This window comes from Rattus rattus, chromosome 1 (assembly GCF_011064425.1).
Source record: "Rattus rattus isolate New Zealand chromosome 1, Rrattus_CSIRO_v1, whole genome shotgun sequence".
Lineage (NCBI taxonomy): Eukaryota > Metazoa > Chordata > Mammalia > Rodentia > Muridae > Rattus > Rattus rattus.
Window position 1 is genome coordinate 16,482,496 of NC_046154.1, and position 63,259 is coordinate 16,545,754.

At 52.4% G+C, this 63,259-nt stretch overlaps 3 protein-coding genes across 4 annotated transcripts; all 3 read left to right on the top strand.

Moving 5' to 3' along the window:
- Positions 1-2,699: 2,699 nt before the first annotated feature.
- Plekhm2 (pleckstrin homology and RUN domain containing M2) lies at positions 2,700-39,500 on the top strand. 2 transcript variants are annotated; one of them, XM_032895122.1, is made up of 20 exons: positions 2,700-2,842; positions 21,733-21,839; positions 22,030-22,139; positions 22,647-22,746; positions 23,228-23,315; positions 25,658-25,844; positions 27,401-27,460; positions 30,498-30,723; positions 33,033-33,890; positions 34,016-34,085; positions 34,220-34,310; positions 34,565-34,629; positions 34,957-35,045; positions 35,616-35,748; positions 35,935-36,125; positions 36,375-36,440; positions 37,139-37,298; positions 37,520-37,699; positions 37,778-37,894; positions 38,509-39,500. In XM_032895122.1, the coding sequence occupies exons 1-20, from the start codon at positions 2,783-2,785 to the stop codon at positions 38,644-38,646; spliced, it is 3,096 nt and encodes a 1,031-aa protein (XP_032751013.1). In that variant the 5' UTR covers positions 2,700-2,782; the 3' UTR covers positions 38,647-39,500. The 2 variants fall into 2 exon arrangements, with proteins under 2 accessions (XP_032751013.1, XP_032751014.1); XM_032895123.1 differs by lacking the exon at positions 27,401-27,460.
- Positions 39,501-41,877: 2,377 nt separating this feature from the next.
- Positions 41,878-46,967, top strand: Slc25a34 (solute carrier family 25 member 34). The gene is made up of 5 exons (XM_032895126.1): positions 41,878-42,728; positions 43,843-43,908; positions 43,994-44,146; positions 45,033-45,167; positions 45,618-46,967. Exons 1-5 carry the CDS (start codon positions 42,309-42,311, stop codon positions 45,798-45,800), a joined length of 957 nt encoding a protein of 318 aa, XP_032751017.1. The 5' UTR covers positions 41,878-42,308; the 3' UTR covers positions 45,801-46,967.
- A 234-nt stretch (positions 46,968-47,201) lies between these two features.
- On the top strand, positions 47,202-51,384 carry Tmem82 (transmembrane protein 82). Its single transcript, XM_032895134.1, has 6 exons — positions 47,202-47,725; positions 47,895-47,967; positions 48,133-48,307; positions 49,028-49,445; positions 50,467-50,654; positions 50,902-51,384. Exons 1-6 carry the CDS (start codon positions 47,638-47,640, stop codon positions 51,025-51,027), a joined length of 1,068 nt encoding a protein of 355 aa, XP_032751025.1. The 5' UTR covers positions 47,202-47,637; the 3' UTR covers positions 51,028-51,384.
- The last annotated feature ends 11,875 nt before the right edge of the window (positions 51,385-63,259 follow it).

Sequence of the window (63,259 nt, forward strand, 5' to 3'; positions counted from 1 at the left end):
CTGGGTTCAGAACACACAAGTGAATCCTGGGGTCATATGCTGAAGTCTATGGAGAATACTTGGTTCAAGATGATCCTGGTGGCGTGTGTTGAGGTACTTGGAGTCTGAGGCAGGAGGATTGCCTCAACTTCAAGGTCAGCAAGGACTAGAGTGAGACCCTGATTTAAAAACTAGTACAGGATCTAGTGGTATGATTATACACAGCCCTTAGTCACAGTACTGGGGAGGCAGAGGCAAGCAGATCTCTGTGAGATCTCTTTGGTCTAACCTGGTCTACATAGTGAGTTCCAGGCCAACCAGGGATACAGAGTTAAGAATTGTCTCAAAACAAAACAAAACAAAAACAGAAACGTACTGAAATTACAGACTTGGCTTAATGTTTTTGCCTGGGTTTTGTTGTTGTTGTTAAGACAGGGTCTCAGTAGCCCAGGCTGGCCTACAACTCACTGTGTAGCTGAGAATGGCTTGTAAGTTCTCCCGCCATCACTCCCCGAGCACTGAGATAGCAGGTGTGCACTGCCTGGCTAACACTTGGCCGCAGTGGGAAGTCTAGGCCCACATGGTAAGGAATGCAGGAACCCCAGATTCTCTTTCCTTTTCCCAGGGTTTATTTTGTCCCTTCTCCAGTCCTAGAGGAACAAAACTTTAAAACTATCACCATCTTCCGGCTTTCCTTGGAGGTCAGGGAAGGGGTGGGTCCTCTGTTCGTAGGCCGTAGATGGAATTAGTGCTTCCATGGAGGACTTTAGGGAGGGGTTCACCAGGGCAGACGTTACTGAAAACTAGGGAGCCAGGAGGGAGAATTTTGGTGTCTAATAATTGAAGAATGGACTTATTGCTCTGTGAGGTTATGTTTATTTGGGGACCACATTAAGAAAGGTGACCCAGGGGGCTGGAGAAATGGCTCGGCGGTTAAGAGCACTGACTGCTCTTCCAGAGGTCCTGAGTTCAATTCCCAGCAACCACATGGTGGTTCGAGACCATCTGTGATGAGATCTGGTGCCCTCTTCTTGTGTCTGAAGACAGGGTACACACATAAATAAAAAATAATTTAAAAAAAAAAAAAAAAAAAAGGTGTCCAGGGTAGGAATTGTATAGCTGGTGTGTTTGGGCAGGGGATGTGTCCTGTGAATTGTTATGCTGGACTTCGGGCTGAGGGAGTGAAGCCCTCAGTAGGATAGGGTGGAGGAAGGTGTGTCTTAGTTACCTTCCTATTGCTGTGTTGAAACACCATGACCAAAGCTACTTGGGGCTGGGGGAAGGGTTTAATGGCTTACATATCCTGAATTACAGTCCGACGAGGGGTGGCAAGGCAGGAACTCAAACCAGATGAGAACCTGGAGGAAGGAACTGATGCTCAGACCACGGAAGGGTGCTGCTGACTGCCTTGTTCCCCCTGGCTTGCTCAGCCTGCTTCCTTATAGAACCCAGGACCGCCAGCTCAGGGGTGGTAGCACAATGAGCTGCCCCTCTCCCCCACATCGATCACTAATTAAGAAAATGCTCTATTGGGTTGGGGATTTTGGCTCAGTGGTAGAGCGCTTGCCTAGCAAGCGCAAGGCCCTGGGTTCGGTCCCCAGCTCCGAAAAAAAGAATAGGAAAAAAAAAAATGCTCTACAATCTTATCTCATGGAGCTATTTTCTCAATTGAATTTGTCTCCTCTCTGGTGACTCTAGCTAGCTTGTGTCCCTGGGTCGAGTTGACACAAAACTAGCCAGGACAGAAAGGTGTGAGGGTGAATAGGGCTCGTTTTGGGGGGTGGAAGAGCCACCAGGGGTTTGCAATGGCCTGAAGTGAAGGACTGGACTTTGAGAATGGTGAAGTGGAGTGTTGGGGAGGATGTAGGGCGGATCTGTGGGGTTAGGGCAACTTTGGGTGCTGGAGTCTCTAGGCTGTTCAAACCTCTGAACCCTGGGGGTTGGAAAGGAATAGGTAGGTGTCTTTGCCACGCCAGGCCTTGTCTCCAGAGTCTCTCGAGTATTCAGGTATATCTGGGGTCCCCTGTGGGCGATGATGGGGAGTATCAGATTTGGGATGAGGGAGGGGTCCTGTCTGTCCTGGTCCTGTGTGGGAGTGGGGTCTTCAAGGAGTTGGGCAGGTCCTGGAAGGAGGGTCTTTGACTGTTACAGGGAAGTGGGGTGTGGGCAAGGAGAGAGAGGGCAATGTCTAAAGAGTTGGGGTGGTTTTCAGGCCCTGCTGCAAGGGGTTAAGATAACAACAACACGGGGTCTCAGAGGAGTTGGGAGGGGGCCCCGGGTCTGTGAAGTTCCCGGGGTCTTTGAGCAGGGTGGCTTTGGAGATCTATGATGTCCCAGGGTCTCACGAGAAGTTGTGCAGGGCTGGGGAGTGGGGGCCGAAGCCTCAGGATGTTCCAGGATGTTTGAGATCCCGAGGCTCTGAGGTGCGCGATCTATGCGATCTGCAGGTCCCCGGGGCCCCGAGACCCGGATCTCTGAGCTCCTCGTCTCCACCGCCCCGGGTCTCGGAGGAGGCGGGCCCGCCCGGTCCCCGCCGTCCCTCCCGGCCGGTGCTGGCACCGCCCCGCCTGACATCAGTTCCTGCGGCCGCGCACAGCCCGCGTCTCCTTCCCGGCTCGGCGCTCCGGAGGCGGCGGCGGCGGTGGCGACGGAGCGAGGCCCGGGCGAGGCGAGGCGAGAGGGCGGCGGGCGCCGGGGCCTGCGGCCGGCACGACGGAGTCCCCTGCACGGCCGGCGGCAGCGGTTGGCGGCGGCCCCGGGCGCCCGGCGTGGGAAGCGGCGACGGGGCGGCGGCGGCGGCGCCATGGAGCCTCGGGAGGTGAAGGACCGAATCCTGGAGAACATCTCGCTGTCGGTGAAGAAGGTGAGCGGCCTCCTTTGACCCGGGTCCCCGTCGCTCGCCCCCTGGGTCGCCTCTGTGGCCCGGACCCCGAGCCACTGTCCTCCGGGCGACCCCCGGGCCCAGCTGGGGAAGCGGGCGTCTCCCGGGAGCGCCGCGGCCTCCGAGCTATTTTTAAAGAACAAAGTTGAGGTCAGCGTCCTCGGAGCTCCCCGGTGCCCGACCCGGCCTTGCCTTCCCGAGACTGGCCGGTGACACCTCGGGAAGGCTCCGGGTAGGACGGGGCACGGAGAGCATCCCTGAGGAATCCATTGCATCCATCCTCTTCGGGGCAAAGGCCGAGGACCAGCACCTGCTTGCTGGTCACCCCAGCTGTACCCTGCGACATTGCCTGGGCACACGCTGAGTCCCCGAGCCCTCCTACTCCAGGGTGGCAGCTTAGAAAAAGCTAATTACAGAGTTCTGATGGAGGACCCGAGGTGTGTTGGGTTGTATGTTTGGATGGTGAGCCTTGGGACAGTGACACTATGACACTCTCCGTTGGGGCTTGTTAGTATTGGTCAGTGCCCCAATTCCTGGTAGACATGACTACCTGTCAAGGGCATGCACATGGGTGAGGAGAGAGGCCAGCCTCCGAAGGCTGGGTGTGGTGATGCACCTCTGTCATCCCGGCACACAGGAGGCCAAGGCAGAGGCTAGCCTGGACTGCATCGTGAGACTGTCTCAAAAGCAAATAATAGAGGAATGGGAAAGATTGACTAACCTTCCATATATACATACATGTATACATATACATATATATACATGTATGTAAATATGTGTGTGTGTTCATATATGAATGAGAGAATGGAGGTCAGAGGACAACTTTTGAGAATTGGTTCTCTCCTACCATGTGAATTCCAGGAATCAAACTCAAGTTTGTAAGTCTTGGTAGCAATGCCTTTACCCTCTGAGCCATTTCTCTGGCCCTCTTCTTTCTTGCTTTCCTTTTTCTTTTTCAAACAGTCCTATGTAGACAAGGCTAGCCTCAAACTCTCCCTCCGGAGTGCTTCCATTAAAAGCAAGTACCATTTATGCCTGCCTCCTTTAAGGTTCTTTGTGCTTCTAACTGGGCAGAGAGCGCCTTTGATTCCAGCATTTGGGAGGCAGAGTCAGGTGGATTTATATGAGTGTGAGGCCAGCCTGGTCTACATAGTGAGTTCCAGGGCAGCCAGAGCTACACAGTGAGACGCTGTCTTTAAAAAACAAACAAAATTAAAAAAAAAAATTTCTGTGTTTAATACGACTTACTCTGAGACAGGAAGTTAGTTGTGGCTACTTGGTTTGAAGGAAGCTACGCAGTACAAATTCTCAATCAGAACCAGGAGCCGGACGGCGGCACACGCCTTTAATCCCACTCAGGGGCTAGAGGCAGGTGGATCTCTGCGAGTTCAAGGCCAGCCAGGTCTACAGAGGAGAGTTCTAACACAGTCAGAGAGGGCTAAATAAAGAAACCCTGCCTCAAAAAGATAAAAACAAAGCAAAACAAACCACAAAACAACACAACTGCTAGAACGTTCAGCTCCAGGGGTAGACACCGAGGCTGAAAGTCATGGCAGGCCTAGTCAGATGACCGGAGCAGGTAAACTGGTTTGCAAGCCAAAGTTGGCGTGCAAACTAGATGGGTTCATTCCCCGGAACTCATGATGGAAAAAAAGAGAATTAAAAAAAAAAAAAAACAAAAAAAAAAAAAAAACGTTGCCGGAGAGAGAACTAGCTCAGAGGCTAAGATCATTCATTGGTTGCTTTTCCAGAGGACCTAAGTTGGGGTCCTAGCACCGACACTGGGGTGGCTAACTATCGCCTGTTGATCAGGACTATTTGCGTATCTCCCCACAACACGCATTGATTATAAACAATAGAAGAAACCTTTTGAACACTGGTCCTCCAAAACACTCCTTTGGTAGAGACAGGAAGTTCTAACTAAGCCTTGACAGACAGATTGATAGTATTCCCAGAGAGAGAAGGCAGCATTCAGGCTAGAAGGAGCATCCTCCAAAGAAGTGTCCTGCCCCCAGGTAGTTTTCTAAGGGTGAGCATCAAGGATTCTGCTACATGTGGCTAGAATGCACACACTGGGAAAGCCTGTGTGCGCACAGAGGCCAGCAAGGCACAGACCCCCAGGCCTGGCTTTAGGTTCTGAATCTGTCACTGGTCGTAATGATCCTAGCAGCCAGCGGAACCTCAGTTGACTTGGTCAGACTCTGCTCCTAGTGTTGTACGGAAATTCAGTTCCGTGAGAGGATATACCTACACGGCTCCGCACAATCCCTGTCACACAAAGGCCGAGTCCCTGTCACAGCTGCCACTGTCAGCTGCAGTGCTCTTGTGTTTTTTTTTTTCCCCTGAGGTGGGGCTGGAACCCAGGGCCGTGTGCATGCTCTGTGAGCACTCCACCATAAGCCACAACCACGGGCCTTTTTTATTTCATTATTTTATTTTACCTTATTCTTTTAGATAGCTCAGGCTGACAAAATGACCTCCTGGTGATTTTCAATCTTCCCTTCCAACCTACAAGCGCTGGAATTACTGGCATGCACCACCACAACTGGCTTCTGTTTGTTGCTGGGGATTGAACCCAAGCGCCCCCACCCCAGCCCCCACCCCGGCATGTTGGACAGAGGCTCCACCCACTGAGCTACGTCCTGAGTGTCCCGTTTTTTCTTTTTCTTCTATTTTTTGATTTTGCAAGGCAGGATTTCTTCATGTAGATAGTCCTGGCTGTCCTGGAACTCTCTCTGTAGACCAGGCTAGCCTCACACTCACAGAGATCCATCTGCCTCTTACCTCAGGAGCGCCAGGATCGAGGACGTTTGACACTATACCCAGCCATCTTTTATTTTCCTGAGACAGTGTCAAACTCCGTTGCCCAGGCTGCTCTCGAACTTTTGTCCTCTTGCCTTAGCACAGTCATAGACCTGAGGCACCATGTCCTCCTTCCTGGAAACTTTTTCTTAAAGGGTCAGGTGGAGAATATTTTTAAGCCTCGGCGGAAATTGCCCACGTCTTTCCTTTTTACTCCACAACAACCACCCATTTATGGGTAAGGCTGTATTTCTAGTAAACCTCTATAAAAATAGACTAAACTTTGGCCCACAGGTAGGAGTTTATATATGGACATCTGGGTATACCACAAAGAGTTCCTGTCAAGGAGGGCTGGGGAGCACTTGCAGAGAAATGAGGGTGACCAGGCCTGAAGAGAGCCCAGCCAGCATGGCAGGTGCATCATTGTTATAGCAGACTTGCGGGGAGAATGTGGGCACCGGGAATCCCAACCACGGAAGGATTCAGTTTCCTGAGCATCCCTCCCTCATCCCCCTCCCCAGGTTCTCCTCTTTTCAGGTCCTAGGAAGGTAACAGGGACAGAGATAGGGTCTCCATCCTCCATGAAGCAGAAGACGAGGAATGATGTAGTCAGATCTTACTCCACCCATTTCACACTCTAGCTGGCTCTGCACAGGCTTTAGGCAGAGCATGATGTAGACACGGCGGGGTTAGCTTCAGCAAGGACCGCTCCTCAGGAGGAGGAATTTATTCTAAGGAAGAGTTATTTATTCTAAGGAAACAAGCCTTGGGTGAGGAAAAGAGACAGATGTCACTCTGGTCTGAGCTGGCCTCGAACTCACTGGAGCCTAGGAGGCCAGTGCCTCCCTGGAATTACAAACCTGTGACATTATGCTAAGCATCAAGTTCTGAAAACACACATCACACACACATGACCCAAATGTGTACCACACATACATGCACCACATACACACATACATGTACCACACATACCATACACCCACTACACACACATATGTACTATACACACACATGTATCACATACACACATACACACCACACATGCACCATACACCATGCAGCACACATATACCGGTAAACACAAATATGGACAGGGTATGGCTCAGTGGTAGACTGCTTGCCTTAGCATGCACGAAGTCCTGGGCTGGGTCCCCAGCACTATATTGGGGGTCTACCTGAATTCCCAGTGCTAGAAGGTAGAAGCCGGAGGATCCAAAATTCAAGCTCATCCTTGGCTACATTAGAGATTCTAGGCCAGCCTGGGCTACACGAGACTGTCTGAAAAAACAGTACAATGGCCGGAAAGAGATGGCTCAAGGGTTAAGAACACTGACTGCTCCTCCAGAGGTCCTGAGTTCAATTCCCAGCTACCACATGGTGGCTCACAACCATCTGTAATGGGACCTGATGGGTCCTAAGACAGCTACAGTGTACTCACATACAATAGATAGATAAATAAATGAGACAAAAATATGAAAAACTGAACAATAAAAAACACTCAAACACTTGGTAGCCGGAAGGTAGAAGGATTACCATAAGGTTAGGGCTAGCCTAGGCTTCATAGCCAACACTCTGCCTTCAAAACACTTACCATTATCATAATAATTATTACTGTTAAAAATAACACAGCCACGGGTATCTCAAATGCTTGCAGGATGAAAACGAACCATCCCGAGTCTCCCCTACCATAAAAGGGACAAATTACCTCCTAAGACGTTGACAGCAGGCACAGTGGCTGCTTGTGTGACCTGCTTCTTCACCTGTTCGGTTGAGGTTGACACTGCCTCCTGCTGAAACGAGCCTCCCTTCAGAGAGGGCCTGTTTCCAGCACGTGGGCCCTATCAGCCAGAGCCCGCCCCCTCTGAGCCAGAGCCCGCCCCTTTCTGAGCCGGAGCCCGCCCCCTTCTCGGCCAGAGCCCGCCCCCTTTTGGGTGGGATCCAGAGGCTCCAATGACATTTGTTGCCCAGCCCAGCTAGCTACACATGGCTGCTTCCAAGGTTGTCCTGAGGAGTAGACTTTTTCCCTTTTTTTTTTTTTTTTTTTTTTTTTTTTTTTTTTTTTTGTTTTTTGAGACATCCCTCTGATAGCCCTGGCTGTTCTTGGTATTTGCCAGGTAAGTCGGGCTGGCCTCGAACTTAACAGAGATCCACCTGCCTCTGCCACCCGAGTGCACACTAGGGTTAAAGGTGTGTGCTCTGCCTGGCCTCGCCTTTCAATTCCTTCAGATTGCTTAGCTCTGGCAGTGCGGTGAAAATTAGTGAAAGTCCAGACCTTTTGATTTTACAATCTTTTACAAGTCTGTCTGCTTTCTGGGGAAATGTTCTGAAAACCCCGAAGGACATGAGTCACTGGGGGTGGGGAGATCTAAGTAAAATAGCCACACACATATTTCATGAAGCGAGGTGCTTCCCTTTTCCTCCTGCTGGGCCGTGGTATTGGCCGCGGCTCTTTCTCTTTGGTTGCAGAAGAGGCGGTGAAGGACCCAAGGACTCGCAGGTGGGCTCGGTGCGGGCGCTGCAGGCTCTGACCCTATAGGTCACCCCGCTGACACCTCAGGGACAGTGTGAGACAAGTGTTGCCTGCTCTTCCTGAGCTCTGCCCGTCTGGCTTACCAAATGCTTGTCTGACATCAGGTCTCGGTTAGAAGCCTTCTGACACTATGGCCTGGTCTATGCTGGCCTTGGCTCTACCTTAGAGCCATTCAAATCAAAAGGCTCCGGGTGATGGTTTGAGGCCAGGCAGGAATTCGTGGCAATTGTGGCCTGCCAGGTCTGACTCCCTGTGGCCACAGCTCACCCTCAAGGTTGGGTGACTCAGTGGTGACCCTATGACCTTTCTCAAAACTCCACTCTTCCCAGTCCAATGTGAAAAGGTGGTCATGAAAAAAACAAAACAAAACTGATGTAACTCTGCCGTCGGCTGTCACAGTGTTCGGTTTAGAAGCGTGCTGAACGGGGGCGGAGGGTGCCATGGTCAGGATGCTGAGAGGAGCTGGGTGTGAATGTTGTAGGGAGGAGAAGACTGGCTTTCCTAGATAGCTCGCCGCTGCCAGCGCCCCCTGTTTGTCCTGCCAGGGTGCTTGTCTTGGTCTCAGGACTCGTCACTTTGCCTCTGCATGTTGCTGTCAGAGCTGACAGTACCCTGAATTCACGGGAAACACTGGGACTCTCCTGTGGCAAAGTTCCCCCCTGGTGGCCTCTTGGGTGGCAAAGGGGCTTCCCAACATGCTCTGCAGTGTGGATGGAGCGATCCTTGCCCTCTCCTGGCTTCCTGGAGTGTCCAGGATAGAGATAAGTCCTAGCAGTTGGTATGAGTAACATCCTGCCCATCCTCCTGGGTGCCTATATGAGTGCACTGTCCCTGTCTTTAGACACACCAGAAGAGGACACTAAATCCCATTATAGATCTAAGTAATCCCATTACAGATGGTTCTGAGCCACCATGTGGTTGCTGGGATTTGAACTCAGGACCTCTGGAAGAGCAGCCAGTGCTCTGACCACTGGGCCATCTCTCCAGCCGGGTGTCTTGAACTTGAGGCAGGAGAGTGATAAGGTTTTAAGCTGGGGCTGGAGGCTCACCGCTCTGTCCGATTTCATAAGCACCTGGGGTCATCCTGAGCGCATCCTCTGTCCAGGATGGTCCTGCTTTAGACTTCTCCGTGTTGCGTATCTGGGGTTTATCTTTTCCCTTGCTTGTGTTAAACATTACAGAAGCACACAGGGCAGAACATCTCCGTTTCTCATGGTCCATTCTCTTCCCCAGACAGCACAACCAGACTCTTAAGTAGCCCAGTGGCTTGGGAGAACAAGGAAGGGACCGCCCCCATTTGAAATCCACAAGCTCCCCCACCCCACCCGAGTTTTTGGAAGTCATACATCACTGATCAATGTCAGCACAAGTCGTCTGATTTTTTTTTTTTTCTTTTTTTTCTGAGATGGCCTCAAACTCACCTCGTAGCCCAGGATGACTTTGAACTTCTGACCATCCTGCCTCCACGTGGAGCACCTCCCCCAGTTTTACGTGTTGCCTGGGATGGAACCGGATGCTAGCCCAGCTCCCTACCCACCGGGCCACCCCACCCCCAGCCTCACTGGAGCCGTTCATTTCTGGTGTTCGTTCCACTGGCTGCTGAGGCTTGAAGCACTGAGAGGAAGAGGCAGTTTTACAACTAACTGGGCTCCTTACATTTAGTCAACTGGAGCCGGCTCCTGTTTCCACAACCTTCCCAGTCAGTAACACATCACACTGCAGGAGGGCCCATGTGCTGCCCAAGGCAGGGAGGGTAGGCTCGGGGAGACAGCTTGTCCAAAAGCATTAACCTCAGAAGGAGCAAGGCTGACCTTGGAACCGTCTTCCTGGTTCCCTCTCTTTCCATTCTCCATGATGTCTGCTGTAAGATAATTGAGTGTCTCTGTAGGCCGGTCTTTTTAATGTAGACAACACTGGGCTTCATCAGGACACGTGAATCTTTGCACTCTCCTTGCTTGTCCCCTTCTTGCCCTCCCCTCCCCGACTGCTGTGTGCTGAGCGCACTGTCCTCGCTAGGAGTCAGCAGCGAGCAAATCCTAGGATGGGGCTCCACTAGAGACAAACGTGAGGCGGGTGGCAGTGGGGATCTGTGGAGGTGGGGGGATCAGTCAGTGTAAGTGCACAGGGACCTGCGTGTTTGATCACTGGAATCCACTTTAGAAAGCTGCCCCAGGGCTGGAGAGATGGCTCAGCGGTTAAGAGCACTGACTGATCTTCCAGAGGTCCTGAGTTCAAATCCCAGCAACCACATGGTGGCTCACAACCATCTGTAATGAGCTATGACGCCCTCTTCTCTGGTGTGTCTGAGGATAGCTACAGTGTACTCACAAAAATAAAATAAATAAGAAAGAAAGCTGCCCCATAGCAAACTGTTCTTGGTGACCATTGAGGCGGTGACAGCAGGATTCCTGGGGCATGGTGGCCAGCCAGCCTAGCCCATTCAGTGAATTGTAGGTCAAGTGTGAGACCATCTCAAAAAACCCAAGGTGGACAGTGTTCCTGAGGAACAGACATTAGAGGTTGTCCTCCTGACTTTAGCATGTAACACACACACACACACACACACACACACACACACACACACACAAAGAATTACAGTGGGTAGATGTGTACCTCAGGCCCTCCTTCCTGGCCTTAAGTAACCATAATTTGGAATCCAGAATGTTCCAGGCAGACTTCTTCACCCTTTGCATTTTCGGTCTGTAATGTATCTGACTGGACCATGGCATTGCACGGGCCACGTCCTCCAGAGTAGTGCTCTATTAGGCAGTGACCTTGGTGGCCATTTTCCTTTATCAGCACACTGCTTGGTTGGGGGATGGACTCCTGAGGTCATGCAGGCACCATGGATTGGGGAAAGGGGAACTAAAAGAGAGCACAGGCAACGAAGGTGCAGCTTGGACGCCTGGGTTAAAGCAGGCTCTAAGCAGCCTCTCCCCCACACAAGCACAGCACACAGCCCCGGTGACTGAGAAACGACTGAGAAACGGGGCAGGGTTTTGCCAGCTCCAGCCTAGAAGGATGGAGGAGAATCTACGCAGTGTGTTCTTTCAAGCCAGTGCCCGCCTTCTGGGCCTCTGGTGTTTGTCCAGTAGCTCTTGGCAGTTTTTCTCCACACTCTGAAAGGCATCCTCCAAAAGGGGTCAAGGCTTGCTCCCAAGACTGAGGAGTACTTTGAGGCTTGGGCAATCTCCTTCCTGGAAGGAGAAGGATTTAACTGCTTTTTAAAATGTTTTTAGGGCTGGAGAGATACTCTCTCTCTCTCTCTCTCTCTCTCTCTCTCTCTCTCTCTCTCTCTCTCTCTCTCTCTCTCTCGCTAGGCTGTTAGGAGCACTGGCTGCTCTTGCAGAGGACTCTCAGGGTGGGTTCCCAGCGGGATGTGGTGGCTCACTACCTTCTGTAACTCCAGTTCTAGGGGATCCAGTGCCCTCTTAGGGTTCCTACAGGCTTTGGGCACGATTATGGCTAAATCTCAAACAGTTCATGTATAAAATATACCATTCCCCACCCCCCAAAAAAAGGAGTAAAAATTTTAAAACATAATTATTTGTGGGGAGAGAAGCATGCTCTTGTGTGTATGTGGAGGTCCGAGGACTACTTGTGAGAGTCAGTTCTCTCCTTTCACCATAGGGGACCGAGGGATTGAACTCAGGTCATCAGGTTTAGCGGCAAGCACCTTTACTTGCTAAGCCACCTTGCTGGCCCTTAACAACTTTAATTTTTTTTAATTAAAATTTTAGATTTATAAAAAAAATTTAGATTTATGCCTCTGATGCCAGCACTTGGGAGGCAGAGGCAGGCAGATCACTGAGTTTGAGGCCAGCCTGGTCTACAGACTGAGTTCCAGGATAGCCAGGGCTACACAGAGAAACTCTTTCTCAAAACCATGTGGATACTGGGGACCTAACCTGGGTCCTCTGGAACGGCAGTCACCTTTAACCTCTGACCTTTCTCCAGCCTTTCCACCCTTAATTTTTCTTTCTTTTTTTTTTCCCACTTTCTTTTTCTCCCCCTTTCTTTTCTTTTCTTTTTTTAGATAGGGTCTCATGTAGCCCTGATCTCCTCAAACCCCCTGCCTGCTGGGAATGACTGAGCTTCTGACTGCTGACCACTGTGTCCTCTTCATCCACCATTAAAGCCTAAACACAGCCCATAAAAAACCTCCAGAACCTGTTTTTCCCCCACATGGAAGCTTCTTAGTAGATCTGTCAGCCCATGTGATGTCTGCCCCTGTCCTGGGGCTATCAGCCCTGATTTTGGGAGGTGGGGGACGCCGTGGGATCCACGGGAATGTTGTAGAGGCTTTAATGTTACTAGTGTTGAATCACGGATAGTGCAGGTCTTGGCCAATAGACCGGGACACCTCAGGGACTGAAGGATGGGAATGTCATGTCCTTGAGGAAACAGGACCGGTCTCTGAGCTTCTCCAAACCTCAGGTGGGATGGAAGCAGGGAGCTACCTCTGGGAACTGAGCAGATATGGTTAAGTGGTAGGGAAGTGCCTTTGCCTCCCTCGGCCACAAAATGAGGGCTGGTCTTTCTGAGTTTCTCAGTGCTTGTGGTTTGCTAGGTGCCACACGATGCCCTCCCCCACCCTGATCCCCCCCCACTCTCCAGGTCTCTCTCCTTCATATGCCATTCATTCTGGGCTGGCATTCTTACCCAGACAGTGGAAAACTGCTTGGTTAACTACATGGTTGTCTTAGAAACCCTGGGATGCCGGAGTTCTTCAGCCCTGGCCGCCATCCGGTCCTGACTGAGCCCTTGCTGGGGATTCCCTCCAGAAATGCTCTTGGCACTGCTGTTCTACTCCTTGGATCCCATGACAGGGGCATTGTTGTTCTTAAGCTTCCTGGGACTGGAGATGCAGCCTGGTTGGTAGACTGCTTGCTTAGCATGCATGAGACTGGGGTTGTGATTTCTAGCGCACTTGGGGGTGCTGAGGCAGGAGGACCAGGAGTTCAAGGTCACCCTTGGCTATGTTGACAGCCTGGACACTTGCGACACGCCCCAACCACCTCACCCCACCCCGCACACAAAAGAAGCTTTGCTAAAATGTATATTTACTATGTACCTGTGTTTGTTTGTTTTTGAGGGTCTAGCCGATGCCCTCTTCTGGGGTGTCTGAGGACAGCGACAGTGTACTCATATATAATAAGTAAATCTTTTAAAAAAAAAAAAAAAAAGAATCTGCTGAGTTTCAAGTTCGAGTTATTGCAGTCATTTAAAAATGCTTTTTTTTTAATTATTTACTTTATTTATAGATGGTTGTGAGCCTATGAGCCACCATGTGGTTGCTGGGAATCGAACTCAGGACCTTTGGAAGAGCAGTCAGTGCTCTTAACCACTGAGCCATCTCTCCAGCCCCCTAAAAATGCTTTGTTTACATTAAACGTGTTCCACAGAACTTCCCTGCCCTGTACCCCAGGGGCTTCCATCAAGGTTCCTATCGAATCCTTGGTCACTGTGACCCCATGGTGCCCTCTCTGGAAACTCTTCCACATGGCTTCTGCGGCATTCACTGTCCTACATGACTCTCAGTCGCCTTCCTGACCTTGTCATGTATCACCAACCCCCTCAGCCTCTGGGCTTCAGCCACAGCGGACTGCTTAGTGGTGGTCCTGCCCCAGCATGGTGGCTGGCTGTGTGTGAGGTTTCCGGGCAATGCTGAAAGTAAGATGGCGTCTGGCCCACACGTGGACTCTGCTGTTCGTCTGAAGGGGCCTGGGCTTGGTTATAGTTCTCAAGTTCCTGCTGGTCAAGCAGCGCTCAGACACCCTCTTCCTGACCTCAGGGTCCAGCATGGCTGCCGTGCCTCTCAGCCCACTTCCCCACCACCTCCTGGACAGCTCCCCTTTAATGCCTCCTGGTCGAGCACCACCTGATCTATGACTGGGACCGTTCAGTGGCTGGGACCTGAAACCTAGAATGACCACTACTTCCACTTTCTTACACATAGCCGCTCACCCACTGAAGAACCCCTGGACACTGTTTTCAGATCCTCAGTCTGACCCCCTCACTCCCTCCAGCACCACGGCTGTCCTGGTGCCACGCCTGCATGATGACCGGGATTCTCCCAGCCACGCTTTCTACCTCCACTTGGCATCCACAGTCCGGTGTGTCACACAAGAGCCTGTGATGTGCATCTGATCACCCTATCTCCTGGTGGTTAAACCGTTAGGGGTCCCGTTAAACAGGAAGTGAAATATGGATGGAGTCCTAACCCAGCCTGTACGTGGTTTGGCTCTCGACTCCCATCGTAGCCTCCTCTTGCTCACATCCTGAGCCCAGCCATGTCAGCCCCTCACTGCTGGTCCCGCCTCCGGACCTTTGCACCTGCTCTGGGACACGAACACCCCTCCCTGAGGAGTCTCAGTGATCATCCTCAGACAAATCGTCCCTGGCCCAGAACTAATAACAGGCCCATGCCCTTCTTTGCTTTAAAATAAGACTTATCACTCTGCGCTGTATCAGATGTATGGTCACATATGGTTTGTCGCTGGCACGCAGTGTGTTACAAACTCCAGACCTTTGTAGATTTCTGTGAAGATTGGCATCTGAGGCTACGGGCATAGCCAGTGTAAGTCTGGTTGTTTGGCATACACAAGGCCCTGGGTTTGAGCCCCAAGACTGCCAGATTGGGATACAGAGAGATTTCATACCCATGCATACTAGGTACTTAGTAATATTTTTTTTTTCGGAGCTGGGGATCGAACCTAGGGCCTTGCGCTTGCTAGGCAAGCGCTCTCCCACTGAGCTAAATCCCCAACCCCTGGTACTTAGTAATATTAATTGAACTGTATAACTCCCAAAGACGTGAGCTTCTGGCCTCTGCTGAACCGACCTTAGGAGACACTGCTCCCAGCTCAGCGATCACAATGTGCTGCTTGCCACCTCTCTCGGGACCTTAGGCCATGGGCCAGCATCCTTTCTCCACACAGAGCCAGATAGGATCTACTTAACTCTGTCACGGTGGCACCAAGGCAGCGCAGATAACACAAGCAGACTGGTGTGTCCTGCCAAGTCTGAAATCTGCCTTTTCCCAGAGGACGTCCTCTGAACAGTAGTGTGAATTCTTCCCAGAAGTGGGGTGCTCCTCTGTGAGTCTCAAAGGAGAGGCACAAGGAGGGAGGGCCGTGGGACCATGGTCTCCAACATTCTCTGACCATCATCCAAGAAACAGGTTCAAATCTATAGGTTTTTAAGTTTTTACTTTTTTTTTTTTTAAGATTTTTGTGTATACAGTGTTCTGCCTGCATGCATGCCAGCATACCAGAAGAGAGCGTCAGATTCCATTACAGATGGTTGTGAGCCACCATGTGATTGCTGGGATTTGAACTCAGGACCTCTGGAAGAGCAGCCAGTGCTTTTAACTGCTGAGCCATCTCTCCAGCCTGAGTTTTTCACTCTTGGTCTCTCCCAAAACAGATTAGAAAAGCATTTAAACAGTCTAACTTGCTTTGCTTGTGTTGGTTTTTGAGGTAAGGGCTGGCTGCCTCTTCTCAGCTACTAGAGCTCTGGGGTTACAGACATGTGCCATCATGTCTGGTAACCCCGACATTCATCCAGGGATTGTGAACTCTGGCTGTGTGCTTGAGTTATGGTGTGGCTGTGGCAATTGAATAGACTCGGAGTAACATTGCCGACACCAGATCGCAGCTGCTCAGACTTGTAAAGTGTTTGGGAAGCCCTTTGACTCTTGTTTGTTTGGTTATTCAAGACTGGGGTCTCCCTAGATAGCTCTGGCTGTGTTGGAACTCACTATGTAGACCACCCTGGCTTTGAACACACAAGACCATCCTGCCTCTGCCTCCCAGAGTGATGGGATAAGGGCATGTGTCACCATACCTGGTGGCCCTCTGGTAAATAAGGTATTAACCTCACCCAAAGCCTCCTGGAAGCCTTGTAGAAATGAAGTTTGGAGGAGCAGTTAGCTGGGTGCCCTGCCCCTGGTCTCCTGGTGACTGGCAATGTCAGTATCGGCCGTGTCTGATCTCAGGACCCTGCACTTAGGCACTCTGCAGGCTTCCCAATGCACATAAGCAGCGCTCGCTCGGTATGTGATGGATCTGATCGTAGGTGTCTGCTATCGGCAGATATCGAATGCAACCACAGAGTCATTTGGCATAAAAGATGCTAACCGCACTTCTGGGCTGTGTCCATTGCATCCTGACTGCCAGCTCCATCTCTCTGGACTCCTCATCCACTGTTTGCTCTCCCAGTCCTGCAGCCCTGGGAGGTGGCGGTCAGCTGCCTCTCCGAGGCTCACCCCTGTCGTTTACCTCGATGCCTGCTTTGCTGACCAGCTCCCAACATATGAGCTCAAGCTATTGATGCAACTCCTTGAGCAGAGAGAGTCAGGCAGATCTCTGGAGCCCACCGGTCAGCGACCTTAGCCAATTGGTGAGCTCTTGGTTCAGAGGCTCTGTCTTTAAAAAATAAGGCAGTTAGCCTTTAATCCTAGCATTTGGGAATCAGAGGTAAATGGATCTCCTTGAGTGTGAGGCCAGCCTGGTCTACATAGCAAGTTCCAGGCCATTCAGGGCTACATAACAAGGCCCTGTTTCAGAACAGGAAGGAATATGCACATTCATACGCCATGCACACATACACACAAATATGCACACACATACCATGCACACTCATACAGCATGCACACACATTCTGCGGTGTTCCCTTTTAACTGTCAGGGTATCACAGTCCGGAATGACCTGGAAATACTTTTAACAAGGGATTTTTCTAGATCAAAGTTGGCCCGTGGGCACATCTGGAGGATTGTTTCGGTTATGCTAATTGATGTGGGATGTCCCAGCCCACCCTGGGCAGTACCATTCCCTAGGCAGGGGGTCCTGGGCTCTATAAGTGTAAAAGGTGGGCTAAGGACACATTAAGACACACACTCACTTGGGCCTGCTTGTGACTCTGGATGTGCTGTCTCAAGTTCCCGCTGTTTTGGTTTCTCCCAACTTGATGGGCCGTGACCTGGAATTGTGAGCTAGAAAAAACCCTTCCTTCCAAAGTTGATTTTCGTCGGCATATTTTATCACAATAACAGAAATGAAACTAGGTCACATACACACAAATTAAATTTTTTTGTTAAAAAAGAAAAAGGGAAGAGAAGAGTAGGAACCACTGCTGATAAAATAATAGATACAGAGAGCGGAGGTTACCATCTTCACACTGAAGGGCATATTTAGCCGGAGGCTACGCCATTGGTATACCTGAGAACACAAGTTTGTTGTGGTTCATTACCTCAGCTAACGTTTATCTGCTTGATGCTTACCAGCTATGCTGAGCCTCTCGGATGCTTTTTATTACCCGATCCCCTAAACGAGCAGCATCCAGCAGGACAGCCTGCCGTTGGGTCTGCACTGCCCAGGATAGAGCTGCTGGGCTCAGGAGGCCCGTGCCGCTAGAGTGGATATTTTGTTTCCTTTAAGTTAGCTTAAATTTCCTTTTGTTTTTAAGATGTGCATTGTGTATGGTGCTAGAGATTGAGTTCTGGCCATGTGTGCTGGGTGCTGGGTAAGTGTTCCCCTACTTCAGCCATCTCTCCAGCCCTTAAGGTAACTTTAAATAGTCACTTAAGGCCAGCAGGCACTGGACTGGACTACTTGTCTCTAAAAAAATCCCTCGAACTATTTTTTTTTCAAGGGGTTGGAGGGTTTGTTTCAAGGCATAATTTCTCCAGCTGCTCTGGAACTCACTCTACAGACCAGGATGACTTCGAACTCACAGATTCACCTGCTTCTGTCTCCTGAGTTCTGGGATTAAAGGTGAGGGCCACCAGCACCCGACTTCCCCTTTAACTCACTTTAAAGGGGAGAAAAAATGAGCAGGGAGTCAAGTAACTCTCTGAGGTGTGCCACTGCGTGCCAGGGCCAGGCTTAGCTCCCACTTCCTGCCTCAGACCCCTGTGTCATTGCCATATGCCTTCTTACAGTTTCTAATTGCATATTTATTTGGTATGTGTGGGGTGGGGTACACACATGCTGTGGTACATGTCTAGGGCTCAAAGAACAACTTAGGAGAGTCAGTTCTCTCCATCTACCCTGTGGCTATGGAGGATTGAACTCAGGTCCTCACGCTTGGCAGCAAGCCCTTCGATGCTGAGCCTTGGTGTGGTTTTTTTTTTTTTCTCCCTAAAAAAATGGTTTTATGTTGTAGGTTGCTCTCTGAGTCATGAAATCACGTGTAGATTTGCAACTGTGTAATTCTGCAATATGTGCATATTTACAATGTATAGATATGTATGACATATCTAAAGACACCTGTCGGATTTCCCAAGGGGTCCCAAGGAAGGCCTGAGAAAATGGGGACCAGGCCTGTGTTCATGGGTAGAAAGACTAGACACTGTGAGACACCATCTCTCCACATGAATAGTCTTTGGGTTCAGCATAATTCTATTATAAATCCAATATGAGGCTGGAGAGATGGCTCTGCACTTAAGAGCACTGGCTGCTCTTCCAGAGGTCTTGAGTTCCATTCCCAGCGCCCTGGCGGCTCACGACTGTCCGTATAACTGACGCACACGCAGGCAAAGCACCCATGCACATAAAATAGTTTTTTAAAAAGCCCTAAATAGGATGGTGATGAACTTTGATTGTGAGAGAATGGCTTGGGGTTAACAAAGTGGCTGGGCACATAACGGCGCTTGCCACCCAACCTGATGGCCCGAGTTCAATTCCCCGATCGGATCCATAGAGTCAAAGGAGAGAACCCGCTCCAGTAAGTTGTCCTCTTACTTCCATATGAGCACACGTGCCCCCTATAAATAAATGGTGGCTGGAATAACAATTTTGTAAAAGAATATCTGGATGGGGCTAAGCAGATTTCTGCCCGTGTCCAAGGGCTGAGGAAAATGGAGATAATTAAAGAGGACGGGCATGGAAAGAGCAGACTGACAACGCAGAGTGATCTAGATGAATGGAAAGAGGCTGGGCCATTCATAAATGTGGAAAATGGGTCACCATCTAGAACTAGTACAGGTGACCCTTGACTTCATGCCCAAAGACCTAAACGCAGAAGACAAAGGTCTGGAGGGGTGGGGCAGTCAGCGACAGAGCCTCTCGAGTGGCTGTGTCTCGCCTAGCGAGGACTCAGTTGTCAGCATCACTCAATAAGAAACGAGAGGGGCTGGAAGGGTGGCTGAGCTGAGCAGCCATGACCCCAGCTCAGACTCAGCACCCACTTAACGAGCTGGGCATAGCCGCACGCCACTGTGACCGCTGCTGTAAGGACTGTAGGCAGGAGGATGGCTGCCAGCCCAGCCTGAAAACATGAGCGAGGAGGGTTGAGGGAGAGAACGGAAAAAGCAGGGGCGGTAGAGGGGAACACACAACCTGTCTCCCTGGCCTCTGTACAGGAGCACAGGCACACATGTGTGAGAGTACATTTGCCACACGTGTACACGACACGTCCATAAACAAAGTCAAACCGGGACACAGAACGTTTAAAAACTATTGACAAATGTGACCATATGAATGTGAAGGTTTCCTCAATATGGAGGGGAAAAAAAGACACTGGAGACAGCAGCACATAACATCAAAGAAATGCAAAGAGTCAATCAAAGAGCTGGCGTGGGGTGCACTGTGAGGGGCAGAGGCAGGCGAGGCCTCTGTGACTTCGAAACTACCATGGTCTGCCTTGTTCCCAGCCAGTCAGAGCCTCGAGACCCTGTCAGTCAGTAATGGTAGCAGTAATAAGTAACAAAAACAAGCTGGCCAGCTGCATGTTCTTCAGCACTTGGGAGGCTGAAGCAGGAGAATCCCACGTTTGAGGCTGCCCTAGCGACAGAGTGATACCACGTCCGGGGGTGGAGAGGGAGAGGAGACCAAGAAACCAGAACTTGGCACTGGTGTGACAATATGTGACACTAATGTGTGCAAGAATGCCTTCAGAGGACTGGAGAGATGGCTCAGAGTTTAAGAGTGCTGACTGCACTGACTGCTCATCCAGAGGTCCTGAGTTCAATTCCCAGCAACCACATGGTGGCTCACAACCATCTGTATTGGGATCCGATGCCCTCTTCTGGTGTGTCTGAAGACAGAGACAGTGTACTCATATATAAATCTTAAAAAAAAAAGGGGGGGGTTTGGGGATTTAGCTCACTGGTAGAGCGCTTGCCTAGCAAGCACAAGGCCCTGGGTTCGATCCCCAGCTCCGGGAAAAAAAATGCCCTTGTGAGGGGCTGACAAGATGGCTCATGGGCTAGGAGCACTGACTGCTCTTCCAGAGGACCTGAGTTCAAATCCCAGTACCAACATGGTAGCTTACAGTCATCTGTAACTTCCGTTCCAGGGGATCCAATGCCCTCTTCTGGCCACTTTATAGATAAAAGCAGTCATATACATTAAATAAATAAATAAATAAATAAATAATAAAAAATGTAAAGTAGCCAATCGGGACTCATTTAAAACGCAAGGAGACAGAATCCACCTTCGGCCGCTGTCCACGTACTGCATTGTAAATTAGTCCATCCTCTCTCTGCCCTTCTGCCTGCATGAGAAACGGGCAGACCCTTTGGGACTGAATTCTGTCCCTGGTCAGCGGGGCTGCTGGGCTTGTTCCGGGTCACAGAGAAGAGGCTACTTTTGTTGTGGGAGTTCAATGGTTGGCCTCCCTCCAAGGGCATGTGCTGCCTGTTGTGGCCGATCCATCCCGGCGGCTGCTTCCAGAAAACTCTTGGGAATGGAGTGGTCCCAGGAGTTTAACCCACCCAGTGTGCAGGGATCTCTGCTCTTTTCTTGCATTTTCCATCTGGGCCACTGGGAAGGTGACAGGACTGGAGGGCTCTGCTCTGGCTGCATAGCATGCTGTCCTGCCCATTAGGCTAAACTCCCCTCCTGCATCAGCCTGGTGGGCTGGGGGTGCTTCAAAGCACCTCCTCTGTGGTCTCAATCTTCTCCCCTTCCCTTCCTTTCTCTCTTCCCCCCTCCCTCCCTCTTCCTGTCTGCCTCTCCCTGTCCCTCTCTTGAGCCCTGGGAACAGAGTCCTTCTTGGCACAGGGCTTGACACAAATCTGGCAACACACCTAGATGTGGCCATGTTCCTCGGGTACATCTAATGTCAGCCTCTGGCAGGAAAACCATCAAAGCAGATGACCCAGCCTTTCAGACCTTGGTGTGTATAGAGGGCAGTTCTGAGCAGGGCCTACACATTAAATAAATGATTTCAAAAAATAAAAGAGCAATTAGGAATCTTTTAAAACACTTTCAGGCATTACCAATGTGCGTGCGTGAGTGCGTATCTATGTGTATCTGTGCCTATGGCTATTTGGCTTATATAAATACCATGGTGTATGGTACCCAGGCTGCAACTGCAGCCTATGCCCTCCTCCCCCAAAGTTTAGCACCCAGCACCATGAGCTGGCCATCCCTCACAAGGCTACCTATGCAAAGCCCTCCTGACAGTCTTTGTCCTCAGGAACCTCACGGGTGAGATCAGGGCCCAGCAGGGCAGTTGCAGGCTGACTGCTGGCCGTGGCAGGATGTCATATGCCTGGAGCGCTCCTCCTCAGCGCTGTTTTCTGTCTTTTCAGCTGCAGAGCTACTTCGCAGCGTGCGAGGACGAGACCCCTGCCATCCGGAACCACGACAAGGTCCTGCAGCGCCTGTGTGAGCACCTGGACCACGCCCTGTTGTACGGGTGAGTGCTGAGGGGGCCAGCACAGGGACCACGATGTCCTCCAGAGAGGAACTCCTGTTCTTGTCTGCCCGTCTTCTTTGTCTTCTCACGGGAGGAGACTTGCTTGTCTCACTCAGGCAGGCTGCCGTGAAGCACCCGGTTGCCTGAGGCAGCCCGGCTCAGGCCCAGCACTGCTGTTCCGTCCTCACAGATTGCAAGACCTGTCCTCTGGCTACTGGGTGCTCGTGGTCCATTTCACCCGCAGAGAGGCCATCAGGCAAATTGAAGTGCTACAGCATGTGGCCACCAACCTGGGGCGAAGTGAGTAGAACCACAGGCCAGCCGTGCTCTCCCTCGGGGGAGCTTGGGGCTCAGGTCCTGCCCGGGTCAGCCTGAGGCAGCTGTCTGCCTTTAGTGTCCAGTGGCAGTGGGGGCTAAAATGCCAACGCCTTCCGCAAAGCCTCATTTTTTCCCCCTGCATGTGACAGTTTGTGGACGGGTCACTGATGAAGCGAAGGGGAACGCGATACACAAGGAAACCTTTGGAGGCCCGGGCCAAGTGTACATATCAGAAACAATATGTACATATCAGAGTGTACATGTTAGCCTGTAGGGTTGGGGCAGCATTCTTGACCATCTCAGAAAGTCACTGACCACCGCCGCCGCCGCCGCCACCACCAGCACACCCTTCCTTCTGCGCTCTTACTCTCCTGACCAATCACATGCTAAGGCCTGAAGGCTGTTGGGTTACCTAGTTCCTCTCTGCCCTTCATCTTGCAAATAAAAAGCAGTTGCCGAGCTGCTGAGTCACTCCTGGCTCCTCTGCAGGCCGCGCCTGGCTCTACCTGGCTCTCAACGAGAATTCCTTAGAGAGCTACCTTCGCCTGTTCCAGGAGAACCTGGGTCTGCTACAGAAGTACTATGTCAGGTAAGTAAGTGTCTGGACTGCGGGTCCCCAGCTCCCTAAGCCTCCTGTCACACAGAGACAGAGGCCTAGCTCAGTGTCACCCACTGATGGCTGTCACAGTGGAATACACATGGGTCTTACTGGCAGTCTGAGGCCTCCTCCAGTTTCCCAGCCAGGTCCTCAAGAGTCTTGTGTCTGCCCTGGCCTCAGACTGACTAAACGCCCAACACTTGCCTACCCGTTTGCTAAGGACACTTCAGGGACAGTGTCTGTAGCAGCCACCGAGAGTCTGGTAAGCCTTATGCTCCAGGCCCATCTCTGGAGACATTGGCAAGCTTCACAGCCAGTCAGAGAACAGGAGAGACAGAGGAGTGGGCGTGGCTGAATGTGCTGGGGGTGGGCTGTCCTGTGTCCAACTTCAACACCATGGGCTTCCTGGCGAGGGGGAGCCAGGCTGGTGACCAGACTCAGAAGTCTCCGGTTGGTTTTTTCTGTCTGTCAGGAATGCCCTGGTCTGCAGCCACGATCACCTGACTCTCTTCCTGACCTTGGTGTCTGGGTTGGAGTTTATTCGGTTCGACCTGGATCTGGTGAGACGCCTTGGCTCTTGGTACTGGAGGGAGGCAAGGGAGGGAGCACAGAGAACTTCATTTTCTCGTCCATCTGGAGCTTGCTGGGTGTGGCCGAGCTTGGCTAGGCCTGTTTGTTCAGATAAAGGACGCCTTTAGGGTCAGCAGGATTGGATGGAAAGGGGACTCTCTCGGCTTACTCACGGCCAGAATTCTTGCTTCAGTGTTTCTCGGCCTTTCTACCCATCTGGGGAAGTGGCACATTGTCTGAAGTGTCTTAGCTCAGAAGGACTTTACCTCTGTGTCTAAGAGGTGAGGACAGGTGTCCTTGGCTCTGTGCTTCTCTACAGAGCAGCTATGATTCCTCTTGAAATTCTCAAGCTTCCTTCATGGCCATGTGTTTTACAGACCCTTGTCTTAGTTAGGGTTTTACTGCTGGGAGCAGATACCATGACCAAGGCAAGTCTTATAAAGGACAACATTTAATTGGGGCTGGCTTACAGGTTCAGAGGTTCAGTCCATTATCATCAAGGTGGGAACATGGCAGCATCCAGGCAGGCATGGTGCAGGGGGAGCTGAGAGTTCTACATCTTCATCCGAAGGCTGCTAGCAGAAAACTGGCTTCCAGGCAGCTAGGTTGAGGGTCTTAGAGCCCACACCCACAGTGACACACCTACCTCAACAAGGCCACACCTTCTAATAGTGCCACTCCCTGGTCTGAGCATATACAAACCATCATAGACTCTCTTGGGTCCACAGGGCCTGAGACAGACAGACAGACAGATAGACAGGTGTATGGATGATAGATAGATAGATAGATAGATAGATAGATAGATAGATAGATAGATAGATAGATAGATAGGCAGATGGATTGATGGATCGATCGACCGATGGATATCCCTATACTAAAGTTTAATTTGTAAATTATGCACAGGAGTGAGAGAGATGGCCCAGTGATTAAGGACATGGACTGCTTTTGCAGAGGAACCAAGTTTAGTTCCCAGAACCTGTGTATGAGACAGGCTCACAACTGCCTGTAACCCCAGCTCCAGGGGATCTGACACTCTCTTCTGGCCTCAAAAACATTGGACTCACAAATGCACATACCCCAACACTAGCATGTGTAAATACACACTTAAAATACAGTCTTAAAAAGAAAGCTACCTGGGCTGAAGAGATGGCTCAGTGGTTTAGAGCACTGGCTGCTCTTCCAGAGTTCAATTCCCAGCAACCACATGGTGGCCACAGCCATCTGTGAGGGGATCTGGTGCCACATTCTGGATGTATATACAGCAGAGCACTCACTCATACATTAAGTGAATAAAATTAAAAAAATATTCGGGCTGGAGAGATGGCTCAGTGGTTAAGAGCACCCGTCTGCTCTTCCAGAGGTCATGAGTTCAATTCCCAGCAACCACATGGTGGCTCACAACCATCTGTAAAAGAGATCCGATGCCCTCTTCTGGTGTGTGTGAAGACAGCGACAGTGTACTTATATATAATAAATGAATAAGTCTTTAAAAAAAAATATTCGCCCCAGCCACCACCACACACACATCATGCACAGAAAATAAAAACAAGTAAATAATTCTTTATTCAGATAGGATCTCACTAAGTAGCCCAGGCTAGCCTAGAACTCACATAGATTCCTGCCTCTACCTCCCATGAGCTGGGGTTAAAGGCATATACCACTATGCCTAGCTTCTAATTTTTTGAAAACGTATCAATCGTTTATTTCTGGAAGTTTCCATTTAGTATTTCCAGACTACAGTAACAATCAAAGCAAGCCAAACTGCAAGAAGATGAGAGTCCGAGGACAAAGCCAACCCCAGAGAGGCCAGAGCATCTCATAGACCTGGGTTCCACAAGATTAGCACAGCTGCCCCCTTCCAGCTGCACCCCTCCCCACTCCCCATCATGGGATTCGGGATTGGGCCGTGGTAGAAGCCAGAGAAAGCCAACAGAGTCTAAAGCCAAGAGCTAGCGAGAGAAATGTTGCTGGTCTAGATGGCTCTCTCCTTTCTTTTTTTGTGGTGTGATGATGGAGGCCCCGCCTTGTGTGCCTTCAGGGAGGCAATGCTCTGCTGACAAATGGGACACGTCTGTGGGACACACCCGTGGTCTTAGGGCTGTTTCCTTATTCCTTGGGGGAAGTTATTTACTAACTCGTGAAGCACGTGGATTTCCCTAAGAGCATGGGATGCCTGTGTGGTGTGTGGTATGTAGAGGTGTGTGTGTGTGTGTGTGTGTGTGTGGTCCCCATTTTCCCCTCCTGGTTCTGGTGACTGCTTACCAAGCCTTGTTTGCTGCCTGTCCCCCAGGTTCCTAGTCAACACCCCTCCGTTCCTCTGCTCTTTCCCCAGGATGCCCCGTACTTAGACCTGGCCCCATACATGCCTGACTACTATAAACCTCAGTACCTGCTGGACTTTGAAGACCGCCTTCCCAGCTCGGTCCACGGCTCAGACAGCCTGTCCCTGAACTCCTTCAACTCTGTCACCTCCACCAACCTGGAATGGGATGACAGCGCAATTGCCCCATCTAGTGAGGGTAAGCGGCTCCGGGGCAGAAGGAACCAGGCCTGTGCCCTGAAGCATCCTCCAAGGAGCCTGACAGAGCATGATGTCTCCCTCCTGGTGTTTGGGATTTGCAGTTGAACAGAGCTGGTCATTTCCACGATCTACATTTCTTCAGTTTCTGTGGTAAAAAAAAAAAAAAAAAAAAAAAAAAAAAAAAAAAAAAAAAAAAAAAGCAGAAATTAGGCTTTCTGAACCTTACTAACTTTTCCAGAAGTTTCTAACCTCATGCGCAGGGGCAAGGAGAGATTCACAGCAATGTTCCCTGGAAACTCTTGCCCGAGTCGGGCTGAGCACTAGCTGTCTGGGGAGGGTTGTCCTGCAGCAGGTTCTACAGAGAGGCTGAGCAAACTCAGGAGAGACAGACAGGTGGCCTGAGGGGCCAGTACCAGCACAGTGTCTTGGGCACCCCTCCATGGGTCAGAGATGGCTGCACCTGTCGTGAGCCTGAGGAGCCATAGACGGGTTCCTTCATCTCAGATCAGTTGTTAGAAACCCAAGACTTTCCTCAGACCTTAGGCCTTGGCCCTCACAAAACTAGCCTTTGCCCTAATCAGTGAGATCAAGGACGCTCTCGTTCACTCAGCCTCACCTCTGGGGGTTGGGGGGGTCAGATACTCAGTTCCTCGGACTTGTTCCCCGGAGAACTGACCTTCCTCATTCTTTGTTCTGCTTGTGCCATGGGTCATATGCCTGACTTTTAGATTTGCCCTTAGTAAGGTCTGCATTGCAGGAGCTAGCAGTGTAGCTCAGTGGGTAGAATGCTGGCCTACTGTGTGTGAAGCTCTGGGTTCAATCCCCAGGACTGCATAAACCAAGCCTGGGGCCAGTGAGATGGCCCAGTGGCTAAAAAGCACAACAGGCAAATCTGACCACCTGACTTTGATCCTGGGGACCCACCATGTCGGGAGAGAACTGAATTTTGAAACTCGTCCTCTGATTTACACACACACACAGGGGGGTACCTGTCATCCCAGCACTTGGGAGGTAGAATCAGGAGGATCAGAAGTTCTAGGACTTTCTCTATATGTAGCAAGTTCAAGACCAGTCTATACTGAAATCATGTTTCCAAAAATTAGTAATAAAAATACTCGCACTGCTCGTTAGTCTATGGTACAAGTGCAGAGGCCATTCAGACTTTGTCTGGGCCTCATAGACATCCTAGAGGAGGACAGAGGGACAGACCTTGAAGAAGCAACCAGGCCATCCATGAATGGAGGTGCCCCCCCGTGCCCCCCCTAAGCTCAGCAAGTTATACTCTAACTCAAGGCAGAAGGACAGGACCTCGTTACGCCAAGAGCCACAGAGGGAAGGAAGGCAAGGAGTGGAAACTCAGTTTCTTTTCTGCTAGAACGGGCTCTGAGTTGGGAAGGAGTGGCCCTGAGGGCAGCCAAGGTCACGGTTGCATGTTAGAGAACGTGCACTGAGTCCTCCGTCTCTCTCCTCCCATGTCTCCCACCCTCTGCCCCGACGTCCGACGCCCCTCCACTGCCTGTTTCTAACCCTGAGTTTTATCCCTCGTTTTTATAGATTATGATTTTGGAGATGTGTTTCCAGCAGTGCCGTCTGTACCCAGCACAGACTGGGAAGGTGGGACAGAGTCCTCTGTGACCCTCTTTTCCTGTTTGCAACGTTCCCGCGCCAAGCTTGCCGCATGTTTCAGAATCCGCTCCTTATTACTTATAACAATGTCCGTGGTCATAGCGACACCACCGCTGGTGTTGGAGTAGGTGGAATTCTGCTGCAGTAGGGAACTTGGCCCTTAGCCCGGGAGCTCTTCTCTCAGGGAGCCTTTCTGCCTTCCCATGGGGGCCTCAGGAGTCACTAGTGACGGTGGTACACACCCCAGGCCACCCGCCCGGTTCCAGTCCCAGTCATTATGAAACAGTGTAGGTCAGTGGCCTGGCTCTGCGGAGTGGAAACTGGAAAAGTGATGCTTTGAGATACAGGGGTTGTGAGCTCTTGTCTACCCTGTGAGCATTCGGGAAGAAGAGGAGGCTTGGTCCTTTCAGGCTATCCCTAATGGACTGAGGAAACTGCCCGGGCATAGCTAAAACTCCTACAGGAAGAACCAGCAAGATGGCTTGACAAACAGAGGCCCTCGGCATCAAACATGACCACACGAATTCTGTCCGTGGGAGCTACATGGTGGGAGGAGAGGACTGATTTCTCCAAGTCAGCCTCTGACCCCTGCACACACCCATGGCATCCTCTGACCCCTGCATACACCCACGGCATCATCTGACCTCTTCATATGTTCATAGCATGCCCTGACCCACTTTTTTTTTTTTAAAGATTTATTTATTTATTAGATATAAGTACACGTAACTGTCTTCAGACACACCAGAAGAGGGCATCAGATCCCATTATAGATGGTTGTGAGCCACCATGTGGTTGCTGGGATTTGAACTCAGGACCTCTAGAAGAGCAGTCAGCGCTCTTAACCACTGAGCCGTCTCTCCAGCCTGCCCTGCCCCATGAATAAGTCAGTGTGGAGGTTCTCCTTGGAATTTTACAGCAGATTAGCTTCCTTCACTGCCCTCTGAACATCAGCATTGCGGGGACATTTTTCTACCTCCGACCCATGGCTGGACTCGGACAAATTCACACTCCGAGGTTGTACCACTTACTCAGAGCATGGTCTGTGTTTGATACGGTGAATGTTTGCTCCTTAAATCTGAGGCTGTTCCAGATCCCCTTCCTAAAGAGCCCCTGCCCTGTGGACCCCTTCTTGCCTAAGGTGGGGGTCCCTCTGAGCAGTGGGAGAGAGCTATTTCCCATGTGATTGCTGTAGGGTGTGAACCAGCTTAACTTTGAGAGACATGGGGTCCAACACTGAGGTAAATCGTGTCGCTCAGCCGAGCTTTGAGGGGTGCGTGCTTGAGCCCAGGTGGCATGAGACCCGGAATTCCACCTTAACATCTTTTCTCCTCTTAGCCTCTTCTGAAGCCCAATGTCAGCGTTGGCTTTTCCCTCTGATTCTAACCACTAACCCTCTGACACTTTTTGCAGTCACCTGACAGGCAAGCCCCGACCTTCTGACCTTCCTTTGCAGCTCCTAGATCCTCCCTAGATCTTGCCCAGAAACTAGTATTCCAGCTTGCTCAGGCTGGGCAGAGCCAGTTAGACTCACTGCAACAGTGACTTCCCAACTTCCGGAGAGTTCCCTGGCCCCCTGAGGCGCTCACCCAGCCGAGGCCCCACTGTCTCCTTCAGCAGAACTTGGGGGTGTAGTTCCAAACTTGGGGTCCCGAGCAGGACTGGACAGGGTGTTCTATGGTGTTAAGGGTCCAGCCTTAACACCTACTGTGTTCTGGGGTCTGTTTTCTGGCCTCTCATGACCCCTCCACGAGCAGCTGCAAGTGTTCAGGGGAGGGAGGGGGAGATGAACTCTGTCCCTGTGCTGTCTGAAGGCCTGGCTTCCCAGATCAGTCAGGGCTACATAGTGAGAAGTGACATCCCACACCTTAAAAAGGAGAAGAAAGGCAGCCACTCAAGAGGAATGAAGTAAGGGGTTGGGGATTTAGCTCAGTGGTAGAGCGCTTGCCTAGCAAGCGCAAGGCCCTGGGTTCGGTCCCCAGCTCTGAAAAAAAGAAGCAAAAAAAAAAGAGAATGAAGTACAGTGTCAGCCAACAGGCCCCCCCTTCCAGTGGCTTGGGGACGTGTGTTCCTCCCGCTCCTGCACAGGTGATGGTATTTACGCTGTGCCCACAACTAGAGCGTGAGTGGCCGTTAGCCCTCACCCAGGCTGTCCCTCTGGCTGGTCTCAGCTCTCCGCCTGGGCGGTTCCCATCTGCCACCAGGGAAATGGCCCCTGTACTCGCCACCCACGATGGTGCTCCCTGCCTACCCGTTCCAGTGAGGTAGGCTAGAAGGGTTTGGAGGGGGCCAGTTAGAACAGTTCCTCACTGGAAGGCAGCATCCTCCAGCTCGCCCAGAGAGGGATACCTCGCTCTGTCGCCCGAGAGTGCTGTTGGGTCTGGGGGAGAACCAAAATGTCTGAAGAGCCTGCAGTGTCCTGGGGGCAGCCCCTCATACCCCTTACTGTGTTCTCATCTGTCACCTCATCTGTCACTTCCGGTCCTGTGTCTCCTCCCCAGCGTCCCTCCTCTGTGCTCCTCAGGTCCACGCTTTCCTGTTCTCTGTCTCTTCTGCTCCTCCTGTGGCCTTTGTCCCCTACTGTCTGTGGCGGAGCGGGGCTTGCAGAGGACTTTGGGAATCATTTCCCCCAGGGAGTGGTGTTGAGGGGCTGCTGGGGATCCCTAATCCTTGTGAGAGAGAGGGTTCTGAGGTGATCCTAGGAGGGGGCCCCGCCACCCTGGGAAGCATCGAAATCACCCTGCCCCGGGCGCAGGCCTAGAAGCTGTTTGGCAATGGACCCTTAACTGAACTTGGCTGAGTGTGAGTACTAAGGGTTCCAGTGACAGACAAGAGGGTGTCCCCAGGAGTCGGCTCCAAACGAATCGATTCCATGTCCTAAGGGTTGGGGCCTCTGCTCTTGAACTAGGGCCACCGTGGTCAGGGTTCCCCGGGAGGAACTTGCCCACCTCCCCTGAGATAAGGCCTTCTCTGGGGTCCAGCTGGTGGCTGACAGGGCTGTCTGTGTCCTGTCTCCTTGTCCTTGCAGATGGAGACCTCACAGATACCATCAGTGGTCCCCGCTCCACTGCTTCAGACCTGACCAGTAGCAAGGCATCCACCAAGAGCCCCACCCAGCGCCACAACCCCTTCAACGAGGAGCAGGCGGAGAGCGCGTCATCTGAGACCACCCCCGTGCACACTACCTCTCAGGAGAAGGAAGAGGCCCAGGCCCCAGACCAGCCAGACGCTTGTACAGAGCTGGAAGTTATCAGGTTAGCAGGGAGCGGGCCTGGGAGAAGGTGGGCAAGTACCTGTGCCCAGAGGTGTGCCCAGAGGTGTGCCCAGTGTCCACCTCTGGGCTTACTGTGTAGTCCAGGGCAGACAGAGGCTTCCCCAAGGGCAGGGGGCGTCTCTGAGACTGTATGTGATATTTATAAACTCTTATTAGTTCTTAATCAGCTTAGCACAACTACTGGGCAGTTATCCCTAATCGATTTTTCTCTATTGGCTTGCTAGACTGGCTAGTGGTTCCCAGCTTCCAAAGTGACTGCTGTTCTAGTGTTTCCGGGGCTCTTTCTGCCCCATCAGCCTGGCCTCAGGATGCAGTTTCATTGGCCTCGAGCTCGTAGTCTCTCCTGCCTAGTGGAGACCTCCTGTTCCTCCCTCTTCTTTTTTTTTTTTTTTTTTTTTCTTTTTTTTTGGGGCTGGGGACCGAACCCAGGGCCTTGCACTTGCTAGGCAAGCGCTCTACCACTGAGCCAAATCCCCAACCCCCTCCCTCTTCTTTTTTCCTTCTCTCCTTCTCTCTCGTCTGGTGGTCTCTACCTGAGACCCCCAGCCCTATAACCTACACCCAGCCTATCTTTACTCTCCCCAGTAATTGGCTGTACCTACTTTTATTTAACCACTCAGAGAACATTGGCGAGCAAAGCTTATACAACATCATTTCGTGTACGTGAGAATGTGCTCTGGGACTGCAACCAGTATTTAGCATTTGTATATACAGCATGGGCCACAGGGATCAGAAGTCTGTCCCATACAGGGTGCTATAACCAAGTACAGAGTCAGGTGGCAGAAACAGAACGATGGACTTCCCTACCCCCCTAACCCCCAAAACAGTAGTCCTGGCTGATCTGGAACTCCCCCTGTAGACCAGGCTGGCTTCTACTCATAGAGATCCTCCAGCCTCTGTCTCCCAAGTGCTGGGCTTAAAGGCATACACCATGTCACCGGGCCATATCAAACCTTTATTCTGGTGGCTGAGGCGAGGGTGTCATACCCACAGTTCCTGTAAGGACCTTTCCAAGTTCTCACACATCCATCTTCTGTGTGTTCCCATGTCAGGGTGGGGAGACCTCCCTTGGGATGCTTTTGTAAGGGCCGTGGTCCCAGTCAGAGGGCTTCACTCTCATGACCTCAGCCCCTCCTCCCAACAGCCCCCTCCTGATAGCATCACCCATGGGGTTAGGGTCCCCATGCATGAATTGAGAGGGACACAGCATCCAGCCTGGAACAAGGTGCAAGCCCTGGAGAGGGCTGGTTGAAGCAGCAGCCATAGCTGACTTCAGGGCATTGTGTCTAGCCATCCAGGGCCAAACCCACCTCAGGTCAGACTTCTTCCCGGGAGGACTTGTTTTGTTCTCTGTTTTTTTTTTTTTTTTTTTTTTTTTTTTCTTTTTTTTTCCGGAGCTGGGGATCAGGGCCTTGCGCTTTGTAAGGAAAGCGGTCTACCACTGAGCTAAATCCCCACCCTTTGTTCTCTGTTTTGTAAGAAAGGGTCTTACTATGCATGTGTGAAGCCCGGGCTGCCCTTGAACTCGCTATCCTCCTGCCTCAGCCTCCCAGTGCTGGAGAGTCAGTTGACATTCTGAGATCTCTTTGGTTTGGTTCTAGTTGAGCCTGCTTCATGGTTCTGGTCTACATGGACAGGAATATGGGGGATGGGACTCTTGGTCAGAGCAGTCTCAGCTCTCTGACCTCCCCTGGGCCTGCTCTGAGAACTTTCCAAACCAATTGAAGACAACCCTTATCCTGTCATACCTACTTGTCTGAGGCAGGAGCATTACTACTCTCTAGGGTCTGGGTCTGGTACACACACACACATACACACACACACACACACACACACACACACACACACACACACGTTCTTTCACACATCCACACTTACTCACACACACTCTCTCATGCTGGTTAAAGTACATAGCAACTGTAGTGACTGAAACCTGAGGTGGCTCAGCCAGGCCCTTCCCAGCCATCTCTCTTTTTGTTTTTGCAATGGGGTCTGGCTCAGGAGCCTAGGCAGACCTTATATTCACAGTCCTCCTGATAGTCCCAGCACTATCGAGTTCACACCAGCAGGCCTGGCTGCTCTCTCTGTTCTGTCACCTAGAATTTGTAGGCCTGCTTGGGAGTCCTTCATGATTGTCCCTCCCCGCTCTCTGCCGCCAGCAGGACACCTTAGGCCTCCCGCCTTGCACTGCCCGGGGACCACACACCCCCAGGATTGCCTCTTTGACCCAGCCCATTTCCCTCAGTGGGTACTCAAGTGTTACCTCCCTCCCTGTCCCTGCTCTTGCAGGGTCACCAAGAAGAAGAAGATTGGCAAGAAGAAAAAGACCAAGCTGGATGAGGAAGCAAGCCCACTGCACCCCAACTGTAGCCAGCAGAAGTGCGGTCGGCAGGGGGACGGTGACAGACTTATGGGCACCCCAGACCTGGCGCGGAACTGTTCGGACACCATACTTGCCTCCCCACAGGAGCAAGGGGAAGGGCCCGGCAGTACCGCTGGGAGCTGTGAGCACTCAGAGCTCAGCCAGATGGGTTTGCTGATCCCCGAGATGAAGGACACCTCCATGGAGTGCCTAGGACAGCCCCTGAGCAAGGTCATCGACCAGCTCCATGGCCAGCTGGACCCTAGCACCTGGTGCTCCCGTGTCGAGCCCCCGGATCAGTCCTTTCGGACCGGCTCTCCCGGGGAGGCCCCGGAGAAACCACCATTTTGCGACTTTAGTGAGGGGCTTCCAGCCCCCATGGACTTCTACCGGTTTACAGTCGAGAGTCCAAGTACTGTTGCACCAGGTGGCGGCCACCATGACCCTCCAGGGTCTAGCCAACCGCTGCATGTTCCTGGTAGCCCTGCGCCTGCTCTCCAAGAAGAAGAGGGAGGAAGAGGAGAGGGACAGACATCTCAGCCCCTAGAGGACCAGCAAGGGGAGGAGATTCAGGAGCCAGAGCCTCAGGACCCAGACAGCCAGTTGCCACTGGTCAGCCAGGAGCCTGGGCCTGAACCTGTGTCCCAGCCTGAACCTGGAACCCAGGAAACTCTTTGCAAGCTCAAGGGAGACCAGCCCAGTCCTTGTCTGAGCAGTGCTGAGGACTCCGGGGTAGACGAGGGCCAGGGTAGCCCCTCAGAGATGACGCACCCCTCAGAGTTCAGGTGAGGGCTGTGTGCAGGATCTGCCAGTCCATCAGGGACGGCAGGTCTAGCCTGCTGTGGGAGGTGGAAAGGAAGGTGACCTCCTGCCTGACCCCTGCTCCTCCCTACCCTTGTTCCTGACACAGAGTAGACAACAACCACTTGCTCCTACTCATGATCCACGTCTTTCGAGAAAATGAAGAACAGTTGTTCAAAGTAAGTCCCCGAACCAAACCGGGGAACCATCAAGCGGCACGGAAAGGCGGGTTGAGTCGCCCACACTGTTCAGTGCGCATGCGGGTCCCACGGGGCGGGAACTCAAGCTGACCACGGTTTGCCTCGGCCCCTAGATGATCCGGATGAGCACAGGGCACATGGAGGGTAACCTACAGCTGCTCTACGTGCTACTCACAGACTGCTATGTCTACCTGCTTCGGAAAGGTGCCTGCCACCCGATGCCAGGGTGGGTGGGGCCGGGCTCCTTCCCAACCCCCACCGTAGGCTTGAATTAATAACGAAGCGTCCGGAGGGAGGTATTGCTAGCTGGGCTGAGCACCCTGTCTGTCATTCTGCTACACCATCACTTCCTTTTGCAGGGCAAGGAGGGCTGGGTCTCTGAAAATGGGGCTGGGGGGTGGGGTGGGGAGGGGCAAGAGGCCAGCGAGGATAATAGGCATTCCGGTCTCCTCTCTCAGGGGCCACAGAAAAGCCATACCTGGTGGAAGAGGCTGTTTCTTACAATGAACTTGACTATGTGTCGGTGAGTGCAGGCTCTGCAGTTGGTGTGCCCACCTAAGTACAGGGCTTCTCAGGCTACCCCTGCCTAGAGCTGTGGCACGCAGGCGACAGGTGCCAACGTCTACAGAGGCTTCTGTACTTGTGCTGGAGACAGGAGTTAAGGGTGAAGACACCTCTTCCCGCACTAGATCTCTGACCATCTTCCCTAACTCATCCAGACCCTAGTCTTGGTCAGAGGCTTTAGTAGTGACCCCAAACATGCGGTTTCTCCCTTCCCAGTCCCAGCCAACCCTTAGTACACACGCTCCTCCTGCCAGGCGGTGGCCAAGTCCTGTGTGTTTTCTGGCAGGTTGGCCTGGACCAACAGACTGTCAAGCTGGTGTGCACCAACCGCAGGAAGCAGTTTTTGCTGGACACGGCCGACGTGGCCCTGGCTGAGTGAGTGTCAGCCCCCGCCCCCCAACAGGACAGGAGAATCAGCATCTGCCATGGGCATGGCCCTGGCTGGGGGTAGAAGGAGACACCAATCTGTTCCCCCAAGAGCCTGCGGTCTGCTCAGAGAGGCAGGGAAGTGGACAGTCACTGACCGACTGACTCACGTCAGCTCAGGTGACCTCAGCCCCTCAGGACCCACGGAGAGGACGGGGGCTGGTGTGAGGTCCAACGGGAGGGGAGGCACAAGAGCTGGGCTGCTGTCCCGGGTGTGTCCTGGACTACGGACATGGGGATCCCAAGTGAGAAGGTCATTTCTATTCCTATATTGGAGTGGTTGGATCCTACTGTCCAGCTGTCCGGGTAGCCTACTGTCAGAATCCAAGGCCACTTGGACATTAGGGAAGGTCAGGCCTTTTCTGTCATGCATGGCTCTGACCCCGTCATTGCCTACTGCTACCCAGCACCCTCAGCCCCTACTTCCTGTGAACTCTAATGGCCAGGCATTCTCAGGACAAAGCCAAGGACCTGTCCCCAGGACCTGTCCTCTGACAGCAAACTGTGCTCCCCGAACAGGCTGTTCTTGGCGTCTCTGAAGTCAGCCATGATCAAAGGTTGCCGGGAACCACCCTACCCCAGCGTCTTGACTGATGCCACCATGGAGAGGCTGGCGCTGGCAAAATTTGTCGCCCAGGAATCCAAATGTGAGGTTAGTAGCTGGTGAGGAGACCCAGTGACGCTCCACTGGCCTGCCCTGGTTTTAAGACTAACTTAGTTACGCCCGAGGCGTTTCCCAGTCACCTCGTGGGAAGTGGAACTGGGTTATGGGTAAGCTGAGGCTTGACCTCCGCTCTGCCAAGGTCTCACCTACTTGGTCTGTTGCCTCCACCCCCAGGCATCCACTGTGACCGTGCACTTCTACGGACTTGTGCACTGGGAGGACCCCATGGAAGAAGCCCTGGGCCCTGTTCCTTGCCAATGCTCACCCGCCGAGGGCACGATCACCAAAGAAGGCATGCTCCACTACAAGGCCAGCACCTCCTACCTGGGCAAAGAGCACTGGAAGGCCTGCTTCGTGGTGCTCAGGTGGGAGCCCCAGGAGCTGTGGGCCCAGGCAGGTGTCAAGTCCCTAGCGAGAAAGGCCCAAGGGCGGGTGCCCCCTTTTCCACCGCGCTGTGGGGTCACCCAGGGATATAGAGCTTCTCTATACAGCCACGCTCAGATGCCTTCCTCACCCCTCCATAGAAAGCGGGTCCCTGGTCCCCAGCCAGTATACAGGGAATTCCTGGGATCTCCTTAGCCAGGCCTCACTTCACTGTAACTGTGACCCCGTAGCAATGGGATCCTCTACCAGTATCCTGATCGCACTGACGTCATCCCCCTGCTCTCCGTGAACATGGGGTAAGTGTCCCAGGAAAAGGGAACTGTGCAGGTGTCATGGCTGGGTGCCCTGCGTGGAGGTCAGCTATGGCTGAGTCTGAAGCTTGCCGTTCGGTTCACCTCCTCACCTTATCCTGTAACCCTGACTAGTGCCTTGTGCTTTGCAAACTGTGAGGCGCTGGGGAGGCCTGATGAACAAGGAAGTGCCCTTTAGCCTAGGGAAAGGGAACCCTTCCCAGGAGTTCCAGCCAATGAGGGACGGGCATGGAGGAAGTGGGCGGGCGGGCGGGCAGTGGTTCTGAGCAGGTGCAGTGAGTGGCTTTGTACTCTTTCCTCGCCATTTTTGGGAACCCCAAGGGCTCTTGGTAATTCTGAAATACTGGTTGTCAGATAGAGTGGCTCACTTCCAATCCAGTGTGGGATAGAAGCAGGAGGATCAGAAGTTCCAGGTCGTCCTCTACTATAGGGCTACGTCACACCCTGTCTTAAAAGAAATAAAAGGGGGGGGGAGGCTGTTTTACACACACACACACACACACACACACACACACACACACACACACACACACACACACACACACACCTGTGGGCTAGCCAAGCATATGCAAATGTCCCTAGAGCCCAAGGCCGAGTGACTGCACACCTGCACACCCCTGCCCACCTTAGGGTCTCCCACTCCTGCCTCCGCCCTCCCATTTCACGCTCTTCCTCTGGCCCAGTGGGGAGCAGTGCGGTGGCTGCCGGAGATCCAACACCACGGATCGGCCCCACGCCTTCCAGGTCATTCTGGCTGACCGGCCTTGCCTGGAGCTAAGCGCCGACAGTGAGGCCGAGATGGCAGACTGGATGCAACATCTTTGCCAGGCCGTATCCAAAGGAGTAAGCCCATCTGCGCCCACCACCATCTGCCCAGCCTGGTCCGCCCCACCCCACCGCCACCACCACCCGGGCCGCCCCCACCCCCACCACCGCCCCCGACCCCCCCCCACCCCCCCCCATGGCACCCCCATTCCACTACTGACGTAGACTCTACAGGGGATTCCTGGTGCAGGCCACCCTGGAGAAGCAACCTGCCTCTCTCACCTTCTCCCAATGTCCAGGTCATACCCCAGGGCATAGCTCCCAGCCCCTGTATCCCTTGCTGTCTGGTGATCACGGAGGACCGCCTCTTCACATGCCACGAAGATTGCCAAACCAGCTTCTTCCGCTCCCTGGGCACAGCCAGGCTGGCGGACATCACTGCTATCTCCACCGAGTTAGGCAAGGAGTACTGTGTCCTGGTGAGTGGGCAGGGACGGGGCGCACAGGCTCTGCCGGAGGAAATCCACGCATATTCACCTAGAATCTGCTGCCCCTAGGAGTTCTCCCAGGATAGCCCCCAGCTGCCGAAGCCCTGGGTCATCTATATGAGCTGCACTTCCGAGTTGGACCGGTTCCTGACCGCCCTGAGCTCTGGGTGGAAAGCCATCTACCAGGTACCAAGGGTTCTGGGGACAGCAATTTGTCACCAACTCTAGACAGACAGAAACTTAGAGCTAAAAAAGCAAGCTCCACTGTCAACAGGTCTGTGAAAACTAAAAATACCACCAGGAGCTGCCATTCCTGACCTGAGTCCCGGTCACTGTGGGACTCTTGGCGGACCTGGTGAGATGTAAGACAGGCCCTTCCCCCTCCCAGAGCTGCAGGAGCAGCCCTGGAGAAGTAGCGACTTCTGTTTGGTTTGGTTTTAAGACAAGGTCTTACTATGCAGCTCTGGCTAGCCTGGAACTCACAGGGAAAAATCTAGTCTGGCTCCTGGGATCAAAGGCATGAGCCACCACACCCAGGGAGAGGTACTGCTTTATGCACGGTGCTCCCTGCACCCTGTCATTCTGGAGCAGCTCGAAACTGAGCTAGAAACTGAAAACAGTCATGGACAGATCCCCTCACCCAGTGAATCCCAAGTAGAAACTCCCAAGTAGACCTGAGAGCTGGGCCTTGGGGTCTGTGTGCCGAGCAGAGGGGAAACTCACAACACGGAAGATGTCCCAAAGGGCTATGTGGGGAAAGCAGCCTGCAGCCCTTGTGCTTTCTGCTTGTCCATACGCAGGTAGACCTTCCTCACAAGGCAATCCATGAAGCTTCCATCAAGCAGAAATTTGAAGATGCCCTGAGCCTCATCCACAGCGCCTGGCAGCGGAGCGACAGCCTCTGCCGCGGCAGGGCCTCCCGCGACCCCTGGTGCTGAGGCTGGGCAACCCTGAGGGCAGGCGGGAAGGAGGCGTGCTGACCAGCCTCCGCACTGTGGTGTGCCGCCATGGCGTTTCAGAGCCAGGGGTCAACAACCCACTCCTGCCTTGGGGTGGCAGAACCACTTAGTGTGGCTGGCGTGAGAGAGGAATTCAGAGTCAGCGCCTGGCACCACAGGCATCCTGCCCGATGGTAGTGACTAGAGGTCACTGGGGCAGACGGTCTGAGCCCTGTGGGCTCCGTAGACACTTGGTGTCCCCGGCCACCACTTTAGTCCTCACCATCTGCTCAGGGTGGCGGAGAGAAGGATAGTATCCGTTGAAGGGGGAGCAAAGAGACCAGGAGGATGGGCGTGCCATCTTCCTCTCTTGGGTCAGGGGCCTGGGCGGATGGTCAGGGCCCCCTGGGGGTCCTGAGTGCCCAGCCACCCTTGTTCGTTTTTGAACACTGTCCCCACTGCACAGGGAAACGTGAGCACTAGGTATCTGTGCATGCCCCCTCTCACGAATCCACCCCATGCACAGCAGCCTGTCTCGCACAGCCTGGGCCCAGCCGGCAGCTCTCCATGGCTAAAAGGGGCCCTGCATGTCCATAGCCCTGCCTTTCCTCTTCCTCAAGTACAGCAGAGCTCGTAGGACCACAGATCAGTTGTTCCTCTTGTCAGGAGCAAAAGACAAGGGCTGAGAGAGGAGCAGAGTCCATGAGCACAGTGTCTTCTTTGACACCTGACAACCTACCCCTGCTTGGCCAGAGCTAGCCCTTCCTGAGGTCTCTATTAGGTCCCTTGAGGGACAGACAGGTCAGGTGGATTGGGTTTTGTTTTTTAAAATAAAATTGATGTTATATTGCTGAGACTTGTCCCTGACCCTCTTTCAGTGAGAGGTAGGTGGGGCTCTCAGTCTGGGTCACACACGCAGGCACGCATGCGCGTACAGAAGAAGACTCAGCTCCAGGTTGGCCTAGGCTGCTCCATGGCACTGCTGCCTGGAGGAGAAAGTCCCTCGAAGTCCCTGTGCCTTCCGGTTTCCTGCATGGCCACCACAAGAGGGAGACTGGTGGCTTGGTTCTTAAGGAAAACGGAGAGAAACACCAGGATTACTCCTCTCCTCATGAGGGCCCGGTCACTCCATTCCATCCCACACAGGACTCTGAAGTTTTGAGTGAAAACGGTTGGGGCATTAGAAGCTGGGGACACAGGAGGGGTGTGGACCACCTTTCATTGGATGAAGCAGACTTTTTTTTAAAATTTACTTATTATATATAAGTGCACCATAGCTGTCTTCAGACACAGCAGAAGAGGGCATCGGATCACATTACAGATGGCTGTGAGCCACCACGTGGTTGCTGGGATTTGAACTCAGAACCTCTGGAAGAACAGTCAGTGCTCTTCACCGCTGAGCCATCTCTCCAGCCCTGAAGCAGGCTTTCCACTCGTCAGTCACCCAGAGGCCGTTCTGGAGTGACCCTCCTGTCATGGGCAGCAAGTACCACCTCCACAGTCTGGTTCCCTGCCGTCGTGAGCGGTGAAACCAGGAAATGGAAAATTCTAGAAATAAGCCCTTGTACGGTTTTTAAATATGTGCACGGGTTTGCATACTGTGTGCAGCCTGCACAGATGTGGCTCATCCAGCTGTCCAGCCTGTCTGCTGTGTACACCATCAGGCACCTGGTTTTCACATCGACTGGGGGTGGAGCAGGATTCTTTTATCCCATAATGGCCCCCAAAGTTGCCCTCTGTGTCATGCGTGTTCCCCCCTCACACACACATGCACACATACAGGATAACCTAAGCCATATAGTGAGACCCGGCCTTTAAAAAAGTCGTTGACATCAGTGGTGTTTTCTGGGTACTGCACACCTTTTGTTTTGTTTTTTTTTTGGTTCTTTTTTTTTTTTTTTTTTTCGGAGCTGGGGATTGAACCCAGGGCCTTTCGCTTCCTTGGCAAGCGCTCTACCACTGAGCTAAATCTCCATCCCCCGGTACTGCACACCTTTAACCCGGCATTTGGGAGGCAGAGGCAGGCAATCTCCATGAGTTCCAGGCCAGTCTGGTCTCCATAGTTCCAGGACAGTCAGAGCTACACAGAGAAACCCTGTCTTTAAAAAAAAAAAAAATTTAAAAAGAAAAAAGAAAAAAATAGGGGCTGGAGAGATGGCTCAGTGGTTAAGAGCACTGACTGCTCTTCCAGAGGTCCTGAGTTCAAATCCCAGCAACCACATGGTGGCTCACAACCATCTGTAAAGAGATCCGATGCCCTCTTCTGGTGTGTCTGAAGACAGCTACAGTGTACTTATATAATAAATGAATAAATCTTTAAAAAAAAAAAAAGGAAAAAATGTAACAGGATTGGAGAAATTGTTCACGTTTGGGGCACCGAACTAGCTGCTCTTCCAGAGGGCCTGGGTTCAATCCCCAGCACCCACCCACATGATAGTTCACACTCACGTGTAACTCCAGTTCCAGAGTGTGCAGCACCCTCTCTGGCTTCCATGGGCACCAGGCACAGGTGCACGCGTCCGTGTGCACACACACACCTCACACACAGGCAAAGCACTCATATACATAAAAAGTAAGAGACGCAGTAGGCATGGATCTGCGCGTTTGTGCTGTCAGTACTGGGGGACAGAGGCAGATGGAGCCTGCTGTGGTTTTGGAGGTGACCTGGGCAGCACAGTGAGCCCCTGAGAAAGAGACACCATCACACACAAAACTGAACAATGTCACCAATGGTTCTGCAGGGCTCCGGGGTCCCTTACATCACTCTTGTTGACATGGGACTGTAGAGCTGGGCGTGGCAGCGCACACCTTTACTGTGAGCACTTGGGAGGCAGAGGCAGGTGGAGCTCTGTGTGTTCCAGGCCAGCCTGGTCTTCATTGCTAGCGTCGGGCCAGCCTGGGTTACACAGAACGACCTTGTTTCAAAAACCAAACAAAAAAGATGTTAGGTGAATAAACTTTTAAAAAAGAAAGAAAGAATGGCTGGAGAGATGGCTCAGCGGTTAAGAGCACTGGCTGCTCTTCCAGAGGTTCTGAGTTCAAATCCCAGCAACCATTGCATGGTGGCTCACAACTCTCTGATGCCCTCTTCTGGTGTGTCTGAAGACAGCTACAGTGTATCCATATACATAAAATAAATGAAAGAAAGAGAGAAAGAGAGAGAGAGAAGAGAGAAAGAAAGAAAGAAAGAGGATGAAAGAAAGAGAGGAAAAGGAAGGAAGAAAGAAAAGAGCTATAATCTGGCAGATGTAGAAATGGGACAGTTGCTGGTCGGCCATGCTTAGGGCCAAGTCACCACAAGCCCAGGACCCGGGCTTGGACAGGAAGTCTAGAGGACAAGGAGGTGTACCCTCCTGTACTCTAGCTTGGCTCTCTCTTCCTACCCACTGTCCTTCCAGTTACAAGTGACCTTTCCTCCAGATCCCAGGGCCCAGGCCCGCCCTGGCCAGCAGCAGCCAGGATTGGTCTGAGCCAGGGGAGGTGTGTCCAGATTCCCATAGCCCTGCTGATGAGCAGCAGGTGGAGTTCCAAGACAGCCAGGGGCCTCCAGTCAGTGACAGGAGCTCTGTCCTCCAGGCATGGAGCTGGCCCCCTTTGGTCCCCAGCCCTGGGGCCACGCAAGGGTGCAGACTGCCTAGACACAACCTTCTACAGCCTGTGCCATGACGCTGACCCAGGCACAGATGGCCCCTGCCACAGATTCGAGGGAGATGGTGTCCCCGGCTGTGGACCTGGTGCTGGGTGCCTCAGCCTGTTGCCTGGCCTGTGTATTCACCAATCCCCTGGAAGTGGTAAAGACCCGTCTACAACTGCAGGGGGAACTGCAGGCCCCAGGCACCTACCCACGGCCCTACCGGGGCTTTGTGTCTTCTGTTACGGCTGTTGCCCGGGCAGATGGGCTGTGGGGCCTGCAGAAGGGGCTGGCCGCTGGCCTTCTCTACCAGGGCCTCATGAATGGTGTCCGTTTCTACTGCTACAGCCTGGCATGCCAGGCTGGCCTCACCCAGCAACCGGGCGGCACTGTGGTCGCAGGTGCTGTGGCCGGGGCATTGGGAGCCTTTGTGGGGAGTCCTGCTTACCTGGTAAGTGTCTTCTCCTTCCTTTACAACTCCATGACCAATGTGACCAGTGGACTTTGTGGCTTTGGGTTGGGCAGGACGGTTTGGGAGGGGACTGTCCGCTGGGAATATCTGGCTCAGACCTGGAATCTGCCCTCGCTCTGACCCTTGCTTCTTCAGGGGCCGTGCCCACTGGTGTTAGCCAGGAGAGAGGGCAGGTGATAAAGAAGGCAGATTCGAGTCCTCGCTTGCCTGTGGTCACACCTAAGGAGCCCGGCATACGGGAAGAATAAAAGCTGATACAAAGTATAAGTCTGTGGTGTCCTGGTCTAGGCAGCAAACAATTACTCTGTCCTTGAGAGTGGCTGCAGAGTCCCCAAAGATCTTCTTAAGAAACCTGAGTCACTGAGATGCATGCCCAGGCCTCAGGATGTGGCTCCATTGGTATTGTGCTTGCCTACTGTGTACTAAGCCCCAGGTTTGTTCCCAAGCACAGCATAAGCCAGGCGTGGCACTGCCTGCCTACCCATAATCCCAGCATCTGAGAGGTGGAGGCAGGAAAAATCAGAATTAAGGTCACCGTGACAAGACTCATTTGGGGCCAGCCTGGGGTACAGGAGGCAATGTCTCAAATTTTTTTTTTTTTTTTTTTTTTTTTTTCGAGCTGGGGACCGAACCCCAATGTCTCAAATTTTAAGACCCATTTTATTAGGGTTGGGGATTTAGCTCAGTGGTAGAGCGCTTGCCTAGCAAGCACAAGGCCCTGGGTTCGATCCCCAGCTCCGGGAAAAAAAAAAAAAAGGAAGACTCATTTTATTTATTTTATGTATGTGAGTACCCTGTCACTGTCTTCATGCACACCAGAAGGGGGCATCAGATCCCATTACAGATGGTTGTGAGCCACCATGTGATTGCCAAGAATTGAACTCAGGACCTCAGGAAGAGCAGGCAGTGCTCTTAACCGCTGAGCCATCTCTCCAGCCCCCAAGTTTTAAAATAATAAAAGGGAACTCTGGCCAACCAAGACTGTCTCTCTGAGCTTCCGATGTGGGGTCAGGAATACCATGCAGGAGAGGGGCTCAAACATGTTTGGCTCCAAGGCTGTATCCCAGAGCTCCCTTCTGCTCTGTATTCGCAGGTCAAGACACAGCTGCAGGCCCAGACAGGGGCTGCTGTGGCCGTGGGACATCAGCACCAACATCAGGTAAGACACCTTCCCCAGAACCTGGGGCTCCTGGCTGTGCAGGCGCTGAGGCTGTCTAGCGAATCATACCATCATCTTCCCACAGGGTGTCCTGAGTGCCCTGGAGACCATCTGGCGCCAACAGGGCATGCTGGGACTATGGCGGGGTGTGGGTGCGGCTGTGCCCCGAGTCACAGTGGGTTCAGCTGCCCAGCTGGCCACCTTTACCTCTGCCAAGGCATGGGTACAGGATCGACAGGTAAGGGGCTGGGAATCCCGACACAGTCAGAGGGAGTGGGAAGTTCCCTGCCTCCTTCACACAGGGTTGGTGACAGATGGGGCCCCAAACAAAACCTGGTCTTGCGGAACATGGCGAGACATACTTACATTCCTAACACTTAGTATGCTGAGGCAGGGGGTCAGGAAGCTTAAGTGGTCCTCGGTTACATAGAGTCTAAAGCAGGCCCAGGCTACCTACGGGAAAAAGAGAAAAAGAAAGACGGGGGGGGGGGCCGGGGGGGGATGGGAAAGGACAAAAGGAGGGAGAGGTAGAGAGGAGGGAGAAGAGAAGGAATGAGAAATGGAAGGAGAGGAGGGAGAAGGGGAGAAGGAGAGAGGGGGTTTCAGCTAGGGACAGCGATCCTCACCTATGATCTCCGAACTTAGCCGGTGGAGGCAGGAGGATTGCAAATTGGGGAACAGCCCGCTGCATAGCAAAACCTGCCTCTCGACAGAGAGAATGTGCGTGCTTGAGGACGAGAGAGAAAATAAAGTTGTTGGCTTTGTGGGGTTGGGGATTTAGCTCAGTGGTAGAGCACTTGCCTAGCAAGCGCAAGGCCCTGGGTTCGGTCACCAGCCCCGAAAAAAAAAAAAAGAACCAAAAAAAAAAAAAAAAGTTGTTGGCTTTGCCATTATAATTGTGGTCTAGCCTTTGTGTCCAACAGGAGTTTGTGGGGGTCATCAGTGAACCCTAACATCATGGAGGAATGCAGGGTTGGCACTGAGGGTTGGAAATGGCTGGAGAGGTCTGATTTGCTCGCACGCCCCAGTCCTTCCAGCCCTTGTGGGCTAGGGGCAGGGAGGAGAGCACAGCAGGGGTGAGTAAAGGCAGTGGACAGGGTCAACAGCTTGCGCCATCCCCACAGTGGTTTCTGGAGGACAGCTGGCTGGCGACCCTGGCTGGAGGCATGATCAGCAGTATAGCCGTGGTCGCAGTCATGGCTCCCTTCGATGTTGTCAGCACCCGGCTCTACAATCAGCCAGTGGACAGAGCCGGCAGGGTGAGCAGGGGACAAGGGGAACGGGAGATGTGGGGACATGGGACACACACACACACAGAGAGAGCCACCAGGGGGACACGCACCATAATTCACAACACATTAACAGGCAAGTCCCAAGCCCTTTGACTGGGTTTTATTCTGTTTCCCGATGAGGAAATCAACTCAGATCCAGTGACCTGGCTGAGGTCCCCCAGACGATCAGTAGAAAGGACGGGATTGGAGTCGAGGCCTTCCTGTCCTAACGCCAACAGGAAGTGTGAGGACAAAGGTGTACACTGATATCCAAGTCATACCCTTGAAGGAGGCTCTCCGCCTACAGGCAATGGTTCTTTTGATCAGCATCACAGTCTATATAATTCTCTAGACAGGAACACATGCTGCTTCTGACACCACTAGACAACCTTGGCTGTGTCATCTGGGACCCTCAACTCTCCCCACGTTTATCCCCAGGGCCAGCTGTATGGGGGCCTCGCCGATTGCCTGGTGAAGACCTGCCAACAGGAGGGACCCCTGGCACTCTACAAGGGCGTAGGCCCTGCCTATCTGCGCTTGGGCCCCCACACCATCCTCAGCATGTTCTTCTGGGATGAGCTGCGGAAACTGGCCGCGAGGGCCCAGCACCCGGGCACCTAGACTCGTCCCTCACCCCCGCGGCAAGCCTGACATCTGGTGGAAGTGATGACCAGTAGGACTGGCTGGCCAGAGCCAGCTTGAGTCAGGCCCTGGAGAGCACAGAGGCCACTGCATGTGAGGAGACCCATGGTTGTGCTACAAGGGAGTCCTTGGTGTCCCCAGAGTCTGGTGGCCCAAGGCCAGTTTTCAAACCAAGTTCTGATGCCCTGATGGCTTATCAAAAAGAAAACCTGTTTTCCTACCTTCTGAAGCCGGAAGCCCAAGGAGGTGTTGGCAGTGTTAGTGTCTCTCTTTCCTTTTCTTTCAGTTATTTGTGGTGTGGTGGTGGAGCCAGGGCCTAGGCATGTCAGTCACGTGATCTGCCAGTGGTCTACACCCCCAGCCCAAGGCTGACTTCTCCTGAGGCCTCCTCTCTCCTTGACTTTAAAATAAGCAGTTTCCTCCGGTCTTCTCTGACTCAGAGTCAAATCAGCCTTCCTCAGGCTGGGGGCATAGATCAGTCTGCAGACTGCCCACCTGCTGCCCACCCGCTGCTCTCGAGGTTCTGCGTTCCATCCCCAGCACCGAAGGAACTGGGCATGATGGCACATGCCTGTCATCTCGGCCCTGGGGAAGTAGAGGCAGGAGGATTGAGTTCAAAGTCATCCTCAGCTCCATGGTGAGTTTGAGGTCAGCCTGGATTCCACGAGAGCCAGAGAGGGAAGAGAGGGAGTTAGGGAGGGAGAGAGGAGACAGGGAGACAGAAGGACCCTGTTATGTTGGCTAAGACCCACAACAGCAACTGCATATTACAGAGGAAGCTACCAGGGTCTCCTCTCTGTAGTCACCTCCTGAGGGACTGGATTAGGGCTTCAGTCTTGGAGTTTAGGCTTCCTGCTTGTGTACATCCAGAGCAGCTCAGGCCTAGAGAAGAGGGTGCCTGTCCACGTGGGTCCCAGGGCAGAGCCATTGCAGGGCCAACGACAGCCTCTGGACCTTCTCTCCAGTCCGCAGCCGCACTCCACCACAGGTACAGGTGTGTACGGCACCCGGTAGTCTTTCCACTGTGGAAGCGGACACACCCACTCTTTCTTGGTCAGGCAGCTTCAACCACCTTCCCCAACCACATCCTAAGTGGGAAAAACTACTCCGGATGGACACTCCAATAAAGTTTTATAGTTTGTATACTTTCGCGACTCCCCTCTGCTTCCCTGTCCCTGCTCCCCTCACCCCAAACCCTCCACTCTCAAGCTCTTTATAGAAAGGACCCAGAAAGCAGTGCCCACCTGCCCAGGCGAGGCCTGCCACCTAGTGGACACAAGGGGAACAGCACGACCCCGAGACAGCGCTCAACCTGAGTCTTTTCAGTCTTAAGGGGATTCCAAACCCTTCTTTCCCTGTGCCCTACAGAAGCTGAACTACTGATTTTCAAAAGCCTGGAGAGACAGAGCCCAAAGAGTCTTAGCATTGTGGGGAGCACTCCTGCTTTGGGAACTTGAGAGAGCCAACTCCCACTTCAGGTTGAGTGGGAGCCACACCTGAGAGGGGAAGGCCAGGTGAGCTGGCAGAGGAGGGACTTCCAGAAAGCAAGGAGGCCTTGAAGTCTAGCGGGGACAGACCAGAACCAGAACCAGGCAGACCTAAATGGAAAGCCACCAGCAGCTGCGGGTTGACAGCGAGGCTGAATCCTGCAGCCTGGAAGATCTGAGGCGGCTGGCTCTCCTGCCCCGCCCCCAGGCCTTTGACCCTTTCCTAGTCCCTCCCCTGTCCTCTTGAGACACCTTTGACCGGTGATATCATTGGGTCTGTCCCAGCGCAGACCCGGCCCGAGGCTGAGGCTGGATTCCTGGAGGCTGCCATGTTTTCCCTGCCTTCCCTCTCCTCCTGGCTCCCCAACTTCCCTTCCTTTGAGTGGGGTTCCAGTCTCTTCGACAGCCTCCTGCAAGGTGAGCACCTCCGGGATGCACACCTGGGCTCTTCCCTCGGGTGGGCGGAGTGCAAGGTGGACCCCACCATCCACGTGGGGGCCTCGGCTCCCGGCTGACCCTGCGCTCACTCTGCCTCCTCCCCGACCATCCTAACGCCCCCTCTCACCCTCTCCTTTGTCTGGCTCAGGCCTGATCGGGGCCCTTGGAGTCTCGGTTCTCAACAATCTCCTGAAAGTTTACTTCTTCGTGGCCTGTGTCAAGTGAGTGCCCACGTCGGTCCCACCCAGCCCTGCCCAGGCAGTTCGTCCCTGAGCGGAGTCTGGTCTCTCTTAGAGAGGGCTGAGTGGAGCTGGAGCCCTGGCAACCCTCCCAGGACAGGACCCCGTGACCCTGCCTCTTAGCCCGCACCCATTCTGCCCCCACAGTGACCCCCAGCGGCAGCCCCAAATGCAGCGGCTGCGAACGCAATGGGCCTCCTTGGAGATGGTGCATCTGGCCGGTCTGGCTCTGTTCCTGACCGTGATACGAGCCAGGGTAGCCGCCCTCGTGGTCTTGGAGTTCTCCCTCCGGGCTGTGTCCACATTGCTGTCCCTGGGCAAGGTGAGACTACATCGTGGGGCCACTCTGGTCACTTTCATCCTCTGGATCGGGAAGTAGATCCTAGTGATCACCCCCCACACCCACCCCCAAATTGCAGTTTGTGACCTGGCAGCAGGAGATGAACCCTACCCCCTCACCTCCACCCCTGCCATGTAAATGTCAGTTCTTTGAGCTGGGAATGTGGTTCAATTTGAGAGTGCTGGCCTTAGGGGTTGGGAATTTAGCTCAGTGGGTTCGGTTCCCAGCTCTGGGGAAAAAAAAAAGAGAGCGAGTGCTTGCCTAGCATGCACAAAGCCCTGGATTTGATCCCCTGCACTGTATAAACCCAGGCATGGTGACGACTCATGCCAGAAGGATGAGAAGTTCAGGGTCATCCTTGAGTATTGGGTTTGAGGCCAGCTTGGAACACAGGAGATTAAAAAAGAAAGAAAGAAAGAAAGGTCTTGTATTTGAGCTTTTAGCACAGCCCTGGCTAAGACTCTTCAAGGGCTTTGGCCTATCTTGTCCTGACAGCTCTAGTGATCTGGGGTCTTCTTGGTTCTCCACAAGTGGGGCAACTGAGGCTCAAAGGAGCATACTGTTTGTCGGTTTGTCTGTGAAGTCGGGTCTTCAAGGCCCAGAACCATCATCACCCTCCAGCCAATCGGATGAGCAAGAGAAACCACCCTTCCGGTGCGGGCTCCCGCAATGCAGTCTAGCCTGTGCTCCCTTCCCCTGCAGGGCTCCAGGGACAAGGAGCGGCTCCAGCTCTTCCTGGTGTGTCAGTTCTCCCTGGGCTGTGGGCTAAGCTGTGGCCTGAGCTTCCTACAGGAAGGTGCCCCACACCGCTCCCTAAACCTACTGCTGAGCCTAGGGCTGGCCGCACTCCTCGGCCTGGGCGCCCGGCGCCTAAACCGTCACATCTGCAACCTCTATGAGTTACACAGCAGCCAGCGCTACTGTGGGGTCTGCTTGGGCCTGCTAGCCAGCCAGCACGGGCTGCCCAGGTTCCTGGGCCGCGCTCTGGCGGTGGCCTTTGCTGTGAGTGATCTAGCAGCTGTGGCCCTCATCAACAAGGACTTCCTGAACACGTCAGAGGCCGTGCGGTTCTGGACTCCGCTCACCATCTGCTACACGCTGCTGGTCATCTACATGCAGGGTGAGAACCCCGGGGCTGGGGTCCCCTCCATTGGCCACACATCCCAGCCACCCAGTCCAGGGACAGGACTTTACTGTAGGCTTCTCAGAGCAGTGATGTCATATAGGAGCCCTAAAGACCCGGCACCTGGGTTTGTCTTCAGGACTAGGTGAGGTGAGAGGGATTGTGGGCCAAAGCACAGAGGCATGTGCGGTTCAGGGTTGTTCCCTCAAGGACCCCTGGGATTAGGGTCAAGGATGGCCAAGTTCAGAAAGGCCTTTCCCAGAGCCTTGGCCAACCAAGCTGGGCAGGGTCCTAAGCAGGAGGGTGTGGCTGGTCAGATCTGGCCTCTGGAAAGAGCCCCCTGGCCGCAGAATGGGCATCAGTTGGAAGTGGCAGAGCAGGAAAAGGTGGCCCAAGGAGTAGGAACAGCAAGCGTGAAGACCCTGAGGTGGGAATAAGCTTAGCAGGCTCCGTGTTCGAGATGAGGAACCAGGTCAGCCGTCATTCAAAGGGGAACGTGAGTTGGATGGGGATAGGGACAAGGGGTCAGGTCTGACCATGGAAGACAAGGCTTCCACTAGAGTTCTTCTCTAAAAGCCATAGGAAGTCCTGGGAACGTTCTAGGCCGAGGGGTGATGTCATCTTATTGCCGCGTTTTAGGTCGCTTTAGACAGTCAGTGGAGCTTGGTCGGGAGAGAAACTCAGGAGCCCCCGTTGAGTGAGCTTCGGCGAGAGGGGAAGGTGGGACAAGAGAGAGACTCTCAGAAGTAGGCTGGGCTGTGGGTGATTCAGACCGACAGGCAGAAAGGGGGAGAACCTTAGATTCTTGCCATCGACTGACAGGGCTCTGCTCATCCAGGGGGAGGCTTAAGGTTGGGCAAGAAGTCCTGCAGGTGCCCAGAGAAGGAAGCAGGGAGGCAAGAAGGCAGTCAGGGAAGCTGGTACAACCCCTGGGGAAAGCAGATGAAAACTGGAACAGGCTGGCCCCGGCTGACCTCCAGAAGGTTGCCGCCTGGGTAGTGACAGCTACATTCCACAGAGGAGCAGCAGCACCGCTTCAGCCTACAGGGCCAGGTCCAGACGGTTCTGGTGCGCATGGCTGGCCTCTTTGTTCTGTTGATGACGGTGGGCCTCTGGCTGGACCTCCTGGGTATCTTTGTCTCCCTTTTGGGTGAGCTATGGTGCTTAGCAGGTATTCGCGTCTTAATCGACCTCTGCCAGATACAGGTAGGTACCTTTAGGGACCCCCAGCCTCCCACTCCGTCCCCAAGGTTCCCAGCACCCCCAGAGACCTAATTTTGATAAGAGTTGGGAGGGCAAGGGACCCGGTTGTCATTAAGGAGTGGGGAGCTGGGTGCCAGCGACCACTCCAGCTGGCATCCTGGGGGGGGCGGTCCCAGAGGGTAGGAAGGTCCTGATGATAGTAGACCTGAGACTGGACTAAGGGGATGTGTCCCTTCTGACCCTCCCCCAGGGCTTTCCACCCCAGAGGCCTACAGTAACAGTAGCAGTAACAGCAGAAGGAGAATCAAGACGGACAGGTCCATGCGAGCCCCGGCCTTCCACACCTGCCCCAGCCAGAAGCCCGGTCCCCTCCTGACTTGCTCTGAGGAGGATGTGAAGTCAGTTTCAGGCCTACATGGGCTAACCACAGCAAGGTCTTGACCACAAGATGTGGCCTGAAGGCCAAGTGGCAGAGCTGGTCCCCACCTAGACTTTTGGGCAGGCCATGGAGGTGGGGTGGGGGCTCTGGAGAAAGGGGGTGACCAGGGCTGGGGAGCTAGAGAGGCGGGGACATGAATCCCTCTGTGTTGAAGACGGGCAGCTTCGCCAGACCCACTTTTCTTGGCCCAGCAAGAAGACAGAGGACAGTTGTGACCTCAGAATGAGCCCTGCCCTTTGGTCACCCTTCCCCCCGCCTTGCTCTCAAGAAGACAATAAAGGTGACTTTTCTCAACCTGCCTTGAAGATCAGAGTGACACAGGAAGAAAAAGAGGCTTCCCGAAGCCTGTGGCGTTTTTTGGCAGGGTTCTAGGATATGAGCCCTGCCCTGAGTTTCCTGGTGCGCAAGGGACACAGGCTGAAGTTACCAGATTCTTGTGCCCCAGGACGAAGAACATGGAATGTTCTAATTGAGGATCTGAGTGTCACCCCTACATGTGGGTATCCTTGTCCTCGTGGGTCCTTGGCTGACACGGTCCACGAGGGCAGTGGGAGCAAAGACATCAAATGTGGGGTTCAGAAGCCCCATGAATACTTACTGAGAAGACCACACCAGGACCCTGTCAGTAGGCCGATCATCTTTACTTAGGGTGACTGAAGGCTTGTAAAGTTTTGGGGGATGGAGGGCAGGGACATCCAGGATGGACAAAGGTCGTTGGCTGGGGCTTTAGGGCCCCTGGAAGGCCTCCTTAGCAATGGGGAAGCATTTCAGGAATCTCGGGTGCTGGCTGAACAAGTTTTGTCAGGAGAAAGGAAACTGACAGTCCTCAGGTAAGTGTTGGGGGCTTAGAATACCCCAGTCAAGGTCAGAGGAAGAGAAACTCTGTTAACAAAGGGAGTCCCCCATTGTGTGCCAGGCCCCACAAGGTTATCCAGTCAATGATAGACTTTGACCTTGATTAGCAGTTTCCCCGAATCCCAGATCAGGCATCTCACAACTGTCTATAGGGAGTTCTACAAGATACATACGATGCCCCTGGCCTCCTTGGACACTTGTCTTCATGGTCACAGATGCATACATAGAATTCAAAATTAAAACAGAAGTATAGACAGCTTATTAAGAAAAGAGGGGGGGGTTGGGGATTTAGCTCAGCGGTAGAGCGCTTGCCTAGCATGCACAAGGCCCTGGGTTCGGTCCCCAGCTCCAAAAAAAAAAAAAAAAAAAAAAAAAAAGAAAAGAGAGGGGGGTTGGGGATTTAGTTCAGTGGTAGAGCGCTTGCTCCAAAAAAGCTCCAAAAAAAAAAAAAAAAGAAAAGAAAAAAAAAAGGGGGAGAGATGGTTTCAGTGGAAGAGAGCACTGTCTGTTTTTCCAGAGGACCTGAGTTCAAATCCCATCACAGATGGTTGTGAGCCACCATGTGGTTGCTGGGAATTGAACTCAGGACCTCTGGAAGAGCAGACAGTGCTCTTAACCGCTGAACCATGCCTCCAGCCTGAGAACTCTTTACATAATAAATAAATAAATCTTAAAAAAAAAAAAATTGGAGACAGGGACACTCAGTGTCTGGACTTGTCGACTCCCATGTGATTTTGGGAGCCAAATTAAGCCAAAGCATTAGAACCAATGCCCAACAGCATGGCTCATGACCATTGCAGACCACCGTCTCAGCTGTCTTCTCTCACGTTCCACAAACATGCTCTTGGTTATGTGTGATCCAGATGGGAAAGGGCTCCCAGTCATCTGGCTTTTTGGATAACTTAAGCTTGCTGCTCCAGTCTCTACTCTGGGATGTGGTACGGAGTTGCCAGACGGAGGCGGCCAAGGAGGTGAGGTAGAGTGGCAGAGACCTGGTGCACACCTGCTACTAAGATGCCCTGTCACGTGCATGCCAGGCTGGAACTGCTCTTGAGTCCCCAGCCCCTGATCCTAACTTATTCAGGACAATGAGAGACCTCACTTCAGATCTGTTCAGGGCCAAGATCAGGAACAGAAAGGGCTGGGTACCCACTTCATCTATCTTGTGTGTGACTATGGACAGGCCATTGCCCCTTTCTCAGCCCATCTAAAGAATTACTAAAGCGTTACTAGTGTTTTAATCCCGGTACTCAGGAGGCAGAGGCAAGAGATCTGTGTGAGTTCAAGGCCAGTCTGATCTATAGAGCAAGTTCCAGGACAAACAGGGCTACACAGAGAAGCTTGTATTCACAGAGAAATGAATGAATGAATGAATGAATGAATGAATGAATGAATGAATGAATGAAAATAATTACTACCACTAGGAGTGATGGTTCATGCTTGTAATCCTAGCACTGGGAAACAGGAACAGGCAGATCTCTTGTGAGTTCAAGGCCAACCTGGCTCATGTAGCAAACCCCAGGACAGCCACAGTCACACAGTGAGACCCTATCTGTTGGTGCGGGCTAAAAAAATCAATCAATCAATCAATCAATTAACACCATATGTTGAGTGCTTACCAAGTATTCAAGTACCAAACACTTTTTAATCTGTTTTGACCCTCTGATTCCCCTCACCCCTTCCTTTTCTGATTCTCTGCTTTGTCTCTGACATGAGACCTCACTATGGCTGGTCTGAACTCACTGTGTAGACCAGGCTGGACTCAAATTCACAGAGATCTGTCTGCCTCTAACCCCTGACTACAGTAGGACACCATGTCCAGTTGTCTGATGTTTTTGAAATGGTCTGGGAATGTAGCCCAGGCTGGCCTTGAACTCATGGCCATGAACTCCTCTTCGCCTTGAGCTCCCAATTGCTGACATTGTAGGTAGGCACCACTATGCCCTAGTCCTGGAGGTTACATGCAATGCTTCAGTGATTCAGGACACACAAAACTTGAAGAGTGAGAGAGAGACAGAGACAGAGACAGACAGGCAGACAGACAGACAGACAGACAGACAGACAGGGAGAGATGGGGGGATATTGTAGAGGCCAGGAGAGGACGTCAGATCCCCCAGAGCAGGAGTTACAGGCATTCGTGAGGTACTTCACATCGGTGCTGGAAAGCACGCTGCAGTCCTCTGCAAGAGCAGCAAACACCCTTAAACACTGAGCTACCCTTCCAGCCCAGGCAGGAATTGGACACAGGCAGCCTGCTCCTCACCCCATTCCAGCCAACAGCTCATAGTTTGCACGCTCCTGTTCCCCTCTTCTGTCTGAATGTTAGGTCCAGGGGGACTAACAGAGCTGCAGAGAAAAAATAGGCAGCTCCATCCCTGGTGGCTTGTGTCTCTGGCCACCATGTTTCAGGCAGCCAGAGGCTCCCATCCGGTCTTGTCTAGGCCCAGCATTGAGCAGTTTGGTTCTGTGGGGATTTTACTAGTGGAGGCCTACAGAGCGGCCTCCCTGGGGCCATAGAGCTGGCCTGTGTGGAAGTGGCAAAAAGGTGTGAGGCCTGGAGAAGGCTCTTGAAGACCAGACTCTGTTGAGATCCTTCCTCTCTCCAGACGCCATTATAGGCTGAGTGGGATGAGGACGTAACTTGGTTAGTAGAGGGTTTGCACGAAGCTTTGGGTTCAGTCCCCAGCACTGCATAAACGGGGCATGATGGTTTACATCTGCAACCCAGTACTTGTGAAGTAGAGGCAGAAATATCCGGAGCTCGGGGTTATCCTCTGCTACATCCCAACTTCATGGCCAGCCTAGGCTACATACATGAAACCCTGTCTCCAACACCAAAACAAAAAGACCACCATCGCCACCTGAGAACTATTGGCCTCTGGTCCTCTCCTCTCCAACCAAGGCAGCACAAGGGGAAGCCAAGGGGACCTGGTGGTACCAGGGACAGCGTGAAGGCCTGCTCAGTCCAATATCAACGCCCGGCTGTGTGATCTGGCTGCCACCCCTCAACTTGCCCTATCTGGAGGAAATGTCTCATCTGGTGGGCGAAGGGCCAGTATCCGCCAGACCCAGACTGGCTCTGGGTTCCAACAAAACCCACTGTTTGTACTGGAAGGCATTCTGGTCTCCTCAGCCCACAGCCTGACTGGGGAAATACTGGCAACATCTGGGTGAGAACTGGACTCAGCTGTCCTTTCCTTTTTATGGGCAAAGGGACCATTATCCAAACAAGAATTGGAACGTGTGGGCTGGGAGAGATTTCCCTTCTTATCAAATTATTTTTTCTGAAACTTATTTTGGGTCTGGCAAGAGTCTTAAAAATTAGGTCACCCTACCTTGGGGGTAGATAGCTCAGTGGTGTGGTGCTTACCTCTAATGTATGAGCCTCCCCCAACCCCAAAAAAAAGGACCGGGCATGGGACTCAGTTGGTAGACTGTTTGCCTACCTCATAGAAGGCCCTGGATTTGATTCCCAGCCCTGTTTAAGCTAGGCATGGGTTTGCATACCTGTCACCCCAGCATTTGGGAGACAGACGTGGGTGGATTAGAAGTTCAAGGTTATTCTCTAGGTACGTAGTAAGTGGAGCAAATTCAAGGTCAGACTGGGATGCAACAGACCCTGTCTTCAAAAAGAAGAAAATGAGGAGGAGGGGGAGAAGTGGGGGATGAAGAAAAGGAAGAAGAGAAAGGAGAAGAAGAGGAAGAAGAGAAGAGGAGGAAAGGAAGAGGAAGAAAGTCAGTGGGGGTGGTGAGATGGTCCGTCTGGTAAGGTGCTTGCCACAAGGCCTGATGACCTGAATTCAGTCTCTCAGACATGGAGGAAGGAGAGGGCTGATTTCTACACAATTGCTGGGGCAGGCGAGTGCCTATGCACAATAAATAAGTGTGAAAAAAAAAATGTTCTAAAATTTAAACCGGGAGCCCAGTATGGTATGCTGAGGCACTCGCCTTTAATCCCAGAGGCGGGTGGGGCAGACACAGCAGGGTAAGTGAACAGCTAAGAGGACAGAGGGTGGCTAATCTTCCCTTTTGTCTAGGCTGCTATCGGAATGTGTCACCCACACTAGGTAACTAGGACAGATCTTCAGCTGAGGCTCCCTGCTCATGTGATTCTAACTTGTGACAAGCTGACGTTAAAACCAACCTGGGGGTGGGGTGGGGAGGAGGCTGGAGAGACAACACAGAGGTTAAGAGCACCGACTGCTCTTCCAGAGGTCCTGAGTTCAATTCCCAGCAACCACATGGTGGCTCACAACCATCTGCAAAAGGATTCAATGCCCTCTTCTGGTGTGTCTGAAGACAGAGACAGTGTACTCATATACATAAAATAAACAAACAAACAAACAAACAAACCATGGACTGTGTGGCTCAGTGGTAGGGAGATGTACAGTACCAGGCCCTGGGTCCCAGCAGGAGCAACCATAAGCAAACAGATATATATAAAAGGAGCAATGGGCCGGAGAGATGGCTCAGTGGTTAAGAGCACTGACTGCTCTTCCAGAGGTCCTGAGTTCAAATCCCAGCAACCACATGGTGGCTCACAATCATCTGTAATGAGATCTGATGCCCTCTTCTGGTGTGTCTGAAGACAGCTACAGTGTACTTATATATAATAAATAAATAAATCTTAAAAAAAAAAAAAAAAAAAAAAGCAAAAGACCAGGGTCAGGTTGGGGATTTAGCTCAGTGGTAGAGCGCTTGCCTAGCAAGCGCAAGGCCCTAGGTTCGGTTCCCAGCTCTGAAAAAAAAAAAAAAAAAGACCAGGGTCTTCAGTTTCTGCATGGGGTGTGGGGATGTTGGGGAATGTGGGGGAGCTGTGGGGGTGTGGGTGTGGGGTGTTGGGGAGTGGGGGAATGGGGGGGGGTGTGGATGTGTATGACTGAATATTTTCCTGACCATTATTTCTGGATCTTTTTTCTCTTTTCTTTCTTTTCTTTCTCTCTCTCTCTCTCTCTCTCTCTCTCTCTCTCTCTCTCTAGTTCATTTGTTTTCGTTTTGTGCTGGATAGCTTTGTGTCAACTTGACACAGACTGAGGTCATCTGAGAGGAGGAAACCTCAATTAAGAAAATGGCTCTGGGGGGGCTGCAGAATGGCTCGGTTGTTGCTCTTCCAGAGGTTTGAGTTCAATTCCCAGCAACCACATGGTGGCTCACAACCATCTGTAAAGAGATCCGATGCCCTCTTCTGGTGTATCTGAAGACAGCATCTGAGTGTACTTATATATAATAAATAAATAAATCTTAAAAAAAAAAAAAAAAAGAAAAGAAAATGGCTCTGTGCCAGGCAATGGGAGCTCATGCTCTCTGAGAGTTGGAGACCAACCTGCTCTACAGAGTAAATTCCAGGACAGTCAGGGCTGCACAGAGAAACGCTGTCTCGGGGTAGAAAAAAGGAGAGAGAGAGAGAGAGAGAGAGAGAGAGAGAGAGAGAGAGAGAGGCAGGCAAGCCAGTAAGCAGTACCCCTCCACAGCCTCTGCATCAGCTCCTGCCTCCAGGTTCCTGCCCTGCTTGAGTTCCTGTCCAGACTTCCAGACTATGATGTGGAAGGGTAAGCCAGATTAACCCTTTCCTCCCCAGCTTGCTTTTGGTCACGGTGTTTCATCACAGCACCAGCGACTCTGACAAGACAGTTTTGGGGTTTTGTTTGTTTTTTGTTTGCTTTTGGTTTATTGAGATAGGGTGTCTCAGAGTAGCTACTGACTGTCCTGAAACTTGCTCTGTAGACCAGGCTGGCCTTGAACTCAAGAATCAGCCTGCCTCCATCTTTATGCTCTGGGATTATAGGTCTGAGTCACCACTCCTGGCCCTTCCTGGGAGTGCCGTGTGGCCTCTGGGTTTGCGCATCTGTAACCAGTAGATCAGCCCAGAGCACCTGTGAGGAGTCAGCGGCTGTTGGGGCTGGAGGGAGCTGTGATAAGCTCACTGCTCTCACTTCAGAGAGGCCATCCTCCTTAGAGAGGGGCAAGCCAGTGTGGTATCAAGTGACAACGAGTTGCGGCTGAGGAAAAGGGGAGCTGGTTTAGAGAATGGAGATTGGTAGGTGGGCGGCGTTTAAGGGGCCCCGGGAAGGTGTATCTGTCAGCTGTGGCTGTGTAACAGATTCCCCCACACGTACAAAGAAAATGTAGTTGCTTAAGGCAGTAGACATTTGTGAGTTCACGCCCTCTATGAGTCAGGCGTTGCGTGCAGCTCAACCATGTTCTCTAACTCAAGAGCCTGTGGTCAAGAGGTCAGTTGTGACGCAGAGACTTCCTAAAATCTGAGAGCCTCCCCTCAAGCTCCTGCTACAGGGACTTCATCACAGCCCAGCAGATTCTTCCCTTCAGAGTCAGGGAAGGAGAGGGAAGGAGGGAGGGAGGGAGGGAGGGAGGGAGGAAGGGACTTTATATAACCCAATAGTGAAAGGCTTTGCCAGATCCTATTCTAAGCAAGTCACAGGGTCCCACACACTTCGAATGGGGCTGTTACAGCGGGGTGGGGGTGGAGTGTTTGCCCAAGGGGGACACCTAAGAGTCCTTGGAGCAGATAAGAGCTGCCTTCCACAGTGCTTGCATTGAGGGGGGGAATATTTGAGCAAAGCATTAAGTGCAGAAGCAGAAGCCACAGGAAGGACCCTGCAGCCTTGAGGGTGGCGTGGACAGATCTCTGTGATGAGGGAGAGCTGGGAGAGTGGCAACCATGGAGTTGGCAGAGACAGCCATAGAAGAGGGCAGGGCCCTGGACACTCGAGGTCATCGTCTTCGTTCCCTGATGGGGGGCAGTGGTGGGATTTGCAGAGGGAGGTCATGAATCTGAATTCAGCTCCCTGTCAACGAATTCCTCTCCGTGATGAGGAAGGACCCTTTAGAAGCACACTCATTTACAAGCATCTAGAATAACAGCTCCATCTGAGAAGAAGGCATCTCAGGCCAAGGGCAGGGTGTGGCCAAGAGCTCCGGCCTTAGGTCTCTGAGGAGCTGGTGAGCAGGCCCTGGGTCACACAGGCCTGGTGAGGGGCTCGGGGTATCCTCAAGAGCCGTGGGGAGCCACAGAAGACTATGCAGAGAGGGATGGTCAGACACCAGCAGCGCTGGCCTGTCCAGACAGTGGACTGTAAGGCATGGGGACAAGGTGGACGTGAGCTTTAGTGGACAGTACAGCTAGGGTCGACACAGCTGTGCACAGCTGTAATCTCAATGCTGGGAAAATTGCTACTTGATGAACTCTAGGCCAGAGGGGAGGTCTGGAGAGATGATTCAGTAGTTAGGAGTGCCTGCACTTGGGTTCCCACCCATGGCGGGTGGCTCACAAAGGTCTGGAACTCCAGCTCCAGGGAATTTAATGCCTACTCTCAGGAACCCTCATGTACCTGGCACACATATCCCGAAACACCCATACACGTGAATAAAAAAATAAAAAAGTTTTTTAAGAGATTTTTTTATTATGTGTACAGCATTCTGCCTGGATGTACACCTGCAGGCCAGAAGAGGGCAGCAGATCCCATTACAGATGGTTGTGAGCCACCATGTGGTTGCTGGGAATTGAACTCAGGGCCTTTGGAAAAACAGTCAGTGCTCTTAACCTCTGAGCCATCTCTCCAGCCTTAGAAATAAGTCTTAAGGGGTTGGGGATTTAGCTCAGTGGTAGAGCACTTGCCTAGCAAGCGCAAGGCCCTGGGTTCGGTCCCCAGCTCTGAAAAAAAAGAAGAAAAAAAAAAAAAGTCTTAAAGTAGAAACCTGACATAAAATAAAAGAGGAAAGCTGGACAATGATGGAGCAGGCCTTTAATCCCAACACTCAGAGACAGAGGCAGGAGATCTCTGAGTTTGAGGCCAGCCTGGTCTACAGAGGGAGTTCCAGGGCTATACAGAGAAAACACTGTCTCAAAGAACAAAACCAAGTGTGTGTGGGAGGAGGGGGACCCTGGAGGAGGCACTGAGAGGGATGTAACGTGAATAAAACAAAACAAAACCAAACCAAGACAACAGAGACAAAGATGAGGGAGATGGTGTCTAAGGAATGGCACTGCTGGTTAACCTCTGACCTCTACACACATGCCCACACACATGCACAAGTCCACACATATGCACATGCTCACACACATACACATGCACACACACATACACATACACATGCATACACTCATGCACATTCACACACATATACATGTACATACACACATGCACACACATACACATGCACACACACACACATGCACACACACATGCATACTCACACACACAGGTACACACACATGCACATGCACACACACATGCACTTGCACACACATGCACATGCACACGCACACACACATACACATGCCCATACATACATACACATGCACACTCACATGCACATGCTCACACATATACATGTCCACACACATACACATGCCCACACAGATGCACGTGCACACACACGTTTGGGGGAAGAGAACATGAACTTCTTACAAAAGGGTAATGTTTGTTTAGAGACGGGAAAGCACATGTGCTTTCACAGGGTGCTGGGGTCCATTCGTCTGACATCTTTCTGGGCTGTCGGCCAGGAATGCTTACTGGCAGTGCTCCCTGCCTATAACCCGGCTGCCCTCTCTGTCCACAATCCTCCATAATCCCTCTGCAATTCCCAATGCTTCTGAGGAGTTCACTCAAGTGAGCACAGCCTGACAAGAGCCTACTTTCCTTCACACTGAATCAACCCGGGACTCGGAGAGCTGCGGAGGCCAGCAGGGCCATATTGGGTACAGGCTACAGAACTGGGAAGGCTAGGGTGGGTATGCCATGGAGGGAGGGCTAACTCTCAGTAAGAGAGGGCTCGGGTGGCTTTAGTGAGGGGATCGGGTCTTAGTGCAAGAAAACAGATGAGGACCCTTTCGAGAAACTGAGGCCACCATTGCCTCCCTGCTGTTGGCAGAGGATGAAGGCCTGAGGCTCAAGGATCCATCCCCCACTTCCCACCCTCAGTCTAGAGCCTGGCTCACCTGGCTCAGCAGTTGTGGGAAATGGCAGGTTTGGGCAGGCTTGGCCAGAATCAGCTCAGGCCCCCAAAGCAGAGGATTAAGTTTGTTTTCACAGTCAAGACACAGGGAGATAGATGATCCTCCCTGTCTGCCGGGGCAGGTACACATAGGCTTACATGAAGTCCCACTGTCAGCCCACAAGCCTCCTAGATCCCAGGCACTGCATGGGTGTGGGGGCGGGGATGTCAAGATAGGGTTTCTCTGTGTAGCCCCTGCTGTCCTGGAACTCGCTCTGTAGACCAGGCTGGCCTCAAACTCACAGAGATCTGCCTGCCTCTGCCTCCCAAGTGCTAGGACCAAGGGTGTGAGCCATCACTACCACACAGCAATCCAACCCCCTATTTACTTTATTTATCTGTGGTTCTTCAAGACAGGCTTTCTGGGCTGGAGAGATGGCTCAGTGGTTAAGAGCATTGGCTGCGGGGTTGGGGATTTAGCTCAGTGGTAGAGCGCTTGCCTAACAAGCGCAAGGCCCTGGGTTCAGTCCCCAGCTCTGAAAAAAAAAAAAAAAAAAAAAAGAGCATTGGCTGCTCTTCCAGAGGTCCTGAGTTCAAATCCCAGCAACTACATGGTGGCTCACAACCACATGTAATGAGATCTGATGCCCTCTTCTGGTGTGTCTGGAGACAGCTACAGCGTACTTATATGTAATAAATAAATAAATCTTAAAAAAAACAAAGAAATGTAATTCTTGGGGTTGGGGATTTAGCTCAGTGGTAGCGCTTGCCTAGGAAGCGCAAGGCCCTGGGTTGGTCCCCACTCGAAAAAAAAACCAAAAAAAAAAAAAAAAAACCTGGCAAAAAAAAAAAAAAAAAAAAAAAAAAAAAAAAAAAAAAAAAAAAAAAGGGTGGAGGGACGGGCCAAGGGGTAAAAGCCCCGACCTCTCCTCCAGAAAACCTTAAATCAAAACCCAGAAACCCCCTGGGGGCCCACAAACAATTTTAATTAGAACTGTTGCCCTCCTCTGGTTTATCGAAGAAAGTAAAGTGTATTATATATAATGAATGAATAAATAAATCTTAAAAAAAAAAAAAAAAAGAAATGTAATTCTTTGAAGACAGGCTTTCTCTGTATAGACCTGGCTGTGCTAGAACTCACTCTATAGACCCAAGCTGGACTCGAACTCAGAGTGCCTGCTGAGTGCTGGGATTAAAGGCATGTGCTACCACTGGCTGGCTCCTCAACCTGTCTTTTTATAGAATCACCATCTTAGGGATGGTACCACCCAATGACTGGGCCCTCCTCCATCAGTCACCATTTAAGAAAATGCCCTACAGGGTTCTCTACAGCCTCGTCTAGACGCATTTTCTCAATTACGGTTCCCTCCTCAGACGCCCTTACCTTGTGCCCAGTGGACATAAATCCAGCACAATCTCTACCTACAACCCCATCACTACAGGAAGGCCACAGACGTGAGTCGCAAGAGAGGAGAGTGAGGCTCAGAGAACAACTTGCCCAAGGTCGAACAGGTTGCCAGGGTCACTCAGGAGGCCTGTACTCCAGCCCGTCTCTGCCACCATCTGAGTTCCCTCAAGCCCAACCTACTACAGCCCCACCGTGCCCACCAGGACATTTGAGAAACTGTGTTCAGGAAACCTGGCCTCCTTCAACTTCAGGCAGGTAAGTGGGAAGGCGGGGAGACTGGAAACTTCCTATGACTCTCTGCCAAGGACTAGACCCTCACGCTTCATGCATGTGCACATACCTGACTCAGAAATGTAATTTTAACAGGCTGGGGGGGGGTAGGAGGAACAAACCGAGGCTAGGCAGTTAGATCTGGGTTATCCCAACAAGCTCGCCTAGGAGAGACAGCTGAAGGGGCATTCTCTCGAGTTCCCAGGCCCAGGGTCCATGATGTGCCTCAGGGAGCTTGGGAGCATGTGACCATATTCCCAGAGAGGAGAGCACTTCCTTCCTGCCCACCAAGTACTTGGATCTTGCTGGAGTGTAGATGCCGTGGGCAGGACGCTCCAGAAACCAGGCAGGAATGATGTGGGAATCCCATCCCTTCCATAGGAGGGTGCCAATGACAAACAGACCCTCAGTGGGCTCTCTTGGTGTCTGTAGCTCTGACATTCCTCCCGAGGGGAGGCTGTCCCTCCCGGCCTGTGCTGGCAGGCCCCTTTAATCTCAGCCTTCGGGAGGCAGAAGTGAGTGGTTCTCTGTGAGTTCGAGGTTGGCCTGGGTTCACTCCAGCCAAGACTACATAGAGAGACCCTGTCCAAAAATAAAATTGGGAGGTGGTGCTTGTTCAAGGTCAGTCAGTACCAGACGGCTAAGAATCCGTTTGGCCTGTGCTTCTGTGATTTCAGAGAC

Bases quoted from the DNA above. Each gene is read 5' to 3' on its own strand.
- Plekhm2 (XM_032895122.1), top strand. From the start codon at position 2,783: ATGGAGCCTCGGGAGGTGAAGGACCGAATCCTGGAGAACATCTCGCTG. The intron at 34,630-34,956 runs GTGAGTGCAGGC...GTTTTCTGGCAG, and splicing joins ATGAACTTGACTATGTGTCG to GTTGGCCTGGACCAACAGAC. The intron at 35,749-35,934 runs GTTAGTAGCTGG...CTCCACCCCCAG, and splicing joins CCCAGGAATCCAAATGTGAG to GCATCCACTGTGACCGTGCA.
- Slc25a34 (XM_032895126.1), top strand. From the start codon at position 42,309: ATGACGCTGACCCAGGCACAGATGGCCCCTGCCACAGATTCGAGGGAG. The intron at 42,729-43,842 runs GTAAGTGTCTTC...CTGTATTCGCAG, and splicing joins TGGGGAGTCCTGCTTACCTG to GTCAAGACACAGCTGCAGGC. The intron at 45,168-45,617 runs GTGAGCAGGGGA...GTTTATCCCCAG, and splicing joins CAGTGGACAGAGCCGGCAGG to GGCCAGCTGTATGGGGGCCT.
- Tmem82 (XM_032895134.1), top strand. From the start codon at position 47,638: ATGTTTTCCCTGCCTTCCCTCTCCTCCTGGCTCCCCAACTTCCCTTCC. The intron at 48,308-49,027 runs GTGAGACTACAT...CTTCCCCTGCAG, and splicing joins CATTGCTGTCCCTGGGCAAG to GGCTCCAGGGACAAGGAGCG. The intron at 49,446-50,466 runs GTGAGAACCCCG...TACATTCCACAG, and splicing joins GCTGGTCATCTACATGCAGG to AGGAGCAGCAGCACCGCTTC.